At 37.8% G+C, this 71,269-nt stretch overlaps 6 protein-coding genes and 2 long non-coding RNA genes across 9 annotated transcripts; 5 read left to right on the forward strand and 3 right to left on the reverse strand.

The window, feature by feature from the left end:
- The first annotated feature begins 13,545 nt into the window (after positions 1–13,545).
- LOC126616886 (methyl-CpG-binding domain-containing protein 5-like) lies at positions 13,546–16,791 on the forward strand. Its single transcript, XM_050285019.1, has 3 exons — positions 13,546–13,961; positions 15,954–16,070; positions 16,165–16,791. Exons 1-3 carry the CDS (start codon positions 13,590–13,592, stop codon positions 16,384–16,386), a joined length of 711 nt encoding a protein of 236 aa, XP_050140976.1. The 5' UTR covers positions 13,546–13,589; the 3' UTR covers positions 16,387–16,791.
- LOC126616905 (uncharacterized) lies at positions 13,968–14,464 on the forward strand. Its single transcript, XR_007621292.1, has 2 exons — positions 13,968–14,340; positions 14,388–14,464. It is a non-coding gene; the product is annotated as an uncharacterized LOC126616905 (long non-coding RNA).
- Positions 16,792–25,829: 9,038 nt separating the features above from the next.
- Positions 25,830–27,739, reverse strand: LOC126616873 (pentatricopeptide repeat-containing protein At4g11690). The gene has a single exon (XM_050285003.1). The coding sequence runs from the start codon at positions 27,545–27,547 to the stop codon at positions 25,844–25,846; it is 1,704 nt and encodes a 567-aa protein (XP_050140960.1). The 5' UTR covers positions 27,548–27,739; the 3' UTR covers positions 25,830–25,843.
- A 7,140-nt stretch (positions 27,740–34,879) lies between these two features.
- LOC126616887 (putative xyloglucan endotransglucosylase/hydrolase protein 1) lies at positions 34,880–36,300 on the forward strand. The gene is made up of 2 exons (XM_050285020.1): positions 34,880–35,142; positions 35,928–36,300. The coding sequence occupies exons 1-2, from the start codon at positions 34,898–34,900 to the stop codon at positions 36,298–36,300; spliced, it is 618 nt and encodes a 205-aa protein (XP_050140977.1). The 5' UTR covers positions 34,880–34,897.
- Positions 36,301–37,912: 1,612 nt separating this feature from the next.
- Positions 37,913–39,645, forward strand: LOC126616882 (CAX-interacting protein 4-like). The gene is made up of 2 exons (XM_050285012.1): positions 37,913–38,073; positions 38,442–39,645. Exon 2 carries the CDS (start codon positions 38,464–38,466, stop codon positions 39,433–39,435), a length of 972 nt encoding a protein of 323 aa, XP_050140969.1. The 5' UTR covers positions 37,913–38,073; positions 38,442–38,463; the 3' UTR covers positions 39,436–39,645.
- A 258-nt stretch (positions 39,646–39,903) lies between these two features.
- On the reverse strand, positions 39,904–43,051 carry LOC126616893 (mitochondrial import inner membrane translocase subunit Tim9). 2 transcript variants are annotated; one of them, XR_007621282.1, is made up of 3 exons: positions 42,848–43,051; positions 40,276–40,578; positions 39,904–39,976 (listed from the first exon to the last, which is right to left on the reverse strand). XR_007621282.1 is itself a non-coding variant. In XM_050285025.1 (2 exons), exons 1-2 carry the CDS (start codon positions 42,940–42,942, stop codon positions 40,392–40,394), a joined length of 282 nt encoding a protein of 93 aa, XP_050140982.1. In that variant the 5' UTR covers positions 42,943–43,051; the 3' UTR covers positions 40,096–40,391. The 2 variants fall into 2 exon arrangements, 1 of the variants encoding a protein (XP_050140982.1); XM_050285025.1 differs by lacking the exon at positions 39,904–39,976 and having other exon boundaries at positions 40,096–40,578.
- Positions 43,052–45,035: 1,984 nt separating this feature from the next.
- LOC126616890 (outer envelope pore protein 16, chloroplastic-like) lies at positions 45,036–47,219 on the forward strand. Its single transcript, XM_050285023.1, has 6 exons — positions 45,036–45,225; positions 45,349–45,400; positions 45,586–45,617; positions 46,059–46,092; positions 46,235–46,302; positions 46,894–47,219. Exons 1-6 carry the CDS (start codon positions 45,112–45,114, stop codon positions 47,032–47,034), a joined length of 441 nt encoding a protein of 146 aa, XP_050140980.1. The 5' UTR covers positions 45,036–45,111; the 3' UTR covers positions 47,035–47,219.
- Positions 47,220–57,907: 10,688 nt separating this feature from the next.
- Positions 57,908–59,671, reverse strand: LOC126616901 (uncharacterized). The gene is made up of 2 exons (XR_007621289.1): positions 59,064–59,671; positions 57,908–58,845 (listed from the first exon to the last, which is right to left on the reverse strand). It is a non-coding gene; the product is annotated as an uncharacterized LOC126616901 (long non-coding RNA).
- Between the last annotated feature and the right edge of the window lie 11,598 nt (positions 59,672–71,269).

The raw sequence follows: 71,269 nt of genomic DNA on the forward strand, positions 1-71,269 counted from the left end.
AATTTGTAATTGACCCAAAAGAAACATGTATAGTCTTGCGGCCTTGCTTGCCATACAAAGAGTTCCTTATTTATTAGGTGTGAGCCCATACCATACGTTTTTGTAACAGAATTGTTTGTTCTTGGGACCATAACTTCTCAATCTTCTCACTCTTTCTCTCTCTCCATCCTACATCTTTTTCAAATGAAAAATGACTGGAGGAGCATGTTTTTAGAAGACCTGGATTGTCTGCCCTCCTATGTTCCATACCCTTTTCATCCCCTTTTATTTATGTGATCACAGTTAAGTCACGTCAACATTTTATATTCCCAATACTTTTTGTCTTATTATTTCTATAAAAAAATCAATATAAAATATTGACGTGGCTTAACTGTGATTACAAAAATAGGAGGGGATGGGAAGGGTATGAGATGGGGAGGGCAGACAATCCAGGTCCGTTATTTGATGTAGATTGATAGTTAAATGATTTAAATAAGTCATTTAATAATACGGTCTAGTGATATTATTCTTCACTTGTAAAAGAGAGATCTTAGATTTGATTCTCGCTAAAGGTGAAGTTGAACTACATTATTATGGAAAACTCATTGTAAGGTTTAGCCCACTCCACCACCTCTTTAGTGTAGGCATAATGCTAGGAAGATCAAATTTTAAAATCAAATATGCAAACCAAATTATGTGTCATCAATAAGAAATAAAGATGTTAATCAACACTTAAGTAATTAATAATTCAATCATCAACAATTACATCATTTGGTTTATAAAATTTGATCTCTCTAACATTGCCCTTAGTGTAAATACTATCATTTGTTAAAAAAAAATATCAATTAAAAAATTAAACCATCACATTACATCACATGATTTACATTATAATTCAATAAATAATTTTCCTAACATTATATTTTTTCTAATTATTAGATTTCTGAATTTAACTGGCTTTTTTTGGTTTCACCAAATCTAACCCAAGCAAAGTGAATATTATTTGCAAATTGACGAAAGTTCCCACGTGAACGTTGCCTCACCTCCCATGCAATTCTTGTGAGTTGTGAGACACCATGAGTGTCCATCAAAGGTTCAAAAACCATCCAAGACAAAAAACAGCACACAACATTGCTTTATAATGTTCTCATGTGAGTCACGACCCAAGCAAATGTAGAAAATATCATTTAGCTGTAAAGTGCTGAAACCATCACGTATAGCTACGTGAGTCCATCTGTTTTTCCCTTTCTTTTACCCCAGTCTGTCCAAAAATTTCCAACATCATTGACCCATATCTCCTAACCAATTATACTATTCATATACTCATCAAATAACTTTTGGAAGTGTCGTACTAGTGAATACAGTCGTTCGTGTACGTGTTTGCTATTAGAAAACGTTGATTGATGGATATCATATATGAGATCTACATGTATCAATAAATGGTCGTTCGTGATCATTGAATTGTATGTAATAGCTTGTGTAACTAATTCTTGCATGTATAAGTTACGATGAAGTTAAACCCTATATTTTAAAGAGAATTCTTAATTTGAGATAACAATTGTGGTTTTGCTTCACATCCAAACACTTAAGACGTGTTTAATATGACCTCATCATGCAACCAATCATTTTAGTGTTTTGCCTTACAAACCCACGCTATAAGACTCGACTTCAACAGAAGTTCACTAATTAACTTATAATTCATATTGATCGTCTAACAACTAGCGTAATGCACATTTCAGCACAGTATTTCAGGACACCGTCAACCACCGCACACCATACATGGAAAAGAAAAGTTATAGTTGACCAGACCTCAGTCGAAATTTCTATTTCTGCTCTTATATCCAAATACACGAACAGTCACCATGGATGACTTGTGGCTCACGTTGCTATCTTTGTGAAGCGAGATATTCCTAGTTGGTGGCCAAAAGGCCTACAAAAGTTGAGGTGAGAAAAACCTAGCCATGCTTTCTCTCTCCCCGACTTTTGGAAACCCTAAATCCCGTGAGGCAAGGGTGATGTTTCAATATGTCAGAAAAACCACTCTACATTTAATATTATGATAAAAGTAGTTGAATATTTAAAAAAAAAAATCATTTACTTATATCATGATACTTGATTTATTGAATTGTGCTTTTAACACCGAAAAAAAAATTCTCATGAGACTGTGGCACCAAAACCAAATAAATACATTGATAATTAGGTAGGGAATTGTTATTAGCCTTCCAAAAATATCACTTGGCACTCCAAACTTTATATAATTAGAAAAAAAAATACTTGTGAGGAGTGTAAAATAAATTTTTTAGAGTACTAATAACAATTCTCTTTAGGTATACCCCAAATATTTACTTTTTCAATCTCAACAAATGACCTTTTTTCATTTGTATGCCTTACGTGTTGCTCCTTCACACATGACGTCACACTTCTCCTCATAAAATCACAGCCGTCCGATATGCCAACTTTTCACACTTGTGATCATCATGATCCTTTATCACATTCACATGCTACGTGCGCAGCAAATCTTTAGCTGTGATCGTCGGGCTTGGATTGTCTGCCCTCCAATTTCTGTGCCCTTCTCGTGCCCTCCTGTTTTTGTGGTCACGGTTAAGCCACGTCAACATTTTATATTACTATTTCTTTTTGTTTTATTATTTTTATAAAAAAATAATATAAAATATTGACGTGACTTAACCGTGACCACACAAAATAGGAGAGCACGAGGAGGGCACATAGATGGGAGGGCAGACAATCCAAGTCCGTGATCGTCTCCCACCACATCTTTTTGGGATTTCTCAGAATAAGTCATCGCGTTGGGACCCACTTGACCAGGGTCCCACGCAGGGGCGTGTCTGCCAAGAGGAGTACACCGCAACTGTAGAACTTGGCCAGAATGGCTGGAGGGAGGCGACCCGAGAATAAGCCCTGCGAGCTGAGACAGTTGCCGTCAAGACGACTTCGAGAACTTGCGTTGCAAATTAGTAGTGAAAAAGCATTTTAAGCTTAGAAAAGTATTTTGGCCATGAGTTATTAATTTATGTATCCATTTGTTGATTAATGAAATAAATTATCAGGCAATAATTACTTGATTGAGTTAGTAGGGTAGATTAGTTTTTTCGTTTTAAAAATACGGTATAGGAATATTCTTCTTTGTAAATGATTGAGGTTTGAATTTCGTAGATGACGAATTCGATATTAAATTAGCTTGATCATTATGTTATATGACTTATTTGAACTCTCATTCTATTTAGTGTAAGATATCGCTACACTAAAAAAAAATTAGAAAAAAGTCGGTAAACACTCTTGGTGATTTTAATTTGTTTTTTAACACGTTCCTCTAAAATTCCATTTAGCTTTTTTTTTTTTTAACACATTCATTAAACATAAGAAAAATATTCAGAAAACGGAAGACTCCGTTGCGACGTTTTCTTCCTCCCTACGGCTCAAATACTTCATTTTCTTTGGTTTAAAATAAATTTTAATTAAGAAATCGTTGCTACATAACTAATGTTATATTTTAAAAGAATAAAATGTCTCTTCACATGTGTAGGAATGAGATTAACATTTTATAATATTAGGTAGTATAAAAATAAATAAAATAGATTGTACCACCACATGGATAGCATTTTTACCAAATGAGATATACTGTAGGCTTGCATTTGATTAAATTACAAAACACACCGTGGTTACGCTAACAAATATGATTAAATTTTGAAACTTAATTAACACCATTTGCTTACAAATCACTGTTTCTGAACATCTTCTACACTACCTACTACTTGCTCCAATTTGAGCCAGATCGGACTATAGGGTATCATAAATTACCGATTAGGTCTTCATTTTGTAGATGGAGAGAATGGCGACAACATCAAACACATCTGAATGACAAGATATGCAAGAATCTACAAGATTTATAATCGACGAAAACCCTGTATAGTTCAAATGACAACGTTTTTAGATTGTAGATCTTTGCATATCTTGTTATTCAGATGTGTTTGATGTTGTCACCATTCTCTTCATCTACAACATCTAAGACCTAATCGGTAATTTATGATACACTATAGTACGCACGATTTGAAAAAACAAGGGGCCTTACTCCTGTGGTTTGATAATAATTTTATTAGTTATGGCTTGACTCTAAATGATTGCAAAATATTGCAATACTTACAGTTGCCAATAGTTATATACCTCTGGTAAATCAACGATTCGATAATTAACTTCAACGATAAGTTAGGCGCTCCAGTAGTAGAATCATCTTCTCCTTCATCTTGGTATTCAGAAGCCTTTGGTAAATTCACCATACTCTTTCTTTATCGAATCCAAGGCCTAACCAGTAATTAGAAAGATGATGGCACGTTTGTGTGCATACCAACTCTTGAGTATTTGTGTGGTTTTTGTAACGAAGTCGAGGGTTCTCTATATATAGGGTTGGTTTGGAAGGCCATTAAAAACGTACCATAAATATATATGCTAAGCATACCATATCAAAATTGTCACATCCCAACCCAGGCTCCCACTACATCCTGCCCTCGACTCCACCGTAGGACAATAGCACGATATTGTCCGCTTTAGGCCCCGACTACGCCCTCATGGTTTTGTTTCTAAGAACTCACACGAGAACTTCCCAGTGGATCACCCATCATGGATGGAACCTGAAGCCAGTGAGTTCCCAAAAAGCCTCGTGCTAAATAGAGATAGGAATATATATATAAGGCTTACATGATCCACTCCCCTGGGCGATGTGGGATGTTACAATCCACCCCCAATCCACCCCCTTAGGGGCCCGACGTCCTCGTCTGCACACATCCGACCAGGGATTGGCTCTGATACCAAATTGTCACATCCCGGCCCGGGCCCCCACCACATCCTGGGCTCGACTCCACCGTAGCACGATATTGTCCGCTTTGAGCTTCGACCACGCCCTCACGGTTTTGTTTCTGGGAACTCACACGAGACCTTCCCAGTGGGTCACCCATCATGGGATTGCTTTCGCGCAAACTCGCTTAACTTCGGAGTTTTGATGGAACCCGAAGCCAGTGAGTTCTCAAAAGACCTCGTGCTAGGTAGAGATAGGAATATACATATAAAGCTTACAGGATCCACTCCCCTAGACGATGTGGGATGTTACAAAAATCCCCTATATTATTCCATATTTGCCCTTTTTTTTAATGTCATACCGTGTATATCGGATTTAGTTATCGTTTTGTGTTTATCAAAGTAATAAAAATTTCAAATATGGTAAGCAAAATCTCATATAATTTATTATATGTGCTTCAACTTTCTTCCATAACTATGCAAATAAAATTCCTTCTATACCAGATACTTTTTTTCTTAAATTTGTATTTATGCCATATACTTTACCAAATTAATAAAAAGTTCCATGTTTATTTATGTCATGGATTTTTTCATTCTTTAAAAGGAAAACTAACAAAAAAGACTTGAAAACTTTGAGTTTTAACGATAAGGATAAAATAAAGAATAAAGTGAATAGTACCATATTTGACTTTTTAGTGTAAAAATGTGGTTTTTCGTTAAAGTGAACAATACCGCGGACTTTTTGTTAAAACTCCCTTGTTTAAAACATTTGATAAACATATAAACTTTTTGTAGTTTTGGTAAAAGTATATATGAAATAAATATAAATTTAAGAATAAAATCTGGTATTGAAGGAATTAGAATTAGACATAATATTATGGACCGTTATGTGTATGATATTAATTACAAGGCTACATACAATGTGCAAAGTATAACGACATTCATAGACATATAATGTAATATATGCACACAAACATATAAATTAGATCCATTAAAAACACCACTCAGAGTTACAAAATGATGACAATAATATTGTGGCATTTCGTGTATTAAATGAAAATAATTGAGAGGTTGAAAATCTAAATCACATTATTGCTTGTCATATCCCGGCCCGGGCCCCCATCACATCCCGAGCTTGACTCTGCTGTAGCACGATATTGTTCGCTTTAAGCCCCGACCACGTCCTCACGGTTTTGTTTCTAGAAACTCACACGAGAAATTCTCAGTGAGTCACCCATCATGGGATTGCTTTCGCGCGAAATCGCTTAATTTCGGAGTTCCGATGGAACCCGAAGCCAGTGAGTTCCCAAAATGCCTCGTACTAGGTAGAAATGAGAATATACATATAATACTTACATGATTCACTCTCCTGGGTGATGTGAGATGTTACAATCCACCCCCTTAGGGGCCTAACGTCCTCGTCGGCACACTTCCGGCCAGGGATTGACTCTGATACCAAATTGTCACATCTTGGCCCGGGCTCGACTCTACCGTAGCACGATATTGTCCACTTTGGACTCCGACCACGCCCTCACGGTTTTGTTTCTGGAAACTCACACAAGAACTTCCCTGGACGATGTGAGATGTTACATTGCTAGTCTATTGTAAGGCTAAACCCACTCATTCTCCCTTAGTGTAGATATATATCATTTGTTAAAAAAAAAAAATTCAAACCTCAAGATAATTATAGATACCGTAGAATTTAAATTAATAAAATCGCATTATCAACCGAAAAAAACTAATTAACAAGACCCAACTCAATCAAAATTCAAGGAAAACTTAATCTTTTTCTTTTTCTTTTTGCAAAAATTGAAGGCAAAAAAAAGGTTACAACAAATAAAATCTAGGGTTATGATAACTATACCTACGGTATATACTTTCATTTCTTGGCCTTCTGATAATGCTAAAGTTTACATGCCCTTTGATGTTACCCTTTTTCTTATGAGGAGAAAGATAAGGACTAAAAAGGTACACATCAAGGGTATGCAAATTTTCCATCATTCTCCCCCGATCCATGGCAGTCAATACATGCACAGTAATTATGTTTGCATGCACAATGTTCAAAGATCCGCCGCCGTATATATGTTTGGTGGTTTTCTTCACCAATGATAGTTTGCATGCACAATGCAACAAAGTTTTTATGATTTATAAAGGGAATTATTATTAGTATTTTAAAAATGTGATTTTACATTTCAAATTTTTTATAGTTAAAAGAAAAAATACACTTGTAAGGAATATAAAATAAAATTTTTAAAATGCTAATAGCACTTCCTTTTATAAATTTATAGATGAAGTAGATAATCTAGAAAGCCGGTTTTGAAATGATAGGGGGCTCCACTTTATATCCAATTGTAGGTTTTTTGGCAAATTAAATTTAACGGTGGTTTTCACCACTAAGATCCAATCTAGACGTTACTTACCACTTTAGCACCGTCCTTATCAACATGTAGTTATGATAGCGATAAACACGATCCAATTTGATTGCTCGTGCTTAAGCTGATCTAAAGTGAGAGAAATTTTTAATTATGACGGGAATATCAATGGTACATCACATGTTTTTATGCAATTGGTACAATTTTTTAATTTTTAAGTTATTAACCTATTAACACACATGACCCACCATTTATATAGAGACACATAATGTTCTACCTTACATTGAAAAATCTCTTCTAAACTGGAGTGTTTTGACTACTATTATAATTACATGTTGATAAGGATGGGAGCTAAAGTGGTAAGTAACGACCAAATTGAATCTTGGTGGAGAAAACCACCACTATGTAAATTAACCGAAAAATGTACAACTGGAGTCCGATTTGATTTGGTACAAGCATGCACTGTTAACCAAAAACCGACTATGCCGGTAATGGTTTTCTCAAACAATAACAACCAAATAAGATATGTTTGGTTGGTTGGTTTCGTTTTTTATTCCTCTTCAAATTTGTTATTTATGTTTATTGTTTTCATTTCCCAAATTAGTAAGCCGAAGAATTCGTAGTTGATGTGGAACGTGGATGTAGATATAACTCTCACATATTGTTTCTTAGCACGAGATGCTACCGGTGGTGGTGTACTGATGCGAAAATTAACCTAACACACAAATTAAACTCTTTTGTTATCAAATTGTAATATAAATGCAAGTAGAGATTGTTCTAAACCGGGGATTAGGAGGACTCACTAAAACCTCTAAACTGACTTAAAAATATATAAACAAAGTTAAAAAACTAGACTCAAAGAACTTAAAACAAACTCAAAGGACTCAAAACAAGCTAAAAACGCTCAAATCTGCCTAAAAACACAAACTGGGCAGATTTGGACTCTAACACACTTTTGGGACACCTAAAAACACAAATCAAAACAGAATTTGACTAATAAAACACTTTAAAGTAAAGGGGGTTTTGGTTTTGACGAATTTGAAAACAAAACAAGTAAATTAAAGAACTAATGAAATCTGCACGAATTTGAGTAAATTGAATGGATGGAAGGCTAGCTATGAGGTTCTTCTCCACACATGACATACTTGCACATAAACCAATTTTCAGTTGTTCTTTCGATCAATCATGAAACTCAACACTCCAGGTTAATTAAGTCCGCTTAAATTAACCTTTAAGTTCTCCTTAAGTTATTGAATTGGATGGGAAAGCGCATATAACAATTCAAGCATTCTTCAAAAGTTCTTTACGTAAACAACACAATAAAGATACAATCAAAGATCATTAATCATTATGAAAACTATAAGTATTGACGAGGCATTCGTTACTATGATGAGCATGAAACTCATGCCAAGAATTTATTTAACGCGATCGTTTATAAGCGACCTCCACTACTTGTGAATATAAGTTTGTAACTATTAGGTGAAACTCCCTTATATTCTAGCATCATATTCATGCATGCAAACTAAGTGTGCACTCTTAATAAACATACACGAATAAGTGATCAATCAAACAGTTAAACAAATTGAATTCACAACTTATGAAATCACAACTGAAGGTAATCAAATCATATTGCAAGCATGAACATGGTTTCGAATTCCCCCCTAGCTAAGGGGGGTTTAGTTCCTCATACTCACAAAGCAAAGATAAACAAATTTAGACATTGAAAACAAAAGAATGAAAACACCTAAAAACGCTCCAACAATCCAACTTGAATGGCAAGCACGTCCAAGGGTCCTCCTTCTTCTCTTTGTTGCGGCACAAGGTGTGGTTTGATGGATGAGTGGAAAATTATGGTGGTGGATGGATATAGGTGAGTTATGGTGAAGGGTGGATGGGTGGATTGTGTTCTCCTGGCCAAGGAATGAAAGTGTAAGTGTATGGAGTTGTGAGATGTGAATGTAGTGTCTTTTGATGGATCTTTTCTCCTCCCCCTTGTTATGGTGAAGGGTGGATGTATTTATAGGCTAGGGAGAGGACCACCATCTAATTAAGGTGGTAGTGGTGTATGTTGTGGTAATGAGTGGATGTAATGAGTGTAGTGGGTGAGTGTTTGGTAATGAGTGGATGTAATAGGTGTAGTGGATGAATGTTTGGTAATGAGTGGATGTAATGGGTGTAGTGGATGAGTGTTTGGTAATGAGTGGATGTAATAGGTGTAATGGGTGGATGTTTGGTAATGAGTGGATGTAATAGGTGTAGTAGATGGATGTTTGGTGATGAGTGGATGTAATGGGTGTAGTGGGTGGATATTTGGTATTGAGTGGATGTAATGGGTGTAGTGGATGAATGTTTGGAGTTGTAGGTCAACACATTTACACACACACATGCTGCTTTCTAGCCTTCAAATCTTCAAAAACATCCATCCTTATGTCTCCATGCTTGCACTATCCAATCTTGGCCCAAAAATGCTCCAAAATGCTCCAAAATGCTCCAAATAGCACTTTGTTGCTAACTTTGTTATTTGAACCTACAAACACACGAAAATAGCTTAAAATACATAATTGACTAAGAAATAACAACATAAATGCACAAGAACAAGCTAACTAAGTCGCATAAATATGCTCCTATCATGTACCTGGCATTTTAGACCCAACCCGTTAACCCGATCCGACCCAACCCGTTAATATTTGTATTTTGGTGGATGCTTAACGGGTCGGATCGCTAACGGGTGAACCCGTTAACAACCCGTTAAATAACGAGTCACTTTGGGTCAACCCGTTAGACCTGTTAACACCCATTAGCACCCATTAGTTGATGATATTTTAGTAATTTTAGTAAAGTCTTAATAACAAAAAATAAACTTTATGCAAAAAATAATAATAATAATTGTTAACGGGTGAAACGAATGACCCGTTAGCTTAACGGGTCGGGTTCGGATGACCCGTTAACTTAACGGGTCGGGTTCAACCCGACCCAAATCCAATAAACCCGACCTGTTTACAGGTCTAACCCATACCAGTTCTTTTCCTATATTGGGGTACTCATGCCACCAAGTTCTTTTCCTATATTGAGGTATCATATAGTGGGACAAGAAATTAGAAAACAAGTGGTATCATATAGTGGGACAAGAAATTAGAAAACAAGTAGAAAAACAAGCAAAAGAGATTAATCTTAGCTTTAGTGATTGCCTTCTTTTGCTTACATCTAGAAAATAGGTTAGTGATTAGCCAACATAAGAAAAAGGTTACGGATCTACTAAACTATAGCTACAAGTGGAGCAAACACTTTAAACTGCATGGGAGTTTAGTCATTGGCACTTTCTTGAATTGAAGAGTACAAACAATATTAGGAGATTGCTAGCACCAGCCGTGTTTGAGTGCGTGATGCAGTTCGAACTGTTAATCATCCTCGTCAGCATGCAATTGATTCTAGCACAACTCGTAGTACTTACACAAGAGTTGCATTGTTTCCACCTAGTAATCACACGATAGCGTGAGAGTATTATGAGTGGAGGGGGGATGAGTTCACTCTATGTTATTTAGCAACTCAGAAAAAGTCAATACTGCTAATAGGACCCCAGACGCACAAGGCCTGCGATAGTCATGGTGGAAACAAATATTTTAGGAGCGCACCAAACGGTGCACCATAGGTCGCTCTTATTTACGCAAGAATGATTGGAATGACTACAAGTCAACCTATATAAGTCAACCTATATAATAACTACATGAATTATTGACGCCACTTTATAGCATACAGCGATCAAATATATGATCACATGTACCAAAATGATGGATGGTCGCATGTACTCTTGATAATTGATGATCCAATAAACAAAAATTCAACGGCCAAGAATCTCAATGCATCATATATATATGTAAAAAGAGAGAGAAAAAAGGAATTAGATGGAGAAAATTTTTTATGGATCTCTTTCTTTTAAAGGAAAACTAATGAAAAATGCTTGAAAATTTTGAGTTTTAACGATAAGGACAAAATAAATGGTAAAATGAATAGTACTAGGATTGACCTTTTAGTGTAAAAATATAATTTTTCGTTAAAATGAACAGTACCGAGAGCTTTTCGTTAAAGTTCCATTCTTTTTAAGCACATGATGAGAGAAACACATATAATTGTATGTAACCAATGGTGGGTAGTATTTCTCGTCTCTGGCATGGATTGTGTTGTGTAATATGTTGCCATACCTCAGCTGTAGTAGCCCATGCTCCATGTGGTGGCCAACCACATGCTGATGAGGTTTGAAAACAATGCCTTCTACATTCTTTCAGAACACACTCATTGAGCGATTTATATGTATATTTATATATATTTTGTTATTATTAAGTGGAGGAGGTGTTCAAAACTTTATAATAATTTAGAGACTACATGAATGTAAACTCAACACCCTATTTACTAGGATATTGAGCTTACAATTTAATAAACAAATATTTATAGAAAATAAGAAAGATGAAAGGGGTTGAAGATTTGAAGAGAAAGGAGAGGAAAAAGGAGAAACAAAAAAGAAATTGGATTAAATTTTATATCAGATATAAATCTCTTTAATTAGACTTCAAAGCAAGAACCAATCGCATATCAGTTCAGGAAAAAATTAAAATAAAAGGCTTATTTTAAACTACAGTCATCTTGTAACTCTATTTTGATTTCACTTTATTTTTGTAACTTAAAGTTCTCACTTTATTCTCTGAAACTCAAAATTTGTTCTACTTTGACTTATAGACTTTCTCTTCCTTGAAACTTATAGGTCGCATCTTGAAACATATATGAGACCTAGCACCCAATAAGACTATATCACGTGTGCAATAAATTTGATTATAAAGCTCCATTATGCGTTAATAAACAATTATAGAATATTAAGTTAAAAGAATTGAAGAGATGAAAAATGTAAAGAAAAATTGATTAGCCTGGAGCACCCACGTAAGAAAGTAATAGATCTAAGGCAATGTGAAGCGAATTTTAAGCTTTATAGAGACGACTTTCAAAGTTTCAGGAGGCAAAATAAGATCAAAATCGAGTTCCAAGGAACAAAAGTGAAGCGAACTTTGAGTTTTAATGAGTAAAATGATGACTTTTGAATTACACAAAGTAAAGTAGATTAAAATTGAGTTTTAGAGAGACGTAGCTAAAAATAAACCTTCTTCTTCACTGTAGTTGAATTGATAATATAAATGAATTCCGGCTAATCAAAGAAAATGATCATGAAAGCATCAAAAACCGAAGTTGAAGAAAGCAAAGATGTAACCGAGAAAAATAAATCAATAAATTATCACTTTAAGGGAAGCTCCGCCAACCAAAAATCACAGAGGAATTAGGGCTTAACTAGATAACTTCATTATAAAAAAAAAAGCTAGCAAAATATATTGAAAGCTCAAAAACAGTCCAAAGCAACCAGGCATAAGCATAACTAAAGAAAAAACAATAGAAATATCCAAAAAGAGTCAGCCCACAACAACAAAAAACCTCAATCTGGAAGACTGTTGCCTCCACCAATCAGTTGTGCCGCCATCAAAAGCCGCCACCATTTCCAAGAAGAATTGAGAAACTGATTGGATGAACGAAAAATGGTAGGCTGAGCGAGTCATCTGTGTAAAAGATCCTACCATATAGTGTTAATAGCATTTTAACCAATAAACTTTAACGAAAAACATATGTTACTGTTCATTTTAACGAAAAATTATATTTTTACACTGAAAAATCAATCCTGATACTATTTACTTTATCCTTTATTTTGTCCTTATCGTTAAAACTCAAAATTTTCAAATATTTTTTTATTAATTTTCATTTTTAACAATCACTGAACACAAAAATGCGTTGCCGAGAAGAGGCACCCGATCAATTGAGTAGCAGTGGTTAATGATTGAAGATTTGCGACGGGAAACAACATCTGAGTAAGATAGTGACATTAAAACCCAAATTTGGCTAGTCTTTCTTATGCAGCTATGCCAGATTTGTATTTTCATGTCTTTATGCAAGATTTATCTATTTGTTTTTGCTAGATCTAATGTTTAAAATATTGGTGTTGGTAAAAATATCAATATGTAAATTTGTAAAAATATCGATCATTTTCGATGGAAATCAAGCCATTAAGATCCATTTGATTTGATTTTACCTTACATGCTATCACTACTACCAACCGTGTATATATATATATATATTATGGTGATATCAAATTAAACGGATCTTAACGAATATCTATTAACAGTTCAATAAGTTGATTGGTCATCTCTATATATTATGATGATATCAAATTAAATGGTTCTTAACGAATATCTATTAATCAATAGGTTTGATTTCACCTTACATAACAGCACTTGACCCGGCCCAGCCCAACACTACCTAACCCTGTCTCATAAAACATGTACAAACAGTCAAACCGGTTCTATTCATTTCTCAGCCCAGCACACAGACACAGACCGCCCGATGTCAGTCCCCGAAGCGTCGTGTCGAAATATGAACGCGGATCGACGCCCAAGCTTTTCCGACCACCGCACCGGAACCCTACACTCCGATTCACCCCATGATCCTCTCCTCCGACCGGGCTCCTTCATCGACGCCACCACCACCGCAACAACCTCCAATGGCCGAACCCCAATCCAAACCAAAAATCCCCACAAAGCGCCGCAGCAATCGAACCGTTCGGAGCCCGGAGCCGGCGCGGAGAGCACGGAGGGAGGGGCGGGGCGTGCCAAGCGAAAAGGGGTTTCGGAACCGCTGGAGAACTGGTTGCCACCGGGTTGGTCCGTGCAGGAGAAAGTTCGGAGCTCTGGTTTAACCGCCGGATCTACAGATAGGGTAAGTTTCTTTGTTTCAAAAATTCTTGTTCTTTATTCAATGAGCTCAAGCAATGGAAACTTTTAATTTTAACGTTTTATTTGAACTCAATTATGTGTTGGTTTGTTGTTGATTAATGCTGGTTGGAGATTAATGCTGGTTGGAAAATGATTCTGTGAAAGAAAAAGGAGAAAGAGAAGGAACATTTAGATTCGATTAGATTCTCTGTATATTATTTCGAATGGAAATTGGATTCTGTGTTTTAAACCCATTAAAAGAAAATCAAGAATTTAATACTTGGTGTTGGGCAAAGAATTTAAACTAGTAAAAGGGCTTCGGTTTCGGTGTAAGATTGGTAATTATGGTTGAGATATTGTGTTCATAGGAGTTGGTATTTAAGGTGTAATTATGGTTGAGATATTGTGTTCATAGGAGTTGGTATTTAAGGTTTGTATTAGATAATTAATTAGTCTTGAGTTCATGCTGTCTTGCTACCCCAGATGTTATAAAGTTATTCTTAAAAGCGTCTGTTTGTCAAATCCTCTTCAGTACACGTGTATTTCGAATTTTAGTTGGCGTTGGGAAGGAAATTATTTGTAGCGGTTTTCTTCGCTGTCATTCTCTAAGTTGAGGTTGTATTATCCTATATTCGAAGTCGTTATGTGATGTTTGCACTTTGCACTTCCAAGAATGTTTCTTACACGTTTCCGATTGTTTGGTGGTTTGCTTTCCAGAAATGTGACTGTATTGGATAGATTCTTTGCTTTGAAATTCAACCAGGTTGTATAATAGCCGTTATGGCTTAGACGTCTGTTATTAAGTTGGTTAGAGGTAGAATAGTTAGAACTTATTGGTTCAAGCTATTGTTTACCATTTGTAGCATAATCAGAGCTTTCAAAACATGATTGCCGGGCTATTCACGTGGTCTTTTGTAATCAGTCCCCGTGGCTTTGTATGGTAACCTAATAAAAGAAAAGAAAAATTGATACAATGATGTATAGAAGGGTGCATACATTCTATTTAACACATTATTCTATTAGTTAATTACTCTTTCTATGGAATTTGGTTTGAATCTTTTTTGTGTATCATTAGGATCAGATCTTAGTCATTAATTAGCGGACATTATCAATTGATTAGTGTTTTTTCCCCAACGTGTTCTGTTGCCGTTTGAGTCACTGATAGGTATATCCATTAACCACTACCCAGAAACAAATATATATTAGTAAAAGGAGGGAAGATCATTTGACACTAGTGTTACAGAAAGAGAACACCACTTATTAACTGTTTTAGGATTTTGTTTCCTGATCCAACCACTAGATTTTTAATCTTCTTATCATGCACAAAATGTTTACTTAATTTCTTGTCGGTTCAAGTTAGGGAACTGTCCCATTAAGAAAATATAAATAAGTATAAGAAAAATGCATAATACGATACAGTGTAGATGTATAGTTGAAGATATTCCATTCACTGGAAATCACTTTTTGGATGGGAGAGTTTACTTGAAATTTGACTACATGGTGACCACTCAACGGTTGGATCAGGAAACTAAAGTCCAACAAAATTTGTTACTTGGCGGGGAACTAACTAAAAGTGTAACTGGCCAGTCCTGCTCCTAAGTTTTTGTCCCTGTAGTTCAAATTTTTCTAAGTTGGCTCATGAACATAAACGAGCATCTAACTGTCGCTTGTACATTTTTTTTCCCAAGAAAAGCATCAATATCTAAGTGAGCTACATGTTAGATTTACCGCGAAACACAAAACAGAAGGAAACCAAAAAGGAAGAGGACTTGTGGCCCGTAGGTTAATACCTCTTAGTAAAGTTTATTCCAAGGCCTAAATGGGAAGAAATTGTTTACTTGCAGATGACATAAGTGGATTATCTTTGTTGTTGCTTGTGTTCTTTAATTCCTTTGACGGTTCCATATAGATAAATTAAATGCTACATAAATATAAAAATATAAAAGATTGCTTTCCGGAAATCAAGTCTGAGCAAGATTTAAATCATCTGTTGCAGTATTACTTTGATCCAGTCTCAGGTCGCCGGTTTCGTTCAAAGATAGAAGTTCTTCGCTTTCTTGAAACAGGAACAACTAAAAAGGCAAAGACAGAGAATGCTAGTGCTGACAAAACAGTGAGTCAGAACTAATTTTGCCGAAAGTGGTAACTTTTCCATTTTATTCTTCTTAATCCTAATTTCCATCTTCCGGCTACCTTATTTCTGGCAGTCTGTCGAGGGTTCTGGAAGCCAAAAACAAAAGAAGTCTAGCACAAAGCCAAAGAATTCTGCGTTGAACTTTGATTATACTGATGTGCCCGAGAAGGTGGAATGGGCTCTTACAGACTCTTCCGGACAGTCCTGGACACCCTTTATTGATAACAAAAAGGTCCCTGAATCTACATCAAAAGAATGGGCTGCTGCATTTGCATTAGTCCCATCCAAAAAATAGTGTCCACCCTCATCGGAAACATTTTGAACCCTCCTGCTGTATCACAAAGGTTGCGCTGCAGAAAACGGTCATTCTTTTTGCCAACAGACGTACACTGACCAATACTAGATCCCGTTTCTCCATATTCCATCCCTACTGATCTTTTCTGGTATCTTTGGGATCCAAAGAATTCATATCGTGGACAGCGAAGCTCATCGACATTGTTTTTTGGCATTTGGCCTATTTTGGGTATAGGTATATTCAAAAACTCTTATATTTACCGTTGTAGTTTTTTGTTTCTCTCCAAGTGATGTTAGACTAACTGTAATGTTGTTGCTCGTTTTCGGGTTTATGGAGTTGTAAGCGTATTTTGGATACCATATACAGTTGTCTCTTAAATATACATGTAAGTCATGTCTGGTTTTATCTGTTTCCTTCTGGAGTTTGTGTCAGGACGGTTTATTTAGGAACATTACTTGGCTGCTGAAAGAATAGCAGCAGTACCTGCTGCTATTGGATATGTGAATTTTTTGTTTTGAAGAAAAACAAAAGAATGACTGTTGATATAATCCAACGGTTATTGTTTATTGTTCATAAAGCAATTGATTTATTGATTTATTCATGAATATTTGTCTCCACAAAACATTTGAAGTTATTTACGGCGAGTGAAAATTTTAAGCGTTTTGTAATATCTTTCACATATTGTTTGTGATCTCATCCTATCCGTTGGGTTTTCTATTCAAAACAAGCCATGTGCAAGACACGACTTATTTGCAAGGTTATGTAAGATATTTTAACTCTTTTTTTTAATCAACATGATTGACCACGTTGAATTCACTAAACTTGTAATTTGCTTAAACTCTATGTTAGTGAGCTTAATATACTTCTTTTAGTAGTTCACTATAAGTTTATAAAATGAACGTGACCGTTTTTCTCATACCAAAAAATAAGGAAAGAACTTATAAAAAAATGAAGTTGAAAACCAATTTATCAGCCACCACTGGTGTACATATATATTTGTAATAAAATAATAAGTAAATAAATGAATAAACTTATGAAAAATGAGGTTAAAAGTTAAAATAACTTCTTTTGGAAGATAAGTTTTACGGAGTTAAAGTGAAATAACAAATTAATGATTTCATATTAATATTATATGAAATATTACTTAAAAATATGCATAAGTTCATATGACATTCTAAGAACTTTCCTTCCCTTTATTAATTTGTTTCCAAGCCGCTTTCAAGCGGCTAAAAATCAATCAAATCAATAAAGGAAATCAAAGAAATAGTTGGACCGGACCTAGCTTCTTCCTCTCCTCTGTGAGATTTCTTTCTCTCCGCTGTGAGAGTGCTTCTATGAGACCTTCTTCCAGACTCTTCGGTGGCACTGGCCCTAGCTTCGACTGGGGTCTGGTGCTGAATCCTCTTCTCCCTTTTCTCCTTCTTTTCTCCCTGCATCTACTGTTGGTTCTCCCCAATTTTCAATTCGGTCTATCCAATTCCTCCAACTCCGTAGGTTTTCTTCTTCCTGGTTCTTTCGTGCTTTGTTTTTCAACCATGTCCTTTATTGAGTTTATGTGTAGAGTTTCGACGCTTGCACCGGCTCGGGTGTTTTCCACACCACCACGTTCTCCTTTTTGTCTGCCGCTTGCAACAGTATTGCTCGGGACTTGTTCTGAGCTTCTACCTGGTGATTGGCCTCTTTCGCTTGGATGCCGATTACCCCTAACTTATGGCTGTGCACAGGAGACGTCAGTGAAGGAGATGATCGGCTGGCTGGCAGTTCCTTGGACCGTTGTTGGAGAAGGTAGTGGGTGCTTCTCAGATGTTCTTTGGTTTTGGGCTTTTGGGCTCTGTTTATGTTGTTTTTTCTTTCTGTTTAGGCCATTTTTGGTTGTTTATAGGTGTTGTTGGGCATTTATCTGTTTGTAAGTTTGTATTTTGGTTGGAATAAAATCTTCCCCTTGACCAAAAACAAAAAACCAAAAAAAGTTAAATTTTTTTATAAATAGGTTGCACAGTAGTACTATAGCCTCTCCAAATTAAAACTTTTAACTAGCTGACAAGCTCTTCAACTCTTTCTCTCCCTTTCTCTTCCTCATCCAAGTGAATTTTAGGCGAGTTCATTCAAAATTTTAGGGAGATAGACATAGTTTGCTAAAGCCCATTTTTTTTGTTTGTTTGTTGAGATCATTTAAAATTAACTCTTGATTAAATGCACTTCGAGTTTTAAGTTTTATAGACTCCTTTACAATCTTGATTGAATACATCCGAATTTTTTTTATCTCATAAACTCCTTTAAATTTTTTACGGGTAAATTACATAATACCCCCTCAGGTTTGGGGTCTATCACAACCCCATACAACATCTTTAAAACATTTCACTTTCATATCTCACGTACTATTTTATTTCAAAATAATAAATCTGTTAGATTTTCCATCCATTGGTTTGTTAAATGCTGACGTGGCTGCTACATTTGTGCTGATTTGGCTGCCACGTGGATTTTTTTATACATTAAAAATATTATAATATTAACCCTATTTAATTTAATTTTTTAAAAAAGAAAAACACAAACCCAGAAATCATTCCCCGCAACCCCACATCCCACCCCTAACCCCTTACCAATCTCTTCCTTCCAGTCCGTCCATCCCCTCCACCCTTCCATCCATCCCCTCCACCCGTGCACCTCTCAGCGCGGGTCCCACCTCTCTCTCTCTCTCCCCTCTGTAAACTGTGGAATTTGAGATGCGGGTGTGGTTTTTGAGGGCTAGTGCCTCGCCTACATTGTCCTGACTCAACCACTGCAACAACCCTATCCAAATTTCTCCATATATTCTTCTCCCCTCCCAAAAAAAAAAAAAAAACAAACAAACTCTCAACTTTCACTCCCACTCTTAAAATCCAAATTCTAGCCATTGTTGATGGACCATTATCTCGCCTTCTCAACCCTCAAGCTCCGCATAACCACCAGCTTCGCTCCTTCCCGCCCCGCCGTCCAATTGCAGACCGTCAATCGGTTCTTTAGGCTGTTGACCTTCGTAGCCAGAGCCGGGGCGAGCCACTACGAGTTCAGCAGCCTCAACTCGCCGCTCGACCTGCAGAACCGACCCGGAAAGGACCTATGCACCGTCTTGCAGAATCATCCGCAACTGTTCCATCTTGCGGTCACTCAGGAGTTGAAGAAGTTGGCCGATGATCGGGAACTTGCTCTCTCGTGTGCGTCTCTCAGCGTCGCCTCACATAAGGCCTACCTTCATAGGTATCTTCTTAAATCTCATTACTTTTTTTTTTTTTTCTGGTTTTGCTTAAATTTCATATGAATGTATAAAGGTTCTATTTTTACAGTAATCCTTCCAGATTTATGTGATATTTTTTTTTGGTATTATTTCTTATAAAGATTGAAACTTTTTATAGTTGTTATTGTGATGTTTAAGCAATTTAACTGTAAAATAATGACTAAAATCCAATCCACTTAGCTGTTCATCTCCTAATTTGTAAATGGGTTGGTTGGTGGGTAGAATTAGGTATGGAAGTGCTTCAATGGGGATGAACCGCGGGATGAGCGGTGGATTTTGTAAATGGGAGTTGCAGAGAGGTAAGGGGGAAGGAAGGGGATCTGGGTTCGGGTATTTCTAGTGTTTTTTTTTTTTTTTTAAATAGGGTTAATATTATAATATTTTTAATGTATAAAAAATTATTTTTTTGCCACGTGGCAGCCACATTAGCACAAACATGGCAGCCACGTCAGCATTTAACAGACTAATGGATGAAAAATCTAACGGATGTATTATTTTGAAATAAAATAATACGCGAGGTATGAAAGTGAAATGTTTTAAAGATGTTGTATGAGGTTGTAATAGACCTCAAACTTGAGGAGTATTATGTAATTTACCCATTTTTAACTGGATACCCCTGAAAAATTCTCATACATCATTTGTAATTGAGCACATAAAAAGAAGAATGTGGCGGAGGTGGCTGAGGTTTGATCTCAAAGCACAAAGAAATCGACAAAGTTCAAATGTCCCTCCCTTAAGTTGATTACTATTTGCTCCGCTTCCTGAAGTTCTTAGAGCGCGGCATGCAGAATTTTGGCGCAACAGGCTCTAGAAAAATTGGGGCCGCCGCTGCATTCTCAACTATCTTCACGTGTGTTAGCGATTTAGCTAGTTAGCTTGAGCAGTGTACCTTCGGTACCCAAGTTCGAATTCTCAGCTGCATACTTGTACATTACGTTAAAGAAGTTTATAATATTCCAGGTGTATTAAATTAAAATTTGATTTTAAAGAATTTCAAGGAATTAGAGGGAATTGGAGAGATTTTGTAGTGTATTTTAAGCATCCACAAATCTCACATCTCCCCATGAGATTTTGAGAGAATTAAATCAAAATTTTACATGAAATCTCTACAAATCAATTAAACTCTATAAAAATCCATGAATTTATAAATCCATTAAAATCTCTCCAATTCCCATTTGAATACAACACTATAAAGCTATATCAATGTTAAAAGTAATTTATTTAACCAACAAATACAGTTACTTGTGTTCACAATTATGTTTGTTATCTGGTAGGATTAAGCTAGAGAAATTTTATTTGAACCCATGTAACATCTTTCTACGCCCAACTTAAATTTAAATTGTTAATTGTCTATTTTATCTTATTGCATAATTATTATTATTAAGTACAAGATGAAGTTAATAATAAAACTCAAATTTATCAATAAACTCATTAAACCCTACCATCACTTCTTGTTTATCATACGTTCATTCTTGCTAAAGCCCTAATAGGTCTTGTAGAGAAAAACAAGTTTTTTTATTGATGGATGGTGATTTTGAAGTTTTGAATCCTCCAACTAAGGTATCACTCAATTTATGAATATTTTGTTCGTTTGATTTCCATTTTTTTTTAAGTTTAGAAGATGAGTATTTGGGTTTCAAGTTTTTTCATCAATCCCGAATGGTTTGTCAAACGTTCTGCAATTGGAAAATTCTAAGGAAAAACTTTTTACAAATGTTCTTAGATTATAAACTTCCTTGCTTGTTGATAAATATAAAGGGATGAATTGTTTGATTTATTGCTTATGCACAGTAGAAAGAAAAAAGGCAAATGTCTGGGTTTGGTAGTGGGAAGAGGGGATGGGGCAAGGACACCTCTTTTTTTTTTTTTTTTTTTTTTTTAAATTCAATTACAGATATTATTTTATAAAGGAAATAGGTGTAAAGATAACTTAAATTTTGAATTGGGTTTGAGAGGGTAGTTTAGGTAATAAATTTGGATTTAAAGAGAGATTAATTCTTTAATAAAAAAAACAATATGGATAAAGAGAATAAGCTGAATGTGAAAAGAGGTTACATGAGTTCAAATACCTTAAACTATTAGGTAGGAGACGTTTTCGTCAGGATAAACCCTCGAAGACTAACCGTGTGTGTATATCCCGACGGTATAAGGAAATTATTCATATCAAATAAAAAAGCAATTTTATATGGATAAATTATTAAAAGAATTTTTCTCTATGCAACAGTGGTGGAGGATGAATGCTCCAGTATTCAAAAGAGAGGCAAAGGTGTAGTGGCGCATAGGCTTGCTGGTTATGGCTTGACGCACAGGACACAGTGTCACAAGAATAGGTTGGATGAACCTTCCGACTTGATTGTTGATCTCCTTGTAAAGGATAGCCATTTTGTGCGAGACACTCTTTTTCTTTTTGTCCGGCTGAAATCTTTATGACAAAGTTGTTACTGAGACCCATGCGTGAAGGAACCCTATCCTCTATTTGTATTTATTCTTCCGTAATATACTAAATTACTAACCCTGATTATCCATCTATAAATAAAATGAACGAGTATGTAGGGTATTTGGCCGGAGATATTTTCGTTCTCGATCAACTCTCGAAGACTGAAAGAGTGTGTATCCAATGGTAGGAACGATTACAAATGTTAGTCTTTTCTATTCAATTCTCCTCTCTCTCTCTCTCTCTCTCTCTCTCTCTCTCTCTCTCTTCAGAAAATCATGATTTTTTCTTATGCAAGTCCTCCTTCAATGATAACTATTCATCCTTCATCACCACCACCACCATCACCTCCTAGTTACGTCTATCAAAACAATCTTTTCTTTGATCTATCTCCATACTTATTTCTAATATTCCCCGTCACAGTAGTCTTGTACCATATAATTTGCAAAATATTTGGATACCCGACGACCAAGCCCCTTGATCTCGAAGCACAAAGAAATCAACAGCGGTCACGTATTGATCGTCGACCTCCCGCTAATAGTTTCAATCATCCTGCAAGAAATAATAATGAAAATTCCAATCACCATGGAAGAAATGATAATGTTCTTCGTCTTGGTCTTCCTGCACTACCGGCTGCAAAAAGGTTGCCACCACCGCAGTCTTCAACCGTTTTTACGTGTACTACTACTAGTGCTAGCGGCGCTGCTGATGAGTGTGCAATTTGCTTCGATGATTTTGTGGACAGGCAAGTGTGCCGGTTGCTTGGTAACTGTCAACATTCGTTTCACAGGCTATGCATTGATCAATGGCTAGCCACTGGGGAAACCTATTGTCCCGTTTGTCGTGCTCCTGTTTAACTTTAGTATATCTTAGTCAACTTTCTCCTAGTTTCGATATATCTTCGCTAAGTTTCTTGATTAAGTGGGTTTCTGCTGTATGATTTTTTGGTTGATACACTAAATGTGGCAATTTCTTAGGAAAATATTGGCTTTTAGCTTTGGGAAGTATGTTTCTGATGATTTAATTTATGTTCCTTTATGTAAATATACTAGCTATTTGAATGTGAAAATTAGTTTATGTATTCTGAATTGTCTAAATACATTTCCCTAGCCATGGTTTCTAACCGTGTCAAGTTTTCAAGTACGTAAATACATATGTACATATATATGATGTAACTGTAGTGAGTTAGTTTATGCAGTATTCGAGTGAGGATCATATGAACACAGTCAGAATTCTTCAATACTTCAAGTCAGCTCCACGAAAGGGAACTAAGTATTCAAAGAATGACAATTTGAAGATAGATGATACACTTGATGCATATTGGTCAAGCAATATCACTAACAGATGATCCACCTCTGATTAATTTTCCTTTTTTTGGAGGAAATTTGGGTACATAGTGAAGTAAGAAGCAAAAGCGGTTGTTGCATAAGCTGAGTATAGAGATATGGCTAAGGGACATTGTGAACTTTTCTGGATAAGGAGGTTGCTTAGAGAACCTAGGTTTTATATTGAGTTTGTGATGAATCTATATTGTGAAAATAAGGTTGTGATTGACATTGATTATAATCCAATTCAACATACATGTTGAGATGGATAGACACATCATCAAGGAGAAGTTGGAAGATCAGATTGTCAAGTTTTCATTTGTGAAATTAGATTAGTGGGCAGATATCTTGACAAAGGTGGTTGAGTATGAGCGTTGTGTATGCACCGTAACTTGATTTGAAGTGAGTTGTTGGAGTGAGTTGTGTTATTAGAGCAAGTTATTCCACATGTGAAGCTAAACGGCCACACGCCTCTATGTCACCCATTCGTGGTGCCGCCCACATATTTGGCTAGGAGAAAGGGACTTGAAAATTGTTACACGTGGGCTACTCCTAATATCATAGATTAATTTCGTACTTTCAAGACATCACTCGAAATTTGACTAACAAATAATAAAAAATAATGAAAAAACCCTTCTATTAATCCCTTTATACGGGTGGGATACTTGAATTTATATAAAACTCAAGCCACCTCTTTTGAAACACTTTATTGTTGCCTAAAGTTCCAACAAATATATGCAACTCATGCAAACCCAACAAAACAAAACAAACCCAACAGAACTCTCCAATGCCTCCTATCCAAGTATAGAAAAAATGGTGTAAAATTCTCTCCTGCCAAATTTCCTTCTCCTCTTATTTGAACGATCATGATTAAGTCAAGTCAACATCTTGTATTGACTTCTTTATAGAGATAAAATGACAAAAAAGAAAGTGAGAGAGGAGGGGAGAAAGGAGAGGGGATTGTTGGAGCAATATTCTAAAACATGAAAATAACAATATAAATCCCAATAAGAAGAATAATCACAAAATTACAAACCAAATATACCACAACAATAAGTGTATACAAGAATCACAATCCAAATATACCACAACAGTATGTCCTAAAGACAGAATTTCGTCCATTGTGCTTATAGTTCGTTAGGCGTCAAATATTCAGAGTTTGACAATCTAAAATCCGAATTAAGGTTCTAAAAAACACTAAGCGCTAGTCGGGTGGCAAGCTAAGGCCTAGCGGACTTAGACGGACTAGGCAAGCTAGGCAGACGCCCAAGAGAGTCTAGGCGCACTTTCTTAATTTTCCAACGCCTAGGGAATAATCAGGCCATCTAGTGCCTAGGAGGAGCCTAGGCGATGCTAGTTGGAATATTTATAACTGTGTTTCGAAGTCGAAGCATTACAATCTTCGGATTCTAACAAACTTTATATATTTCGTACTTTCAAGACACGACTCGAAATTTGACTAACAAATAATAAAAAATAATGAAAAAACTCTTCTATTAATCCCTTTATATACGGGTGGGATACTTGAGTTTATATAAAACTCAAGCTACCTCTTTTGAAACACTTTATTGTTGCCTAAAGTTCCAACAAATATATGCAACTCATGCAATTGAATTTGAATTAAAACACTACTATTATTTTTCATTCACACGTAAATTAAATATTATAACATTATAAACATATAATTTCCAATATGAATTTGGAGAATAGAGAATCTACTCCGAAGAAAATACTATCTAGTCAAATACTTTGAATTCGTGATCCTTACTTCTAGGTACGATGCCCTAATCCTTCGTCACTTTTCAGCTTTATTTGCTTCTGTTTTCTTCTTCTTCTTCACGTCCTCCTTCCATGCCAACTACTCCTTCACCACCATCACCTGCTAATTATGACGACGAAACAGCTTTCCGTGTAGTTGGATGGGTTATATTCGTATTATTCTTCTCATGTGTCTTACCTATTTCATATCGATGTAAGTGTAATAGATTTAGGCGCCTGCGCCTTTATCCCGACTCACAACTAACTTCACCGCAGCCACATATCGATCATCAACCTCCCGCTAATTCCAGTAACCCTGCAAGAAATAACAATGTTCTTCATCTTAACCAGCGTCCTGCTCCCAATTTGCATGGTCTTATTGATCTTCCTCCACGACCGGCTGCAAACCGTACACCACCACAGCAGGCCTCGATTGTCTTCACACGCAGTACTACTGGGACTAGTACAAACGCTGCTACTGATGAGTGTGTAATTTGCTTGGATGGTTTTGTGGACGGACAAGTGTGCCGGTTGCTTAGTAACTGTCAGCATTCGTTTCACAAGCTATGCATCGATCAATGGCTAGCCACCGGGAAACCCTACTGCCCCGTTTGTTGTGCTCCTATTAAACTTAGTACTATATAAATTGGGATTGCATTCAAACGTTCATAACTTCACCAGTGTCTTATTAAATTTCACTCGAGATATCACATTATACAAAGAAACTGGTGGTTTTAAGCCTGACTCTGTCATGTCCTTGAGCAGCATTTCGGCATCCTCCCACTTCCCATCATTACAGAGAACTCCAATGGTCGAACTGTAGCTGGCCACATTTGGAATCATTCCGTTCCTTCTCATCTCTTTGAGCAGCCTCAGTGCCCTGTAAGAGCTACCCTCTCTGCAGTAACCATGAATCATCATATTGAATACGACATCATTTGGGTTCAAATGCTTGTCACCCATTGATTTGAACAGCTTCGATGCTTCCTTCATATCACCTTTCGTGCATAACCCATGAATCAAGACACCGTAGGTGTAAACATCAGGCACCACTCCGGCCTTCTCCATGGAGGAGAATATCTGAAATGCTTTTTCCGTGTAACCAGATCGAACCAAGTCATCGATCAAGATTGTGTATGTCACTTTCGAAGGAGAAACGCCTCTGTCGCTCATCTCTCTCACCAAATCAGAAACTCTTGCAGACTTTTTTTCTCTAGCAAAGCCTTGAATCAAAACATTGTAAGTCACCAAAGTTGGAGACAGACCACTTGACTTCAACTGATTAAATAAACTCGAAGCCCTGTCCAACTCTCCGACGTTGCAAAACCCCTCAATCAGCTCATTGTACGTAACTACATTCGGACTAATACCCTCCCTCTTCATCCGATTCACAAAGTTATCAGCTTCCCAAATCCTCGTTTCCTTGCACAACCCACCGATCACGGTGTTGTACGCTACCACATTGCGAGCCACCCCTCTTTCACGCATTTCGTCGAACAGTTTCAGGGCTCTCTTCACTTCCCCATTACTGCAACACTCATTGATCAAACAAGTATAAGTACACACATTCGGAACAACCCCATTACTTTTCATCTTCTCGTAGAGCTCGAACCCATCTTTTTTATACCCTTTCTTGAAAAACCCATGAATCAAAACAGTGTAAGTATACTGGTTAGCAACCAAACCAACCTCCTCTATTTTAGAAAACATCTTCTTGGCACGCTCCAAATCGCCATTTTTGCAGCATCCATCGATCAATGTAGTGTACAAAACAACATTCGGCGCCCAACCTAATTCCTCTAATTCAATCAAAAGCTCAAATCCCCGATCCAAATTGCCGGCCTCGCAGCAACTTTTCATCACTATCCCAAAACTGTACACATCCAATTCAACTTTGCCCTTAAACTCATCGAAAATCCGCCACGCTTTTCCGTGATCTTTCGCCTTCACGAGAAACCCCAACAGATTATTGAAAGTGTTCGATCTGGGAACGAGGCCCTGCTCAACCATCTGCTTCAAAAAGTAAAGGGCTTGCTCCGGAGACTGAGATTGAACATGGGCATTGACTATTGCTTCGTATAGATTGCCGCAGACAGAGGTTGGATTCAGATTGGGCTGAGTTAAGTGGCCGAGGAAGGAGGATGGAGTGAAGAACGGTGAGGAAAGGCGGCCGGAGAGGACTTGGAGGATGAGGGACTGGGCGTGGGAGATCAAGTTGGAGGCGAGGAGGTGGTGGAGAATGAAGGAAATGGATTGATGGGTGTGATGGAAGCCGCGGAGGGTGGAGGAGTTGAAGATTGAGAAGGCTTTTAGTGGCGGGCTTTTAACCATTTTTTGAATCAGGAGCTGAGCTTCCCTCGTTAGCGACATTTTCCGGCAACGTCGTTATTTGATCTGCCTTCTTCCGATCAGGAACTTGGATTTGGTAGTCATTGCATGGCCATCGAAATGTGAGCCGGGTAGAAATTTGCAGGCTCAAACCCGCTTATAACTTTACAAAACACGGCTTATGGTGACAATAGCCCAACGATTCGGGTAAAAGAGAAATGCTCTGGGGAATATTTTGAAAAAAAACTAATGAAAAGAACTTGAAAACTTTGAGTTTTAATGATAAGGACAAAATAAAGGGTAAAGTGAATAGTACCAGGATTGACTTTTTAGTGTAAAAATGTGGTTTTTCGTTAAAGTGAACAGTACCGGGTGCTTTTCGTTAAAGTTCCCTATTTTGAAAGTGGGAGTCTCAGTGAGTTTTTTTACACCTTTTAATTTTGATATAGTGTTTTTATAATATTGTTAAGAAAATTAACGTTACATTATGCATAAAAAAATTCGTGTATTTTTTTTATTAAACTAAAAAAATTCGCCCATGTTTTATAATAAATACTTATTATAACCAGTCATGTTTTGCTTTCAATAAATTGTAGTACTTTACAATATATGTATTCTTTTATTTTGTATTTTAATTTTCTCAAATTTTCAATACAAGTATTGTTCTTTTAAAGTGTAAATAGACACTTATTTATATGATATATGATAAATTTATTAAATCCGCCTAATCTATCCTCCTAGGCCCACCGTCTTGGTGTTAAGTCCTAACTCGCCGCCCGATTAGCCCTAGCGGCTTTTAGACCTTTAGCCATGGGCCACATAATTTTTTCACGTCAATCATATTGGAAAGCCTCTCATGTTTTTTCAGTACTGCATATTAGACAACAATATTTAGTTTAAAATTTTAAGTTGTTATAGAGACAAACCGTATGTATGTGTATACATTGTCTTCCTTTTTCTTCGTGAACAAATGAATGAAATTCTGACTTAAACAATGCAAATCAAGCTAATATGTATATATATATATATATATATATATATATATATATATATATATATATATATCTAGTATAAATATATACTAACCACATATAATTTTATTTTTCACGTATAAATTCTACTTTTTTGGTAACAAAATAAGATGTACTTTGTCCTCAATAATAAAGAAGGTTGTGGACGAAGAACTAACACAATTAAACAAAATTCTCGAGCAATTAATTTTGGAACTACAAATTATCAACAAAGAACAGAATTACAACAAATCGGACATTTGCTGGCCGTAGCAAGCCACTTCTCGATGCATTCTTGGTGAAACGTATGCTTACACTTAAGAACCCGGCACTTGTCTCCTTCGTCGAACTCCTCCATGCAAATTACACATTCATCGCCGCAAATTCCTATTTTTTTGTCCAGTCGGTAAAAGAAAGGTATACCGAAACACATTCGCCGCAACGGCTTAATTCGGACTCGTCTTCTTCCTCCTGGGTTTAGTGCTTGGGTTAATGTTCCGGATTCGATGTCGTGCGTTTGATTAGCTCGTTGGTCGACATTGGTCTTGACGATCAAAAATATAAGTATGGCGACTAATGGAATGAGTATGGCGAGTAGGAGCAGTGGCTGAACTTCTGCTGCTGGTGGCAGTAAAGGTGGTGGAGAAGGAGGAAGCGTCGGAGCAGCCGACACCATGGCGAGGTTATGTGAGTGAAAACGTATGCCACTGTAGTTGATCTGTATACCTTTCAAGTTAGGAGTCGTTGCTGTTTTGCGTACAAGGATCAAGGATTGCTACAAATTATATAGTACTTTAGGAAATTGTATTGTAAGTCCTTAAGGAATAAGGAAAAGAAAAGAAGAAAGGGAAAGTTTCTAATCTAGGGTTTTGAAGCTACAGGGTACACCGTCGGAGGGGTGCGTGTGTGGGTAAGTCAACATATTAACAATCCGAATTACATAAGGATAAATACCTATATGTGATGGGATGTGATTTATGTATATACTCATGCCTCTTCTGCACCCCTTTATATCCTTCCATTTTTTAATAGGAAAACTAATGAAAAGTGCTTGAAAACTTTGAGTTTTAATGATAAGGACAAAATAAAGGGTAAAGTGAATAGTACCAAGTTTGACTTTTTAGTGTAAAAATGTGGTTTTTCGTTAAAGTGAACAGTACCATGAGCTTTTCGTTAAAACTCCATTTTTTAATTCAATTTAAAAGGCAAATTAAATAAGAGAGCTTTTCTCCCTAAGCTTGGGTCATCGTACTTCTTTCTATGCGGAGCTCCATGCTGTCATCCTTGCTGTCGAATTGGCCCACGCGCGGGGCTGGCAAAATTTATGGCTTGAAAGCAACTCTTCGAGTGTAATATCATGTTTTGCTTCTGGATCTTTCTCTCCCCCTTGGTCGCTTCAGACACGCTGGAACAATTGTACTCTCCATTTGCAGAACATGGTTTTTCGTTGCTCTCATATTTTTCGATAAGGGAATGTTGTTGCTGACAAATTAGCCAATTTAGGGCTTCTATCATCTTCACTTGTCTGGCATTCCTCTCCCCCGATTGAGATCCTCCCTCCTCTGCACTCAGATTTCTTGGGCATGCCAACCTACAGGTTTGTCTCCTCTTCTTGATGTGTCTTCTCTTTTCTTTTCTTAACCTTTTTGGATTCCCTTTTGTTTTGCAGTTTGTCTTGCAGGTTATTACCTTTTAAGGTTTATAGAGGGGTTTGGGCTTATGTCCGCCTAGTCTTTTCCTTGTATTTTCTTTTCCAAGAGGGGTACGGTCTATGTCCCCCCCCTCTTTTTCCGGCATTTCCTTTCTCAAAAGGGGTAAGGTGCATGTCCCCCCCCTTTTTCTTTTGTATTTCTTTTCTCTTGTTCTATGAGGGGTTAGGTTTATGTCCCCCTGTCTAAGTGTAACTTCTTTTTTCCTATCAATAAAATTCCCTCGTACCGCCGAGGTTCTCCAAAAAAATAAAAATAAATAAATAAATGAAAAAAAAAAAAATAAATAAGAAAGCTTTACGGATAGAAATAAAAACACAATGTACATTTCATAAACTCCATTATTTTTTAATTATTTCGAGGAGAGACAAAAATACATAACCAAACAAACTTAGCCCAAAAGCAATCAAACTAAAATTTTAGAATTTGAGCCGTGCCCACAATAGGCTTGTTAACTAAGCCAAAACTATAAACTGACAGCATCGATAAAACTTCAAACTAATTTTAGATCCGTAAAAATTAATTTTAGTGCTTTTGCAAAATCAGTTTCACAATTTAGGCACTTCTCTGCTAGATAAGTTACAAAATTTTATGCACTTTTATGTGATCAATTTCACACTCTATGCACTTTTACATGATCAATTTCACAATCTATGCGCTTTCGCAAGATCATATTCAAAATTCCAACAATCCTGCAAGATCATATTCAAAATTCCAGCCAATTATGCAAAATCAGTTTCAAAATTTGAGCACCTCTACAAAATTAGTTTTAAAATTCTAACATTTTTGCAAGATCGGTTTCAAAATTCTAGCAGTTCTGCAAGATTTGTTTCAAAATTCAAACACTTTCGTAAGATATGTTTGAAAATTTTCAGCACTCATGCATATCAATTTTGAAATCCCACCATGTGTGCAAAATCAATTTCAAAAATCTCACACGTCTGCAAGAGTAATTTCAAACTGCAAGATCAGTTTCAAAATTTTCAACACTTCTGCAAGATCAACTTTAAAATTCCAACATTTTACAAGACCAGAATTCCAGCATTTCTACAATATCAATTTCAAAATCTAAGCACTTCTCAAAGATTAGTTTCAAAATTTTCATCATTGATTCAATATCAGTTTCAAAGTTCCAGCATTTTTGCAAAACCATTATCACATCACCAGCACCACACCATCGTTATCTTGTTTCCATCTCCAGTCTCCCCTGTAATTTCCTTTAGTAGCAAAACGCGTCAATTAGGCAACCCAAAATCCCATAATCCAATACCATTTTCTCAATCTCGTCCATAAGCTATGTATCTCTAGATTTTGTACTACTGCTACAAGTCACTTGCACTTGTAGCAACTATCAAGCAATGAAGTTCGGGGTAATAAAAAAATTTAAAAAAAAGTTAATTACAATTGTGATGACGCTCTCAATCTCCACAACCATTCAAATTCAATGGAAATTGAAATTTAAGCCCCAAACGAGAAGTGACTTGCCCCAGAGGAGAGGAGCACTCCTCTTGCTCCACCAACACAACTTTGCCGTGCTCCTACTGAAGCTTTATGCTACCGGTCGTGGTGGTCGGTGCAAAAGCTGAGAAGAGAGAGATGAAACAAAACAGAGAAACAGGGACGAAGAGAGACGATGGGGGAGAAATGGAGTAGGGGTTTAAAAGTTTTTTTTTCTAAAATTATAAACATGTTATTAATACTTTTGAGATTTTTATTAAAATATGGGTAGGAAAATAGGACAATGGGGTGAGATTATCAGCACTCTTTAACAAATTGTTTATGAAGATAAAGCCAACGATAACTAAACTGATCACCAACTAACAGGTTTTGGTCACTTATGCTATTAGTTTGAGGCTTAGATGTTGTATCATTGTTGGTTCAGTGTGTAGTTTGGGACCAAACTGCACCATGCTCACTCCTAGCTCCCCTTTGCATGACATGTATAGTTGTATACCACGCAAACTAGACAATCTTTTTTTTTCTAAAAAAATTCTAAAAAAACAAATTATTATTGTTATTGAGGGGATGAGAGGGTTCTAGACAATTACAATAATTTTTGTAAGTCTTGCCTGCAGTGCAGAACCAACACCAACAGCAGGATCCATGGCCCTCCTTCTTGCCTCAGATCTCTCAACAGCAACATCAGACCTTGTGTTGATCAACCTTCTGATCTGCTTACTAAAGCTCTTCATCAGCCTTGTCATGGTGTTCTATGCTCCAAACTCGTCCAATCACGCTCGTTCGGTTTGCGGTAGGGAGTGTGTGAAAATAAATTAAGGATAAATTAGGTTTACATCCTTCTTTTTGCTACTCTATTGATTAAAATCCTATTCATTTTCAATTTTTGATCAAGGTCCTTGGATATTAATAACATCATTAATTATTTGAATAATAAAATAAATTTATTTTTAAATATATTCCTTTTAGTATATTTATATTTATGGCCAAATTTTTTATCATATATTTTTATTTTTAGTTTGTACCTATTTTTAATTTGTACCAATTTTTTTTTTCATTTTTAATTTGTACCCATATATTAGTTTCTTTTTGTGCCAATATTTTTAAAGTTTTATTTGTGTTTGTACCCACCCATATGTATACCGTCACGTGATATTGTATATTTAATCAATGATAAAAAAATTACATATGGTATATTTATGTTTTATGCCTAAACTTTGTATCATATATTTATATTTTTAGTTTGTACCCACTTTTAATTTGCAATATTGTTTTTAATTTGTAGTATTTTCTTTTTAGTTTTATTTTGTACCCATGTATTAATTTCTTTTAGCGCCTATATTTTTTAAAAATTCATTTGTACTCATAATTTTTTAATCTTTTATCTGTACCCTAATTTATTTATAATGTACCCATTCTTCTTTATTAATGTACCACTTTGTTATATGTGAAATGTACCAATTTTTTTAACACTATGGATACTTTTTTTTGCTGTTTATTATTTCTTATTTTTACATAGTTTTTATCCATTTATTCAATCAAAATATTTGAATTTTTTTATTGTAACCATTTCTAATAGTATTATAATGAGGGATTTTAAATTTATAGGATTATAAATCTCATAAAATATCAAACAATTAATTTCAAAAATATAAAAATATAAATATTAATTGTAATATAATGAGGTGTACAAAGTCAAGGGAATTTGATCAAACTTTGAATATCATTAAGGTTTTAGTCAAAGAATGTTAAGGATTAGGGATTGCATCCAAAGTATCCCATAAATTTAATTAATTCAGAATCTTTTCTTTAACTATAAGAATGTAATTTCATATTGTAATTATACCGTAAACATTATATGAGGTTAATATAAGGAGTCATAATTCTATAGTTTTTAGCTCTTTAAAAAATGCCGAAAAATCCTTAAAAATCATTACAAGATGCACCAATTTTGCATTTTTATTTCAAAAGCCTCAATGAACCCTCCACAACTTGCAAATTATTGTGGTACTTCTTTATGTGAGATATATTATGCTTACCGACATGTCCACGTCCATGACTTGTATTGAACCGTGCAATGACCCTTTACTGTATTAGTGGAAACAATTATGAGTATGCATCCTAATACGGGTTTGATTCCTACGATCTTCTTGATTTAACAACTAACAATTTAATCTACTAATATTATCGCTTGTAAAAAAAATTGATTTGCATCAAACCAAAGTTACCAAACAACCTCATCAACAGTAACAAAAATTTATCTCAATCATAATTGGACTTAAAATATAATATTAATGTAATTACCACAATATAGAAACTCAATTAAGACTAATTATATTGCGCAAAACCCTTTAAGAAACTACAAAACTAATACCATACTTGGTTGTGTGCGTCTTTGATTCTTTGGATATTGACTAGCCACAATTCCGAGTACACGCACCGCGAACAGAAGCACGACAAAGGAGACAGTGCCTATTCCTTGGCAGCCATTCGTCGATGCATTTCTGGTGATACATGTGGTTACACGTGGTCAGCCGGCATACGTCCCCATCCTTAAACTCCTCGAAGCAAATTGAACAATACTCCTGATCTTGATCACTACAAGTACAGCTTTCACTTCTTCGGCAACTATTCCTTGTATATGTGAAAACCGTCGAGGCTTGTTCTGGTGTTTGTGCTGATCTTGGGTTTGTTCATCAGTTGGGCTATTTTGCCTTTTACAGTACAGTAGAAAGACATAGATGATGGTTAAGGGCAAGGCTACTCGCAATATTATGTGTACTAATATTGTACTGTTGGGCTATCCTCAGGTTGTATGTATTCCTCGTTGCTTAATGAATATCGTACTGTTTCTCAAAAAAAAAAAAAAAAAAAAAAAAAACTTGAATAGAAAGATAGCAAAATCGGGTTTTTCCTATATGAGTACACCAAAGACAAAGTGAATCATACAATAACAAACCCAACTTCATTTTTCTTTTGTCTTCGATCGATCACAAGCTTCAGAATGTTTTACGTGAATTTCTTTGCTGCAGTTTTTGCTTTCACCTTTAGTCTCATGGTAGTAGGCATGCGCTTGGTATTAGAGATGTGCCCTTTCAACTGAACTACAAAGTTTCATATAGCCCGGATCATACACAGCTTCTTAACCGAAACGATGAAATTGTGCTTTCGATAGACGAACATTCAGGTTCATCTTCCTAACTGTCTTAGAATACATGTGTGTGTGTGTGATTTCAGGTTTTGACTTGTTTTTATGGCAGTTAATTTCGCAACCGAATGATGATGAGCAACGACATGAGGTGGATTTTGAGTTCTTAGGTTCTAATACACAACATTATCTGCTAAGCACAAATGTGATTTCCCATGGCAACCTACATAGAGAGCAGCAGTTTGCTTTATGGTTTGATCCTGCTGCAGATTTGCATTTTTACCAAATTCTGTGGAATCGACACCAATTAGTGTAAGCTTTCTTTTTATTATTTTCTTTCAATATCATATTTGGGTTAAGTTTGTGATATTTTTGTTGTGCTAGGATAGCACCAAACCCGTTGGAACAAACTCAAGTTAACCCACAGGAAATATATCAAATGGAATGCAAGAACAAAATATAAAAGACACCAAGATTTTAACGAGATTCCTCAACAGTCAGTGTAACTGGAGTACGTCTTCGGAGCAGTAGGAGCTCACCCAATAATCCACTATCAACCAAATGGAAGTTTACAAAGTGTTGGCAAGCTCACAACCCAAACCCCAATACAACCAATAACTCTCACACACCAAAGAAACAAATAGAGAGAAATATAATGAATAATTTCCTCACTATACAAAGCTCAAAACTATTACAACAACAACTATCTTGGTGGGTGATTACTAACCAAAGAGAATAGCACTTTCTTCTTCTCTTCAAAGAGGGGCTTCGACACTACCTCTTCTTTCTCTTCTCTGTTGCTGCCTTTATTTTTCTGCTACTCTTCCCAAATGGCAGCTGCTGCCCTAATTAAAACTTAGCCACTATCCTGTGGCTTTCATAAAGGGCCAAATAAAAAGGACTTTAGACAAGTTGCCTTTTTCTTTTCCCCAAAACAAGGAAGGGACACAATGATGTTGTCCACCTTTTCTTTTCTTTTATTTAATCAAAAGGTATTTGCAAGTTGGCCACTAATTTTGGCCATTATCCAACAATTTTTTCAATTAAGTACGTGAAAGATTCTCATTAATTTATGTTTTCTAAATTTTATTTTTCAGGTTATTTGTGGATGGCACCCCTATAAGAGTGTTGAAGAATGGCCCAAGTATTGAAGGGATTTTTCCAACAAAACCCATGGAAATACAAGGCACCATATGGAATGCAACATGGGGATCCCAAGGAAAAGCAGTTAACCGGGGTGAAGGACCTTTCCATGCCTACTATCAAGGATTTGGCGTTGATGGGTGTTTAACCAAGTTGAATAATCCTCAAGAATGCTATGGTCTCAACTATGAGTGGAACAGAAAAGAGTTATGGGCATTAAACCAGCATCAGCAAAAGGCATATGAGCATGTTAGAAGGAAGTACTTAACATATGACTACTGCACGAAGACCAGCAGTCCAACCCCAGAATGCAACATCAACTACTAGTGGCACGTTTATGTACCCGTAATCGGAATCAACTTTCGGAATTGGATTTGGATTACGGGAAACACCTTTGTTTATGTAATCTTGGGGAATCAAAATACATGTGGGTCCACATGAATTAAGGAATCCAACTCTTAATTTTGGAGGAATTGGACTCCCTACATGAGGGAGGTATTTCAATTCCTTGACACTTGAGGAATCCGGAATGGATTTCTTCTACCAATTATGCCCTCACTTGTTTCTTATTATCCAAACATTGCCCTTCATTTGACACTCATTATGCCATCTTTTAATAAATAAATAAAGCCTATTTATATATTTTTATATAGATGAATTTAATTAAGAATTTAATTTAATTTATTAGTATGAAAATAATTTATTTATGTAAGGGCAATTTAGTAATCAACCTAGTTTTCATTTCGATTAAAGTGAATTAGTAAACAATTTATATGGACTCAACATCATTTCTACCATCTTTTAATAAATAAATAAAACCTATTTATATATTTTTATATAGATGAATTTTATTATATAAATTTAATTAAGAATTTAATTTAATTAATTAGTATGAAAATAATTTATTTATGTAAGGGCAATTTAGTAATCAACCTAGTTTTCATTCCGATTGAAGTGAATTAGTAAACAACTTATATGGATTCAACATCATTCATACTCCGATTCCAGACAGTTTTAGTAAATAATTTTAACAGGAATCTGATTCTGATTCCACCTAATTTCAATTCCTCTTCAATCCAATTCCTCCTCAATTCAATTTCTCTCAATTTGATTACGGATTAGTAAACGCGCCATAGAAGTCTAGAACACATTATACCACGTTTTATCTTGTCAAACATTGCGTGATTATAAATTGATGATTATAAATAATTAAGTAAAGGTTTAATCTGCACCAAAATGTGTACATTTCCTGAATTGAACAAAGATCCAAAGCAGAGTTTGACTATTTCTATTTTGTTTAGGGAGGTTTAAATTCTTCTATATTTCGATCATTAATTGGAATTTGTATAAAAGACAAATTACATGAAATGTTTAACAAAAATAAAAAATTAAATTACATGAAATGGAAATTAAACGTATAATGAAATGGAATAATATATTAGCTGGGAACAATCGTCTGATGGAAATTTATTCTTATGTTTAGTTAAATTTATTTTTAGCGCGAATTGAATCTAAAACTTTTAAGCGCAAAAGAATATGCATGAGCTCGAGTCCGAAGTTTAATTCTCTAAGTACTGGTTTGGTACTGATGTACTTTTATAAAAAGTGGGTATAAAAAAAAGCTGAGCTAAAAAAGGTATTTGGTAAACACTTAAAAACAGCTTATTTTCACAGTTTTGGGTGAAAAAAAAGTTAAAAACGTGTAGCAGCAAAATGAACTTATTCTCAAAGCACAGTAGAAGTTTTTTTTCCTTCAAAGTATAGCAATACCAAACTAGCTCGAAATCATCTGGGTTATAAGAACTTGGTGATAGCACTGCTAAAAATCAAACTCAACAACTCGGTAGGTCCAAATCCAATCAAAACAATAGGCCCAATTATGCATCATACTATACCTTGCTACCAAACGGCAACGTTTCTTAGCATACAAAAGACGGTTGGCAATTGGTGTTCAATGTCGGCCAAAAAACATTGAAATAAAAACGGATATGTTTGATATATTCAATCGGCTTCACAAAATCCTTTCGTTCTTCGACAAGCTTCGTTTCGTTTCGTTTCGCCTCGTTTAGCCTCGTTTAGCCTTGCCGCTCGGATTCAAAGGTAAAGCTTTAATCTTTCCATCTCAATTTTCTCTCCCCTTTGATTCTCCTTTGTCAATTGCAACGAAGAACAAACCCTATAATTTAAATCCCATCGCACGGACAATTTTCGATTCTCTGTTTCAAAATAGTTCGAAATTGTTATGTAATTTGTTGTAAGCTGCTCGATTCTATTGCATTAATTTCTGCTCGCTAATTGTAATTAGACATCTTATTAGGAGTTCTGAAAACCCTAAAATTTGAATTTCAAATTGTTGAGTTATCGAGCCTCGTTTAAGTTTAATAACACTAGGGTTTCGTATTGATCGAAATTCGATTTATTTCAAGTAATTGTGTGTTTTTGTTTTGATTTAGTTTGTGTATCTTTAGGGTTTGATCTTCGAATTTCAAGATGCCTGCCACAGCGGGAAGGGTTCGCATGCCCGCAAACAATCGGGTACACAGTAGTGCCGCCCTTCAGACCCACGGTATATGGCAGAGTGCAATTGGGTATGACCCCTATGCACCCAACAAAGATGACACCAAGAGCACTGCGCAACCCAATGTGTCGAACGATGAACCGGATGGTGAGAATGCATATGCTAGCTTCCAGGGCCTCCTTGCGCTTGCCCGTATAACTGGGTCCAGCGCTGACGAGACTCGTGGGTCTTGCAGCAGGTGCGGCCGTGTTGGGCACCTCAAGTTTCAGTGCAGGAACTTTCTGAGTGTTAAGGAAGATAAGGAGAGAGAGCCCGAAGGGATTCAGGGTGATGTTGCATCAGAATTGGCTAGGTTGAAGAGGAAGATTGGTAGGACCAGTGGTAAAAATGTGGAAGAGAGTGAGGAGAGTGAGGATGAGGATGAAGACAGTGAGAGCGAGGATTCGGATTATGATTCAGAGATTGAGAAGATCATTGCTCAAAAAAATGGTTTAAAGGTTGGTAAAAAGGAGAAGTCGAAAAAGAAGAATGATGACTCAGATGATGATGGGTCAGATTCGGATTCTGGGAAGAGGAAGAAGAGAGGAAGGTCGAAGAAGAGGAGGAGCAGCAAGAGGAAATATGCTGATGATTCTGATGATTCAGATGAAGGTAGGAAGAGAAAAAGGAAGGAGAAGCGTAGGAAGAGGGATGAGTCCTCGGATGAGGATGGTGAGCGTCGGCGGCGGCATAGGAAAAGTAGGAAGGAGAAAAGGAGGAGGAGAAGTCATCGGTATTCAGATGATTCTGAATCTGATTCGTCTGATGATTCTCGTAGACACCGCAGTCGGAGGAGCAGGAAGGCAGCAACACCATCTGATTCTGAAGATGATTCACGGGTAGGTAGGGGCAGGAAGCGATCTGAGAAGAAGAGCAACAAACGCCATCACAAGGATGATGAGTAAATCTATCTACGAATGGATTCAAACTGTGTACACCAGCACGTCATTGAATTCTATGTAGTATATGCTTTTGCAACCTTTGTTAATTTGCTTGGACAAGCTTCTGTTGCATTTCGATCTTTTGCTTTCTGGGATGAAACTGTCACTTTGCTGATTCAGAAGTTGGAATTTCTCTGGTAATGTGTATTTAATCTTGTGCGTTTTCTGTTAAAAGTGTCTACACTTCATACCGTGTGATCATGTATGCATCCTTTTCTCATTACCAATCGTTTATCAGTTGTGATTGTTTCGATGTTTTTTTTTTCTATGATTATGTATTTAGTTTAGAAGGTTCTCTATTTTAATCTTTGTCGAATTAGGGTTCTATGTCGCCCTAGATTGTTTCCGACAATCTTCTAGTTCGAATGCAAGCATAGAACGTTGTTTTTAGCACTCCAAAATTATACATTTGTGAAGATACTTTGCATCATCTTAGGTAGAATTGTTATCTTTATTGTCGACATTCATCACCTTGTGCGTGTTGGTAGTTCATACTTCATATGACCTGTACAGAAGCCCTAATGGAAAAACATTGGCATTTAACATTCGGCCCGGGATTTCCGCTCCGAATTATACATCTTTCTTTGAATTGAAAGGATCTAAATTAAGTAAATCTATGCTCCATTTATCAAAAGAAGGAAATTTATTGATCACATTGAGGAAGTCAAGGATTGCTATGCTGCTTGGATTAGTAACAGTATAAACTATAATCTGACAGCAACTTACATATCCCGTGTTTCTGCATAATTTTTCTGTTTTCCCTTGGATAAGAAACGTGAAATCATGAAAAATGGGTACAACCACCACTAGTCAGTTTTTATATGTAAAGAAAGGGGGGAGATTCTCCAGGAAAAAACAAGGCAACAACAGGCTAAGACGGGAATGAAGGCGCGCTCTCTACTCCTTTGCTGATTTGATGACTAATCTTGTGTCGCAGCGCCCTGGTTGAGCTCTGCAAACCTCATGCCAACACGCATGGAATGCTTTAGGAACTTCTCGGCACATCGCCTGACACAGGTTTCCTCTTGCTTCTGCAGTGATTTGTGCTTAAAGGTGTCGACACAATCATTGAAGCATCTCTCAACAAGTGAGTTATACATTCTCAAACTGCAAGCAAACACATATTGTTAGCAGGTTGGTTCCGCCCTTTACAATGATAACGGCATCAGAAAAGCTCATTCAAATACCCCACAAACACATCCTATACAGAAACTCGGCAAAATACTATCTCTAGACGACAGTAACAGTTCCTTTTCATACAAATAAGCATCCAACTACGTTAATTATGATGTTCCTTTAATACCAAGTCACAACTTGAAGTACAAATGCCTAGATGAAAAAGCGGAGGAAGTACAAGCTGTACAAGCTTATGACAGAAGGTACCAGATAATTGCTTACGGCTAAAAGCCACAAGGTTCAGGTGATTAACCAGTATATATCAACTAATTTTCTTTTTGTTTCATAAGGATTCGACGTGATCATGGAGTGCCGGCTGTCGACTACCTGACGCCCTCCCCCTCCTCCTTTTTCCGGGCTTGGGACCGGCAATGTAAGATAAACTTACACGGTGGAGTGCCGGCTGTCGACTAACTAATTTTCTTTTTGTTAATTGGGTAAAACACATGCACTCGGGGATTAACACCATTTGCATCAACACTAACTAATGTAGTTCCCAAAACGTCCAGAAGCAACACAGATGTTGCACTGGTTTTAAGGAGAACTTTCGTATGGCTTCACAAACAGAGTTTTCACAAAATTAAACCAAGTGACCGACATCATACGAAAAGGAATTGTGAAGCAACAAATCCAGTCAGTCAAATGCTTTGATATTCCATGCACTTCACAAAGATACTAAGACCACATTTGGTACCTTGGACTTGAATAGATTGGACAACTCACAAGATTCATCAGGTGATCAAACAGTAATTCATTAATTTTCTTTTTGTTAATTGGGTAAAACTCACACTCAGAAATAATCAACATTTGCATAACACGTATCTAATGTAGTTCCCAAAACGTCCAGAAGCAACACATATACGCTGCACTGGTTTTAAGGAGAACTTCTATATGGCTTCACAAAAAGAGTGATCACAAAATTAAACCAAGTGATACAAGTCGTACAAAAAGGAACTGTGAAGCAACAAATTTGAGTCAATCAAATGCCTTGATATTCTATGCTCTTCACAAAGATACTAAGGCCACATTTGGTGCCCAGGACTTGAACAGATTGGACAACTCACAAGATTCATTCAACTGACAAGATTCATAACACGTAACTAATGTAGTTCCCAAAACGTCCAGAAGCAACACGCATATGTTGCACTGGTTTTAAGGAGAACTTCTATATGGCTTCACAAAAACAGTTGTCACAAAATTAAACCAAGTGACCCACATCGTACAAGAAGGAATTGTGAAGCAACAAATCTGAGTCTATCCAGTGCCTTGATATTTCATGCTCTTAACAAAGATACTAAGGCCTTGTTTAGTGCCTAGGAATCGAATGGATTGGACAACTCACAAGATTTATTCACGGTAATTTGAGTAAATGGGGACTGACTTCAAAATTTTATTCAGGTTGATGTAGAAGATGGACGAGTCAGGAAGGAAAATTTTCCCTTCCAATCCCCACAAAATGGAAGGACTGTAAGTTAATTCCTTGATGATATGTGTAGATTCAATTGTTAAAAATGCATTACAAGAACACTACCAATAAACTACACAAGCACTACAAAGGGACTAACAAAGGAATCTCAAACGACACCTCTCATTTCAAAGTTCCTTTAAATGTATTGCATCTAGTCGTTTTCGAGTCCCTCTATCTAACTTTTGTAGTGCATTCTTAACAAATTTGGCCTAAGTTCCATGGAACCTTAAAAGTTCCTCATCGAAACACACTATTAACTTCAACAAAATGTGGATGTTGCCATTTCATATCTTACTTCAACATATATTGAATCTAGTAAATTATCCAAGCAATCCCAATTACGGACACTAAACGTGGCCTAGAAAACAAACATTTCGGTAGGAATCCAATCGCAACCGAAAATACAAGGCATTGCGTTACAGAGCACAGATTGAAGCATGCCAAAGAATTACCAACTGACCCACCAGCCAATATATTAGAAATGCAAAAACAAAAGCCAACCAAATCCAAGACATCAAACATGCACTACCAATAATTCTATCGCAAACCCACAAACTCACCTCATAAATTGGAAAAATTTGCAGACTTCGATGACTATTTTTTTACTACTATGAACCAAATTTCGAATTTTTCATCATATTCTTAAGCTGAAATTCACAGAATTTAACAATCAGATGAGAAATTTTACGATTGAAGTGGAAATTAAGGCAATGAATTATAGAGAGAGATGACCTGTCGCGGATCTGGAGCTGGTCGATCATGGTGGCCATTCTCATCTTATCTTCCTCTGGAAGCGAATCCAGATCTCCTATCATGCTCTTATCCATCCCGGATTGTATCGAATTTCTCCGATTTCAGCTTAACTGCCTCACTCACTCTGGAAAAATGACGAAGTGAGGTTAGGGTTTATGGAACAGGGCAACAGATCTCTGTCTTTATAGTGAGGTAAAACCCTAGACTCCGTCAAGAAGAATACCAGAATCGTGTAACGGCACCGTTTAGCTACTTTGTCTTCTTAGCCGTTGGATTTTGAGGACGCTAAATTGGGTGCCTTACAATTTTTGTTGTGATTAATGGATCAGGATCCTATCCCGAGCAAATAGAGAGGGTCCTCCTGACCAGGCTCATCGAGCCATTCAAATTTTATCCAACGATTACAATTATTATAATTTTTAAAAAGACATCTTATTTGTAGCCGTTTGATAAAATTTAAACGGCCCGATGAATTTAGTCAGGAGGATCCTCTCCATTTGCTTAGGAGAGGATCCTGATCAGTGATTAATGTGGATATTTTGTATATCCTATGTATTTATCTATTTGTGAAAAGAAAAAATGGGGGCATTGAACCGGAAAATGGGGCCGGTCCGGCTTGGAAAACAACTTTAATAAAGCAAAAAATCGTCTTTTGGTGAGACCCGTTGGATTCTTGGTTTTTACTTTAAAATATAGTGGGACCGATTATACATATAGTCACATTTTTTTAAACGTTACGTTAATGAGATACCTTAATTTACATATGTTATTGTTGAAAACTTACATAAAATCGGTTTATTGCCTTGTAGTGTCCCAATCCAATAATACAATAAGTGTTGAAAACTTTACATATGTTATTTGTTTTATTGAAATGAGACACCTTAATGACAATGAACTCGTTCAATATAAATCATTCTTTTGTCACTATATAGCCTACACAAATTGTAGAACCGGTTGCACGTAAGCTCAATCATTCTCTCTCTCTTCACCACTTAAAAACATAGGTATGAAAGGAAATGAGTGATTAGAAAGAATGAGTATGAGATAAACAACCTCGCTATATTAATGAGATACCTTAATTTTCCTGGTATATGTCGTACCCAAAGGTACCGTTTGGTACGTAGGACGGGACGGAACGGAGTGAGACTAGGCGTTCCGTCCCACGTTTGGTGCGCCTAAAATTTGGATGAATTTTTGTTCCACCTCACCCCCAGGAACTCCTCGTTCCACATCTGTGGAACACAAAATTATAACCTCTCCGTCTCCTTCTTCTTCCTCCTTGTTTCCATCCGATGACATCTTTGCTCCCTCTCTGTTCCGTCCCGTCCTGTCCCATCCCATCCTATTCCGTTCCGTCCCGTCCCGTCTGCATACCAAACGATACCAAAATACACAAGACCCGCCTATTCTTTGGTTGTTAGATAACACGTGATTATGAATGATACTCATATTCCTTCTATTTCTTTGTAAGTAAACATCTTGTTAAGTTTTGTCTAATTTAAACTAGGGATCCATAATATTCTAACATGTCCTTAATGGTGTGTAGGTTGCACCTGACGATCTCGGATTAGACTAGCTTCAATAACTAAATTACACTAACTTAAAATAGACCAAACTGGACTGATTTAGTAAACCATTTAATACAGTGTCAGACTAACGGGACCCAATACATGTTTTGATTCATTTGTCTTGGCAAATACAAATGGGCCCCAATACATAGAGAGATTTTTCAGTGTGATCGGTACACAAGGTGATACACCACGTGTTAATATACAAATAATGAGATATGTGTATTAAAAAGTTAATGACTTCAAAAATAAAAATTTTCACCACTCCTATTAAAACACGTGGTGTACCTACCACTTGTGTTCTCATCAGAATGAAAAATTTCTTCAATACATGGTTCGTTATTTAGAGCATCTCTACAATTCACCAAAACCTACATTTTGCATGAAAAATCGAAGCAAAAATCGTTGAAAAAAATGAAAAATCTCACTTGCAATAAAAGCAAATACCATTTTTAGCGTTGGCACGTTCACATGCACACCATTGCACCTGATCCACGGGCACCGCCTGATGCAATTGATGTTGCGTTGCATCCTGCCATGGCCTTTTCGTAAATCCACCCCATCTCTGTAAAGTAAAATATCACAATATCATACAAAACCCCACCAATTTGTGATTTGACACCATTTTGTTCGTCACACTACCAACACAGAGCAGAGATTAGAGAGGAGAAGAAAATGCCGAGAACCAGTTTCGCAGGGTCGCTAACAGGGCCGAAGGTCGACGTCATGATCGACTTGGGCAACCCCTTCTTCAACCACACTGTCGATGGCTTCTTGAAGATCGGAACCGTACACTCCTTTTTTTTCGATCTTTTTTTTTTAAATTTTAAATTTTTAGTTCTGGGTTTTGTTTGATCTTTGGGATGGAAGGTTTGGAATCAAACGGGGTCGTTTTGGTTGGTTTGGTTTCAGGTCGCTGCTACCAGAGTTGTTGCAGAGGATGCTTTCTCGGCGGCCAAGAAAGGTACCGCTATCGATCATTATTGCAGTCCGACTGTTTGGTTCCCGAGAAACGCTGAGAAAATGCGAGTGGGAAAGTTTTAACTTTCATATGCTTATCATATTGTGCTGTACTCTCTACTCTGATGGTGATGATTGTATTTATTGCGGTTGTTGAATGAGAATTTTGGTTCTTGGTGATTTTTGCAGGGAGAATTTCAAGTCACGATTTTGAGCACACTGTGAGTAACCAGACCAATCCCTTGTTTAATTGAGTCCCGTTTTCGATTTTGTTGGTTCCTTGTATGATCTAGGATTAGTAGCTACTCTTAATCGACGTTGAGCTTGAAAATTTCCTGTTTTGAAACTCATCCCCCTTCGATTGTAAGTGTTGTGCTTGATGATCTTGCTGGTTTCGATAGGATGAGCGCTGTTTATATAAGCGCTGAGGTCTAGTTAACTTTGTTTTGTATGGTTGTGCTCGGACTTTGGGCCCCTTGTAACCGGAAAAAATATTAGTAGCTATTTTTGGTTAGTTCAGCATCTTCAGTTGTTGCTCAATTGATTTTGTTTAGTGGGATCTATCGATTTGTTTAAGAGGTGATCGTTTGTTTATTCATAGAAGAAAGCTAGGATATAACACAATGTCCTAATCCTGCTAATTGAGAGTACGGTTTTTGCAGTTGAAGAAGATGTGTAAAGAAGGTGCATATTGGGGTAAGTTGTGTTGTATTTCATTGTGAGTTAGATGTATGTATGTCTGGATGAGATTATGCTCAGCTTCCGGGAGAATTGCTTCGGCTTCCCTACTTTTGAAAATGGAGGACTGCAGCAACAATTTCTTCTGTTACGCTGACAGGAACCATTGCTGGAGTGTACGTGGGAGCAGAGTATGGTATTGAGAGGGTCCGTGGACACAGAGACTGGGTATGTTTGTTCTAATTCTAGTCTCTAGATGGGTAGTTGTACTCTATGAGCTGTTTAGGAAAGGGCTAAATAATTTGGTTTTCAGCTGAAAAATTCGAACATCTATGTTCCACAGAAACCTGTTGGGCAAAAGTTTTCATGCTCATTCATCTTAGTTTGCACATGTGGCTTCTAGATTTGGGAAATTGTTTCATTTGTCTACTTGCTAATCTAAAAACTCTGAACCTCTACGTTCCCTAGATCCTCCTGTTTCCATAATTTGGGTAATTGTTCGTTTTCAGTATGCACAGGTAGCATCTAAAGTTACCTTTAGGATATTGTGCTTAGTATTTTTCTTGTGAAAGGAGCTCAGGTCGAACCAAATGCATTTCATATCAAGTATTCAACGACTTATTTATCCCAGGACTAAGTTCGAATCGTTGAAACATGATTTTGGAACTATCAAAGAGTTCTTGTTTCCTACTCGACTCTGTTAATTGTCAGTTTGTCACAAAGCTTCAAGCATGCCATTCCAAGTTCGTTTTTATTTAATTTCGGATTTCAACTGGAACTTCTGCATCTGCTAACTCCTTTTCTTTTGATATCCTGCAGAAGAATGCCATGCTCGGTGGTGCATTGACAGGGGCTCTAGTATCTGTAGCCAGCCACAAGAACACGGATAAAGTTCTGGTGGATGCAATTACAGGAGGTGCCATTGCAACTGCTGCGGAATTCATTAACTATCTCACCTGAACATGGACGTCATATTCTACCGGATCTCTCTGTAGATCCCGAAGAACAATGTAGTAAGGTTCTTGTGTCATCTTCCTCATGAATAAGTAGCATTGTATAAAGAATGTTAAAGGGTTCTTCATGTAAACTACTGAAGGTTTGATACAATGGATTATGAATCTTCTAATTTTATCATTCTTGATCAATATGTTGTACTCGCCGAAGAAAAAATTGAAATTATCTGTGCATAACGACCAGAAAAGCATTCAAACTTCAAGATCATCAAATTCAACGAGTAACCGATGCCATGTTCATCTTATTATTTTCCATTTACAAAATTGATAAACATTTTGTGTAAGAATGAATATAAATGCATCAGAACACAAGTTACAACTATGTTACAAATCGGAATCAGGCTTGAAACTGCTCGGCAAGTTTCATCAGACTACAGGTTTCTGCGTCCGGCCTGGCTCCTCCGAGAATCATCCTCTTCAAAAGGTTTGAATCATAAACTTTGGCTTTCACATAAGCCTTAATCAAAGTGTTTGTATACAGAAGTATGTCTTGAATACTTGGCTATTGCAAGTTCATCAAACTTCTCAGCATTCCCTACATCACCCTTCTCGGCAAAACCCGCGATTATCGGAGTGGTCTCCAACCATGGGGTAGAATTCCTTACCACGTTGCTCATCATCGCACTCATCCCCAACTCTAGAGTCTTCCTCTACCAGTCCTGCTTTTAAGCAACCCAAAGCAAGATACCGGAAAGTTATAGCATTTGGTTGGCACCCAACCGTCTTTATCACCCGGAAAACCTTGGATGCTTTATCGATAAGGCCATGCTTGGCATAGACAGATATCATAGAATTGAACTGCTCAGTGGCATAGACAGGCAATCACAAGATTGTTGTAAAGGAGCTCGTTTTGAAACTCCGAAGGAACGCGGGTAAAGAGTTCTTTACCTTGGTTGTGAATCCCAGCAGCTAAGAGTAATCTAGTTCCTTTGGCCTGTAGGGCCTTTCTCTGATCACCCATTCCATTACCTGTCAAAGCAAAAGCTTTAGCTTTAAAATCCATCGCCCCACACCAGATCGGCTCAAAATTTAAAGGGTAGTAAGATTGATGGTCCTTGTACATTGGCAAGAGCGGATGTGCTCCCTCTGCCGCTAATCTTGATGCACACGTGTTGATGATCATGGGAAGGGAAGAACGATGGTAAAGCCTGCCCTTTTCCTTTTCCTTCTCAAACCCTCCTTTGCCTCTTCCGTCCCGCAGACCCCGCGAGAACGACACAGACGGTCTCGCCTCCTTCGTCTTACTCCTCCTTTCTCTGTCTCTGGAATCGATCGATCTATTCGAAGAGGATCGACAGTTCTGAAATGGTGTTTAGATGGGTAGGGGTTGTGCATGTGCGGTCATGCTTGATGATCGTGGAAGCCAGCGATTCTTCTTCTACGACATAGCCTCGACTCTGCTTCCATCTCCATTTTCTCTCCTCGCCTTCTCTCTCAGAAATCACCAACGGCAGCACTGTGTTGCTCAAAAACCACCAAGCTTCTTCTTGCCTTGCTCCTTGAGTATTGGAGGAGCATTAAAACACAGGTGTGTGTGTGTGTGTTTTGTTAACGTAAGGGATGAACAACATAAGAACATCCGCCTTTGTATTTTTTTGGGCTTTTTCTAACCCATCAATTTCTTTTGAGTCAACCAAATAGTAGTCCCAGCTTGCAACTTATGTTGTGAGGTATTATTGTCTGAAAAATTAAGTATGCATGTATATTTTATGTGTGTGCGCGTGCACACCTTCGCATGATGTTAATCTCTGTGGATCATCTATATATATGTAGACATATCTGTGTGTGTGTGGAATGCAACATAACGGATTTAGGTTATAATGTGCATAGTTTTATTGTCCGTTGTTATCTGCGCTATACCATTTCTATGCAGGCTCTGAAAGTTATTCATGAGCTTTATAAGCACTTTTCATAATTTAAGCTGACTGTTTTGGGTTCTTTTTCATTAGGTCATTAGCTACTGAATGATGGAGAAACGAGGACCATGCCATTGATTTTGGGGTTTTGCAAGGAGTGCTGATGTACTGATTTTTTGGGATTTTTTTGTCCTTGCAGGATTTTTGGTCTTTGAAATGGTACGTGCTGTTTTTAACGTTTTGGTTCTCACGTGTTCCGTTCTTTGTTGGTTTGTGATTCTCATTTTTCAGTGTTAGGTAATGGAAATTTGTAAAAATAGTCGTAGTTTTTTTGAGAAAGTTGGCATTTTTAGTTATATTCTCTGTTTAATCCCAAATGTAAGACTCGAAAATAATTGAAATGATGTTTTTTTTTAAAACTCCTCTTAATTTTTTTTTCTAGGATTTAAAAGCATATTTTCTCAATTGGTTACAAGGGTTATGTTCTCTATAATTGGTTCACCTAATTTTGATTAATTTTAAGTTTTGTCTTCTATGATGTAATGAGAGATTTCTGTTGGCCTTTTGATTTCTGCATGGGAAAGGTTCACTTATTTGTCTAATTAGATTGCGTATGCCTTCGATTCTTTATTTAATTGTTCTATTTGTGTTCGGGTGTGATGATCTAAATTTTATATGTTTGGAATTATTCACTTAAAACACCAATTTGTTACATTCAGGTCTCCACCCCACATTTCACAAGTTCAAATTCCATAGAAGTCGGTTATGCAGATTGTGTCTGCAATTAGATAAGAGATCAACCGCTCTTTTATTATCATGCGGAAGATTGCTTTTGGGAAGGATCTGAAGCAGTTCCTCTCTGTATGTTTGCTCTCTGCATGTTTATTGCCATGTAGCTCTGTCTTTTCTAATTGATGGTGTTCATGCTACACTGCGATTCATGATGATGATTTAATTGTTTCTCGATTTGTAATTGTTTGTAAATAATGTGGCATATTTGAATTGCAATCTGTGTTTGTATGAAAGGGATGGCATATCATGTTGCTGACTTAATTGTTTATGTTTTGCATATTTGTGATGGTGCTATGAGCGATTAGGTGATTGTTGACCTGTGACTTTGTTTGGAGCTCAAATTTTGTGAGCATTACATTAGATTGTATTGCATTTGGTTTGATGTTGTATTGGTCGACAATGCAGGTATAGGAGAAACAAAGAGGATGACACTTATAACTGCCCCTCCCCATTAGCCTTCTTCAAATTTGGATCACAAGAAGGGAGCAACATAGGTACTGATCATGGTGTTTTCCTTCTTCATTTAGATATGGTTAATAACAACTTTGTAGTGTCGCATGAGGGTGCGGAGATGAGCTACATTGTCCGGGTCGTAAGACCCCCATCTTCGTTTGTTCGTGTGCTAAACAAGGATGGCCTCCCTTGCCTTCCTCTTCAGATTTCTGTTAGGATGAGATTAAGGTGACTTGGGGCTTGTTACAAGTTTGTGTTTTCTACCTTCTTCTCATTGTGTAGTTCTTGTTGGTCTCTCTTGGCCTTCTGTTTCTTTTGGCTTCAGCCCTGGTAATGATATTCCCAGTTTCTCAAAAAAAAAAAAAGTTGGGATTGGTTTTTTATTTTTATTTTAACAAACGATATTATCTTCTTTTTGTCTACAATGGATGTACATTCCATTGGCAAGTCCCGTTCTTACATCTTAATTTCCATGTAATTTTGTTTTTTCGATTTAATTGGGTTCGCAAAATTTGGAATTTCGGTGTTGATTTTGGGGGATTTTTTGAGCATCAATTCATTGCCAGGTGCTGTTATCCAGATTGTATCTTCTTTTGTGGAAATGATTTATAGCTCATTCGGCTTATGGTTTGAAAACCCGCAGAGGAGAGCGGGCACTTTTGCTGGTTTGATCTAAATTAATAGGTGAGTATCTTTGTCCTGCAACTTTTCCTTTCAGTTCGATTGAACAATTAGTTCACAACATGCTGTCGTGCTTTGTCTATCCTCTGGTATGAAGCTGAAAATTGCAGTGTGTTTTATTTCTTTGATTCACCCACTGTAAGCCTACTTAGCTCCAGCTGAAGCCATTCAACTCAAACTGTCTGTAGCTTGAAGTTTACTTTTATTTTTAGAAATGTTTATTAATTTTTTTAAATTTCAGCATAAATCAATTGAAACGAACTACAATTTGAGGATTGAATGCATGGAAAATGCAGTGGAGAGCCTTTTCTCGCTCTCAAATCCAACGAATCGCGCTGGACCACCAGTCCATCCGCACCACCAACGTTCTCCACTTTACTAAAGGTAAGCGATCCATCCTATTGTTTCCATTTCAATACCAATCAGGTAATCAATCTGCATGAATGGATTTGATAGAATGAAGCCTTGTGGACCGGATTGGAGTGGCCTATGCCAGCATGGAGATTGTTTCTTTGCTCGTTAGAGGTTGGCCATTATTGACCAAGCTTCTGGTGATCAACCTCTCCACAGTGAAGACAAATCAATTGTTGTTGTGGTATGGTCGCGTCATATATATTTTAATTTTGTATGGTTTAATTTATTGTGTGAAATCCCGTACCTGGATTTCATTGTTATAATCTATGTATTTGTATTGAGATTTTATATTATTTTTTGAGAATTTATATTAATTTCTTTGAATTTATATTTCAATTAAGCTAGTTATGAAGGGTGAAGTTTGAAAAATTATTATTTACTCGTTGACCTTTTGAGGTCACAAGTAATGTTTTCGAATAGATCTTGAAACCACAAATGCATAGACGAAAGCTGTTTGCGAGTCCGGATTATTATGGTATAGTTATGGACGTTTGAAATCGTTTTACTAAACTATAGATTATAAATTAATTAAAACTCCTATCATGTGAGAATGGTAACCGATTAAAGCTGATAGACCATTCAGAAAAAAAGAAAAAAAAACCAAAGTAAGGGACCAATTAGAAAGGAGGGAGGTTTCTTAAAAAAAAAAGAAAAAAAAAGAAGGGAGGATCTCATTCTAACCCCTTTTTTTTGGGGGGGGGGGGGACTCGTTAACCCACCAACTTGACCCGCTTGTATCTCATCCGTTCGAGCTCCGTTTTGGGTGATCTTGGTGTCCATGGAAAACTCTTGACGAGCCCTACATTTCTGTAGTGTTAGATTTCCCATTTTCTTTTCCATCTTTGCAATTCGAAGCCACAAAGCCCACGACTTTTCCGACGATTTTATCATTTTTCCGGTGATTCCGACAACCATTTCCTTTGAGTGAGGTATGAAGCTTCATATACTCTTGATAATCTTCAAGTTGGTATGCTTAGTTTGTGCTTTCGTGTTCATTTTAGAGTTGGGTGTTTAGAACCCTATAAATCCGGTTTTCTCTGGTGAATTTGGACGGTTTCTGGTTAGAATTTATCGTCGGCCTAGTTGTGAAAAGTGTTTCCCTTGTTGAGCTCTAGCTACCATGTAAATTTGAACTCATTTAGTTAATGTTGAAAATTTGGGATTTCTAAACCCTCCACCTTGGCTACCACCGCGTGTGGCGGTGTGTGGGACCGTCCACGAGTGTTGTTTAAGTACTAAATACCTTCTAGTGACCCTGTGAACCTATGTCTAGCTCGGTTTCCCGAAATTCAATTGTTTGGTGTGGTGATCAAATTGGACCGCCACTTGTTTGTGTGATTGACGACAATTCGACCGTTGGATTATAATGAAATTTTAGTATGTTATTCTAGAAGCATAATGTGGACTTTGGGAAGTTATGGATCAGAAATCCGATGTGCGGATATTCAGGATCGAATTATGTAGAGTTGTGGACCCTATCGTTGACCGAGAGTTGATTTGTGGTCAACATGTCTCGAAACGTTCTAAATAACAAAATTAGTATTACGGGACTAATTGAAGTCTAGTGGGCCTATATTGGTTAGATAGTGACTTGAACATATGAGATATTATTATTATCTTAATTTCTTATATTGGTATCATTTGTGAATATGATTTGGTCTTATAAATATGATTTCTATTGAAATGTGATTTTTATATATTTAGTCATAGACCTATGCTTATTACATATGATTTGGCTTGTGTACTGATGATCTTTGTGATATATATGTGTTTAATTATCTTTTTAATAATGTGAATGATAATTATGATGAATGTTATGACAATTATGAGATCTAATTATTGTTTGATAATTATTTGGATATGATTGCCAACTGAATACCTATTTGAACTTGGCATTACTACCTAGTATGTGATAGGGATGAAAGTCAAGAGATGAGTTAGGCACTTTATTAGATTTTTTAGTAGAAATAGTAATTAGGGGAATTTCTTGTGTTGTGCTCCATATGACTAGATGCTAGTTGATATGTGGAATCGATAGCGTGTATACGTATAACTGGGTATAATGTGGGATGATGAGACTGCACCATGTAGTAGTGGTACATGGATAGTTCTGCTTAGTATATCCGTGATAGGGGACTGTTAGGGGTGATCATGCTTGGTATATCCGCGATAGGTGATCACTGTCTGCACGATGAGATTAGGCCTATGGTTCTGCTTGGTATATCCGCGATGGGGGACCATACGCATTCTAGAGGTGATGATGATTAGTTGTACTTGGTACATTTGATAGGCGATCATATTTAGTTTGGTTCCGTTGAGTGGTCTGGAACCCAAGGTTGTTGGATTTCGTAGAGTGGTCTGAAATCCCATTATTTGGAGAAGTAGGCTTCGCCTAACTGTGTCACTCTAGCCTTAATTTTATATATTTGTGTCAATGGTTTCGAGAATCTTGTGAATTGAGTTAAAAAAGATGTTGGACGTATGGGTGACTCTTTCGGGATTTTCTACGATTCGATTATGATTTCATAAGGTATGAATTTAGAAGATATGAGAATGATTGTTATTACTTTGATCAAATTAATTAATTAATGTGGTTAGAGAATGGTTTTGTGTTTCGTCGGTTCTTAAATATGATGTATGTTGTGAATTGTGATATCATGATGAGACATAATGATTTATATGTAGGATGGAAGATAAATCATGATTTCATGAGGGATGAGGGTTTGTTATGTAGCCTGAGCCTAGGAATTTCATGCTATCAGGTTATATTAAATGATTGAGGAATGTTATGCTTTTCTGCTTGAACTCAGTGGGATAAATGTCTGATTTTGTGAATGGTGAACTACGAATGACTTAATCCCTATTGAGGGTACGTAGACAGTCTAATGAGGAGGTTCGATGCAACCATAAAGTATACGAAAAAAAAAAAAATTACTACGCAAATTTGAGGCATGAGTTGAGCTTGATACATATCTCGAAGACGGGGTATGTTAGATATACGAGTTTTTGATGACGTCACGTGTTGGTCCTGGACATAGGTCGGGATTAAGGCATGACAACTTTTAGTGGTATCAGAGCAAATGATCCTACTCTATGATATGCAACCTTCTCGAGTCTTGTTGACGTGAATTACGATATGCATTGTGGTTACATGATTTCACAATTTTTGTGCATAAAGATGCATTCATGTGATATATATATATATATATATATATATATATATATATCTGTGTGTGTGTGGGGGGGGGGGGGAGGGGGGATACATATGTGAATTACATTGTGTTTGTGGTGAAATTCCCATGGTGATTATGAAAAATCTCATTAATGGGAATTATGATTTGCATTGGTATTACATTGGTCAACAGGTCTTGAACCATTTGAATTACTAAAATTAGTATTGCTAGAGACTCAGTGAAGCTTTGCGGACTTGTCTCGGTGAGTGACTTTAATATATGTGATATGGTGATTACCCGATTCTTTATATTAATATCCGGGTTTTTGATATGGTGATATGGTGACTTTAATATATCTCGGAGACAGGGTATGTTAGATATACGAGTTTTTGATGACGTCACATGTCGGTCCTGGACATAGGTCGGGATTGGGGCGTGACATATTGAATATTTGAAAAAATAGATAACTTTTCAATTTTTGATTACTGATACGATGCATATGTTGATTGGTGATTTTGTTGGATTCACTCAGCTCAAATATATGTTATCTGAATTGCTACATTTGAGAATGTGATTTTGTTCCTAACACCATTTTGCCCACTTTCTGTGGGAATTATTCATGCTCACAACAGATGCATTCAACCCCCGCAGCGAAGGGCGGATACATTTTCTAGTTAAACATAAAACACAATGCTCAAAATTTAGTAAAAAAATTTCACTTTTTAAAAAAAAAAAATTTCTCAGTAGTAAATTATAGCAATGATCTCTCAACTAAAAATCTATTACCATTGATTCATCAACTCATCAAAATGTGCAGCTATGGTCCCTTAACTAAAAGTCCATTACCATTGGTCCCTTAACTAAAAGTCCATTACCATTGGCCCCTCAACTCTAATCCAATTGGAGAAATGATTCCTCAACTTTAACCCAATTAGAGAAATGATTTCTCAATTTTAACCCAATTGTAACAATGCTCATTCCAACATAACTCATTTTGATAAAGTTGACAAAAGAATCATAGATACACGTTTGGATGAGTTGAGGGACCCCAATTTTAGCAATGATGATTCTAACATAACTCATTTTGACAAAATTCTGATGAAGGTGACAAAAATAACTATAACTGCATATTTTGATGAGTTGATGGACCAATGATAATGAATTTTTAGTTGAGGAACCATTGCGCTAATTTAATTAAAATTAAGAGACCATTGCTATAATTTATTCATTTTCTCAGCAACTAAAAGACTACTAATTTATACAAGGGAACTTTAACGAAAAGCTCATGATACTGTTTACTTTAATGAAAAATTATATTTTTACACTAAAAAGTCAATCATGATACTATTCACTTTACCTTTTATTCGACGTGATCATGGAGTGCCGGCTGTCGACTACCTGACGCCCTCCCCCTGGTCCCAAGCCCGGATAAAGGAGGAGGGGGAGGGCGTCAGGTAGTCGACAGCCGGCACTCCATGATCACGTCGAATCCTTATGAAAATGAATCCAGAACAAAAGCATAGATTGAGGCAAGAGACACGGGTTTCGGACAACCAATTCGGGTTCATGCCAGGGCGCTCAACCATGGAGGCAATCTATCTCTTACGAAGATTAATGGAAAGATATAGAGATGGGAAAAAGGATTTACACATGGTCTTTATAGATTTGGAAAAAGCGTATGATAAGGTCCCAAGAGACATTCTTTGGAGGATTTTAGAGAAGAAAGGAGTACGAGTAGCATATATCCAAGCTATAAAGGATATGTATGAAGGAGCAAAGACTGCCGTAAGAACTCATAAAGGACAAACCGAAAACTTTCCCATAACTGTAGGATTACATCAAGGCTCATCCTTAAGTCCTTATCTTTTTGCGTTGGTAATGGATGAGTTAACATGACATATTCAAGATGATATTCCTTGGTGTATGCTTTTCGCAGACGATATAGTGTTGATAGATGAAACTCAAGAAGGGGCAAATGCAAAGCTTAACCTTTGGAGAGAAGTGTTGGAATCTAAAGGTCTTCGCCTAAGCCGATCAAAGACAGAATATATGGAGTGCAAGTTCAGTGCAAATGGAGGCCAAAACGAGTTAGGGGTGAGGATCGGAGATCAAGAAATACCAAAGAGCGACCGTTTTCGTTACCTATGATCTATCTTGCAAAAGAACGGAGAATTAGATGGAGATCTCAACCATAGAATACAAGCTGGATGGATGAAGTGGAAGAGTGCATCCGGCGTGTTGTGTGACCGCCGTATGCCACTGAAGCTCAAGGGAAAATTTTATAGGACGGCAATAAGGCTGGCGATGTTGTATGGCACAGAATGTTGGGCGGTGAAGCATCAACACGTACACAAAACGGGTGTAGCGGAGATGAGGATGCTTCGTTGGATGTGTGGGCACACGAGAAAGGATAAGATTAGGAATGAGGATATCTGGGGTAAAGTAGGAGTAGCCGAAATTGAAGGAAAGATGAGAGAAAATCGGTTACGGTGGTTTGGACATGTGCAAAGAAGGCCTACTGACGCTCCGATTAGAAGATGCGACTATGGGACAGAGGTTCAGGGCCGAAGGGGTAGAGGAAGACCTAGGAAAACTTTGGAAGAGACTCTAAGAAAAGACTTAGAGTACTTGGATCTAACGAAGGACATGACACAGGACCGAGCACAATGGCGTTCTAAGATTCATATAGCCGATCCCACTCAGTGACTTGGATTTTCCAAGTCTCCAACCGAGAAGTTTTCCTCACTCGGGAAATTAAGGGAACACTACCCCAACCTACATGCTCCACTCAGAAAGCTTCAACATACAAGCTTCAACAAAAGAAAATTCAAAGAACTTAGCGAAGAAGGTTTTGGTGTATTTAACACAATACGTTGAAATGAAGGAAAACTTATTTATTGATATCCCCGATAAGCTACAAATATGTACATATACATGAGTCAAAATAAACAAACAAGAGGGAGCCTTCACAAGGGTTGCTTAGGAGAAGTCTCAGCAGTCGGTAGAGCCCCAGAAAGAGAAGGCACCGGAGGGGGATCATTCAGAGCCTCAGTACTGGACAGAACCCTAGAAGGAGGAGGCATCAGAGGTTGATCATTTGGAGCTTCATTACGCGGTACAACCCCAGAAGACGAAGGCAATAAATGCCTTTGGAACAAACCCACAAATCTCTGATGATCAAGTAAAACCTGACCATCAGTTTCCTTCATCTGGTCAAGCTTCCTCTTCATGTTTGTAGCATAGTCATGTGCGAGCCGGTGCAACTGTTTATTCTCATGCTTGAGCCCTCTAATCTCCTGTTTGAGACTCATCACCTCAGCCGCCAATGATTCAACTTGGCGGGTTCGAGCAAATAGGCGTTGGGCCATATTAGACACAGAACCTGCACACTGAACACTGAGAGCCAGGGAATCCTTAACAGCTAACTCATCAGACCGTTTGGAAAGTAGTATGTTATCTTTGGGAGTGAGAAGGTTCCTGGCCACCACCGCAGCAGTCATATCATTCTTCATCACGGAATCCCCAACGGTAAGAGGACCAGTAGGGGAGACGAAGGATGGGCGCCATATGTTGTCTGGAGAAGGCGGGGCTGCCTCTTCAACAAGGTTCAAGTCAAAACGACGGTCGGAGGGGCCAGACATTTTCAAAGGTGTTGAAGAGAGAAGAGGTTGGACAAATCAAGATCTTAGAAGTGCAAGAATGGAGCTTCTACTGGTGGAGATTCAAGTGTGCTTTGGAACTTAATGCCAGCCCCTATAAAAATCTGCACTCGACGGAGCTTCAGAAATCGAAGAGGCGCCTGCTCAGAAATCGAAGAGGCGTTTGCTTTCTCAAAAGCTGGGCTGCTCAGAGACCACGAGGGTTGATCGCAGAAATCGAAGAGGCCTTTGCTTTCTCAAAAGTTAGGCTGCTCAAAGACCACGAATGCCGATCTCAGAAATCGAAGAGGCGCTCGCTTTCTCAAAAGCTGGGCTCCTCAGAGACCACGAGGGCCGATCTCAGAAATCGAAGAGGCACCTACTTTTCCAGCCTTGTCAGCACCTGTCACACGCACACTCAGCTTTGCGGAAATTATGGGCATTCTGTCGAAGACTTCTGAGGAAGTAGAAAACACATGAATCTTACTGTTCAATCACCCACTTCCCACACGCAACAATAGCTCATGGGTACCACAGATAACTTTGCCAAAGTTCTATGCCAAAATTGAGCACGTAAAGCTTGCAGCTCCCACTACATCGCTCTGACCAAGAAAGGTAAAAGAATAGCAAAGAAACAGCACTAACAAAGTTTAGACCCATAAATTTTGAAGGTCTAGCTACCATATTATTACCCACAAGGGTAAAGGAACAGTACCATTGCTGGATAATTGGAAAGTCCCTGTGTGTCAACCTCTGTGCTTCGTGGCAAGGTAGACTAGCAAACATGCCCAACCTTTACTTACACTCGAGAAAACACTACCAATAAGATTGCTTGCTCCAAAATCGAAGAGGTACCGTCCTCCGAATCTCGAGAGCCAGACTCCCAACATGACTACTTTCTCAAAAATCGAAGAGAGGGTAAAGGAACAGTACCATTGCTGGACAATTGGAAAATCCTTGTGTGTCAACCTCTGTGCTTCGTGGCAAGGTAGACTAGCAAACATGCCCAACCTTTACTCACATTCGAGAAAACACTCCCAACAAGATTGCTTGCTCCAAAATCGAAGAGGCACCGCCTTCCGAATCTCGAGAGCCAAACTCCCAACAGGAGTACTTTCTCAAAAATCGAAGTGACACTGCTCCCCGAATCTCGAGAGCCAGACCCCCAGCAGGATTGCTTTCTTAAAAATCGAAGATGCATCGTTCTCCGAATCAATTGAAGAGACGCTCGCTTTCTCAAAAGCTGGGCTGCTCAGAGACCACGAGGGCCGATCTCAGAAATCGAAGAGACACCTACTTTTCTAGCCTTGTCAGCACCTGTCACACGCACACTCAGCTTTGCGGAAATTATGGGCATTCTGTCGAAGACTTCTCGAGAGCCAGATACCACAGACCACTTTTTCAAAGTGCTCTGACAGAGTTAAAACATGTGAAGCTGGCAGCTCCCACTACCGTACTATGACCAAGCAGGGTAAAGGAATAACATTACTACTTGTTGTTAGGGAGACTCCTATATATGACGACCTCCATCCCCAACGGATAGGCAGACCTGCAAAAATGCTCAACCCTTCCTCATATCTGAGAGGGCACTCCCAACGAAGCCTTTTGAAATATTCAGCTTTCTTTCCCCCTGATAATACCTCTGCAAACAAGCTATACTAGAGCAAGAATATCTCATATCATCAGGGTTAAAAGCAAGAGTATCCCATATCCTGCTTTTTCCTTGTCTTTTCCTTTGGCCTTATTTTTACCTGCAAGACAAGGAGAAAGAGAGCAATCAGTCAGCACTTGGAATCAAGCTTCCAGCCAGAAACTGACTGCCTGGAACCCCTTACCTAATTACTTACCTGGCATTGCTCTCGAGTACTCATCTTCAACATCTTATGTTTCCAGGGAAGATACCGCACCTGTTTGAGGAACAAATAGGGCAAGTGCGAAGGATACAAGGAAGCATGTGGAGACAAGCGTAACAGCACACGTGCCGATACATCCATTACTCTGTCAAAAGCAAAAGTATCCCATATCAGCAGGGTCGAACGTACTCTAGATTTGATGGACTTGTTTTGACCCTCAAATTCTTCAGTCGACCTTATACTCTGGAGGAAACCAGAAAACCCTCCAGCCCAGTTCAAGAATAAGCCTGTGGAAAGTTACTTCTTCAAAAGCAAAAGTATCCCATATCATCTCTTCTCATTTTTCTTCTCTTTATCCTTCATGCTGCTGCAAGATGGGGAGAAGGTGAACAATCAGCCGGAGCTCTGATTGCTTACCTTGTCTGTCACCTCTTTCAGCAGATCCCCTAGCTCGGCGACTTGGGGGACTCCTACTACATGGTTTGTATCGCGCTTGACCAAGCCTGAAACTATAAGTAAGCTTCAAGTGAAATTGATACATTACCTTGTGCATCTCCACCAGTTAAAGATACCACCCCTGGATAGAGGAAGAGTACTTCCAGAGAAGATGCCACATCTACCTATGAGACAGATAAGGCAAGTCTAGACGATACCACACTCCGATACTTAGAAGTTTCGTGATTACGAGATCATTCTCTCACAATATTTCCTAATGTCATTTGTACTAAATCATTCACTTGTACTCACTAAAGGAGAGCTGAACCTATGTACTTGTGTAAACCCTTCACAATTAATGAGAACTCTTCTATTCCGTGGACGTAGCTAATCTGGGTGAACCACGTACATCTTGTGTTTGCTTTCCTATCTCTATTCATTTATATACTTATCCACACTAATGACTGGAGCAATCTAGCGAAGATCACAAAAAGCGACCGTTTTTGCTGCCTAGGATCTATCTTGCAAGAGAACGAAGAATTAGATGGAGATCTCAACCATAGAATACGAGCTGGATGGATGAAGTGTAAGAGTGCATCCGGCGTGTTATATGACCGTCGTAGGCCACTGAAGCTCAAGGGAAAATTTTATAGGACGACAATAGGGCCAACGATGTTGTATGGCACAGAATGTTGGACGGTGAAGCATCAACACATACACAAAATGGGTGTAGCGGAGATGAGGATGCTTCGTGGGATGTGTGGGCACACGAGAAAGGATAAGATTGGGTATGAGGATATCCGAGGTAAAGTAGGAGTAGCCGAAATTGAAGGAAAGATGAGAGAAAATCGGTTCCGGTGATTTGGACATGGGCAAAGAAGGCCGACTGACGCTCCGGTTCGAAGATGTGACTACGGGACAGAGGTTCAGGGCCAAATGGGTAGAGGAAGACCTAGGAAAACTTTGGAAGAGACTCTAAGAAAAGACTTAGAGTACTTGGATCTAACGGAGGACATGACACAAAACCGAGCGCAATGGCGTTCTAGGATTCATATAGCCGACCCCACTTAGTGGGAAAAGGCTTTGTTGTTGTTGTTGTTGTAATGATAAGGACAAAATAAAGGGTAAAGTGAATAGTACCAGGATTGACTTTTTAGTGTAAAAATATGGTTTTTCGTTAAAGTGAACAGTACCAGATGCTTTTCGTTAAAGTTCCCTTTATTTTATTCAATCGTTAAAACTCAAAATTTTCAAACCATTTTTATTAGTTTTGCTTTTATACAGTATGAAACCAAATAAATCTACCATTAGAAAAATGAATGCAGGGAGGGAGAGAAAGAGAGAGAGAGAGAGAGAGAGACCTCAAGAGGGTGTTTATTGAGCTTGAGCTTCCTGAGGCGGTTAATGGCGTGAAAGACGTCACCTCTGTGAATAGGAAAGCCATCACCCATCCAGCTCTGGAAAGCAGACCCAAGTGGCTCTTTATTCGGCAGCTTCTCAATCCTGTAAGATAAGCACGAACTCGGTTCTGCTTGTTTGGACTCGATGATTGTCTCGGGAAAATCATTTTCTGTTTGAAGCCAGATGAAATCATGGGCAGAAAAATGTGGGACATAAACTGTTCGACGATTTGCCTGAACGAGAGTGCTATGTATCACAAGGTACATAGTTTGCATACTTTCATTGAGAAAGTAAATGCATCAGGTGCCTGGTAATGCTAAAATTTCCAGCTCAATTACTTAAGCGCGGCCTGGTCCCCAATGAGAAGCCCAAAAGAAATAAATAGGTTTGTTTTTCAGGTCAAAGAGAAAACGTTTGAGTCGCTTGTTTAAGTGACTTGATGTTTCACCTTTTACGTACAAAACATGTTTCTATTTTCTATTCAATTAATTATATAAAACAATTAAATTTTACAAATGTTGGCTTCAACCGTTAACCTTAATGGGCTATAGTATTTAGACAAAGACTCAACTTGTGTAAACTTTCTATTTAGACACACTGTGGGCCCGTTTGTTTGACCGGATTAGGTAGGATTGGACTGGACTAGACTGTAGTCTGTTGTTTGGTCTACTCCAGGATTAGGTTTAATGAGCTTAGGTCGGACTCGCTCGGATTAAAGACCTCCTTACGCGTTCTTAACAGGGATCCCCAATTTCGGGCGGACTCGTAAGCCCTTCGCCGTTCTGATAAAGAGAACCGCGAGAGAGTCGCTGGTCTTATCTGCGTCTGCGTCTTCCCTCATCGTCATCCTTGCTTGCTCCCTCATCGTTGTCGTCCTCATCATCATCTCTGCGTCTTTCCCTCATCCGCATCTGCTCGCCCTTATATGCTCGGAGTTGTCAGGTAAACTTCGAAACTTCGAAACTTCGATTTATTTCTTCAATTTGTTTTGCAGATCGTGATGTTACTGAGCTTTATTTGATTTTGTTGTTTGGGTTTGAGAAATTTTCAATCATAGACCTCTGCACTTGAACAAATTAGGGTTTTGATGTTTGGGTCAAATTGAGATTAGAATTTGGGGTTTTCATATTTCAACTTTTCTTTCAAATCCGAACTCAGAAACCATGCTTGGCCATAAAATCGACAAGTTTCTTTTGCAGAAGGAACACATACTTTCATCTCTGTTATGTTAGCATAAATCTGTGTGGTTTTTCGTTTTTATGTTCTTGGTTCACGAATTTTTACTAGTTTCTCTTTTTTATTTTATTAAATTTCATGTAGGGTTGGATGTTTGTGAATTGTTTGGATGAGAATTTATGTGAGCTGAAGAAATTTTTGTTTTGCACTCTTTATATGAGATTCTGAGAAAATTAGGTGTTAGTCTGAAGGCATATATAAGGAGATCTGTATTACCAGGCATGTTTGACATTAAAATCTTGACCTATTTTATAGGGCTTATGGAGTTTGGATTACAGTGGAAAATCTGAATATCTTCATTCAGCTTTTAGAGAAACTTTTGCAAGAATTTTCGTCTTTGGTCTCATTTTATTTGTGGGAGAGGCGTAAAGATTTCTTCTGATAAGAAGGAGAGATGACTAGTGAAAGGATTGTCTTTACTGGTGCATGGGCCATGAATTAGACATTTTTAGTTGGCATAAAATTTACTCTACTTTTGTGCCACTGGGAAGTATATGAAAGTGAGAGCAATTGCATACAAGTCGAGTTATAACGTGCACCCAAAGAATTTCCATAGTTGTTCTTATAAGCAGCTAATCTGAAAATTTCGTGTCCTTTCATACTTTGGACTTTCTATATGGCAGGAGGGTTAACTAGCATGCATCCTAAATGCATTTGGATTCATATACCCACTTCCCGCCCACCCCTCCTTTTAAAGTGAATAAAAAACACTAACAACTCTGTTCATTCACAGGAAAATACTACTTGTTAACTATGATGGCTTTATAATTAAGCCTTGCGACCATGGCTTTACAACTAAGCCTTGCTATATCTCACATGACAAGTGATGAAAGAATCTGGTTTGTGGTTATGTTCGAAGTCGTATCCTCTGTTTAGTTTTGTTTCTGCATTTTTTGATTTCCTTTTACCTTCCTCGGACCACCTTGTTTGAATGGCATTGGAGATAGGCAGGAAGAAATTCCATATGTCCTGTCAATGCCCAACCATGATATTACAATGTGAATGTTTTGTACCATGTGGGGTTGATGCTGAACTGTAATATTCTGTGGTTGTTGGTTGCAGAGAAGAGGAGCATAAACGGAAGTGGCCAGTGCTCAGAACCCAAGGGAAAACAAGTAACAAACGACTGAAAATCCTCAAGTCTAGAAGAAGGTATAATTCCTAAACCCATAGATCAATTTTCGACATGGATCTATTGAATGTAGTCCTTGGATGTGTGAAAGTTTGCGTTGCATCTCTGTGAATATGACTTCTGTGATATTATAGAAAAACCAAACTGTTTAGGCAATATAAAAAAGGACCCACCATTTTGTAAAACTTCATGGTTGTTTGATATTTGATCGTATGAATTTAACTTTAGAAATACACTTCTTTAATTAGGTGGTAAAGATCCCCAATTCCAGTGTCCTACATGTTTAATTGGATGACAATATCTTCAAAGGAGTGTACTACAAGTTTGAACTATGTTTAATCGGATGACAATAGCTTCTTTTCCTGTTGAATGCTATGTTTCCGATGAATAAGTTTGAACTACAAGTTTTTTTTCCTAGATAGCAATTTCAATAAAGGGGGCGGTCTTCTTGTGGTTTTTATCATACAAACTGTTTGTTCATAGTGAAGTCTATATGCATTATGATTGCCACCTTAAGATTGTAATTTAATGTACCATTTCCATAGTTGATGTTGTGAAGTTGACAAAGGATTGGCGTATTTATGATGTTGTTGTGTTGACAGTACAAGAACATGTTTACTTGATAAGGGATGTCATTCAAATAGAAAGAATAACATGGTGGGAAGGTGAAGAAGTCAGCCAAAGGCTGTTGCTTGCTCCTCTTGTTGCTGTTCATGGACTGAAAAATCTGCTCTAGCTCCTTCACAAAGTTTATGGCACCCCCAACAATTGATGCTTTGTCCCCCTGTAACAAATATTTATAACAATATTAATTTGGTCCAATCCCCCAAAAAAATTCCGTTTAAAAGAACATATGGGTAGAAATCCATGTGAGTTTTTTGGGTTAATCCCAAAAACATTTCAATCTAAAGAAAATGGAGATGCAAGGGACTTCTAGTTGTACTGCCTCTGTTAGTAGTGGTTAAGCCAGTTTACCCTCACATTCGAGGTTCTTTGTTTGTGTATCTCCCTCCCGTAATATGACTTTTGTAAAAGAAAAACAAAAATAAAATAATATGTAGCTCGATGAAAGTTTTTGGCCCTTTTTGTACCTCTTGATTTGTTTCTTGTTTTCTTGTTTAAACTTGGAATACTTGTGGAGCCAGCTCTGTGTTCTAACAGAATTGAGATTGTTTTTGTAACTAGACAAAATATTGGAGGGAAAATAAGTGGTAAAACCGTTTTATACACCAAGCCCAATTTCATTTGAATGAGGATATGTATTTATCTTTTCATTTATATTAGCAGGTACTAAAAACAAAACAATTGTCTTTTTTTTTTTAAGATTCATAATATACATGGCAAAAATATGCTCCAATTAACCCAGATCATGAGATTTGTAGTATTACTCTATTACACAATGACAAAAATTTTAGGACGTTGGGCATAGGTTTTTGAGCTATTAAAATAGAACAATAATGTAGTTCTAGTATAAGCAAACACAAATCTGGTGAACAGTACTGTTTTCATTATCCTGCTTCTTAGTCCGACACTGCACCAAACGCTTCACTAAGTTAGTCCAGCTTAGTCTAGTCTAAGCCAGTCCAGCTTAGTCCTTGCAGCTAGTCCAGTCCGAGACAGTCTGGTGCAACAAACGCACCCACAAAGTTTGTAATAATAATAAGGGAACTTTAACGAAAAGCACCTGGTACTGTTCACTTTAACGAAAAATCACATTTTTATACTAAAAAGTCAATCATGGTACTATTCACTTTACCCTTTATTTTGTCCTTATCATTAAAACTCAAAGTTTTCAAACCCTTTTTCATTAGTTTTCCTTAATAATAATAATAATAATAATCATAAATTGAGGGCCCCTCCGGAATGGGAGGCCCTAGGCAGCCCGCCTACTCCGACTATCCTCAGGGCTGGCCTACACAAGTAATTCCGTAGTCTTTCTTTGTTTGCAACTTTGTTAAAGCATCTCCAAGAAAGGTAGCAATTGAGTAGCACCACTGATTTGCTATGCCACTTAGGAGAAACGCATTTTGAACGGATGGCAACCCAAAAATGCATCAAATTCCAACCCTAAAGAAAGCAGAACAACAAACGCATATATTTAAGAAAACTTGTAACACACAAAGGCAGCCACAAAGCAAATCAGGAAACCCTAGCTAGCTCTCTCTCTCTAGCTAGAAGATCATGGATTTGCAGATCAAATGGCAGTCATATTATTTTACAATAAACTCTAAACCCCAAACTGGACACTTCAACTTTTACAATTTTGCAGATCAAATGGCAGTCCTATTATTCCAATTCTGGTTACCTCAGAAAAAGTCAGAAGATAGGAACAAGACCATTACTAATTTAGTACTGCCCTAATAGTCAGTGGCTTGTTACTTGTAAAATAATGGAGCAAAGGTCTAATTCAAATGACCATTTAATATTACAGTCTAATGTCGTTCTTTTTCATTTGTAAGTAAGAAGTTTTATGTTCGATTCTCGTCAAAAATAAATTTCAACCATATTATTGATAACTCATTATAAGGTTAAGCACACCCTCTCACCCTAGTGTAAATAATATCGTTTGTTTAAAAAAAAAAATCAACTCCAAGGAGCTCTCAATCGTTCATATCCACTACAATTTCATCTATCATTTCCAAACCAAACACACATCAAAGTAAAACCCACAAGAAATTGAGCTAAACAACAACAACAAAGCCTTTTCCCACTAAGTGGGGTCGGCTATATGAATCCTAGAACGCCATTGCGCTCGGTTTTGTATCATGTCCTCCGTTAGATCCAAGTATTCTAAGTCTTTTCTTAGAGTCTCTTCCAAAGTTTTCCTAGGTCTTCCACTACCCCTTTGCCCTGAACCTCTGTCCCGTAGTCACATCTTCGAACCGGAGCGTCAGTAGGCCTTCTTTGCACATGTCCAAATCACCGGAACCGATTTTCTCTCATATTTCCTTCAATTTCGGCTACTCCTACTTTACCTCGAATATCCTCATTCCCAATCTTATCCTTTCTCGTGTGCCCACACATCCCACGAAGCATCCTCATCTCCGCCACACCCATTTTGTGTACGTGTTGATGCTTCACCGCCCAACATTCTGTGCCATACAACATCGCTGGCCTTATTGCCGTCCTATAAAATTTTCCCTTGAGCTTCAGTGGCCTACGACGGTCACACAACCCGCCGGATGCACCCTTACACTTCATCCATCCAGCTTGTATTATATGGTTGAGATCTCCCTCTAATTCTCCGTTCTCTTGCACGATAGATCCTAGGTAGCGAAAACGGTCGCTTTTTGTGATCTTCGCTAGATTGCTCCGATCATTAGTGTGGATAAGTATATAAATGGATAGAGATAGGAAAGCAAACACAAGATGTACGTGGTTCACCCAGATTGGCTACGTCCACGGAATAGAGGAGTTCTCATTAATTGTGAAGGGTTTACAGAAGTACATAGGTTCAAGCTCTCCTTTAGTGAGTACAGGTGAATGATTTAGTACAAATGACATATTGTGGGAGAATGATCTCGTAATCACGAAACTTCTAAGTATCGGAGTGTGGTATCGCCTTGACTTGTCTTATCTATCTCATAGGTAGATGTGGCATCTTCTCTGGAAGTACTCTTCCTCCATCCAGGGGTGGTATCTTTAACTGGTGGAGATGCACAAGGTAATGTATCAATTTCACTTGAAGCTTACTTGTAGTTTCAGGCTTGGTCAAGCGCGATACAAACCATGTAGTAGGAGTCCCCCAAGTCGCCGAGCTAGGGGATCTGCTGAAAGAGGTGACAGACAAGGTAAGCAATCAGAGCTCCGGCTGATTGTTCACCTTCTCCCTATCTTGCAGGCAGCATGAAGGATAAAGAGAAGAAAAATGAGAAGAGATGATATGGGATACTTTTGCTTTTGAAGAAGTAACTTTCCACAGGCTTATTATTGAACTGAGCTGGAGGGTTTTCTGGTTTCCTCCAGAGTATAAGGCCGATTGAAGAATTTGAGGGTCAAAACAAGTCCATCAAATCTAGAGTACGTTCGAACCTGCTGATATGGGATACTTTTGCTTTGACACAGTAATGGATGTATCGGCACGTGTGTTGTTACGTTTGTCTCCACATGCTTCCTTGTATCTTTCTCACTTGTTCTATCTGTTCCTCAGGCAGATGCGGTATCTTCCTTGGAAGCATAAGATGTTGAAGATGAGTACTCGAGAGCAATGTCAGGTAAGTAAGTTCCAGGCAGTCAGTTCCTGGCTGGAAGCTTGATTCCAAGTGCTGACTGATTGCTCTCTTTCTCTTTGTCTTGCAGGTAAGAACAAGGCCAAAGGAAAAGACAGGGAAAAAGCATGATATGGGATACTCTTGCTTTTAACCCTGATGATATGAGATATTCTTGCTCTAGTATAGCTTGTTTGCAGAGGTATTATCAGGGGGAAAGAAAGCTGAATATTTCGAAAGGCTTCGTTGAGAGTGCCCTGTCAGATATGAGGGAGGGTTGAGCATTTTTGCAGGTCTGTCTGTCCGTTGGGGATGGAGGTCGACATATATAGGAGTCTCCTTAACAACAAGTAGTAATGTTATTCCTTTACCCTGCTTGGTCATAGCACGGTAGTGAGAGCTGCCAGCTTCACATGTTTTAACTCTGTCAGAGCACTTTGAAAAAGTGGTCTGTGGTATCTGGAAAGCTGATGTTACGTGTGAAGATTACAGACAGGTGTATCCAAGGAGATCCGGCTCTTGCAGTTGGGAAAGTGTTGCCTCTTCAGTTTTCGAACAAGCAATCCTATCGGGGATCTGGCTCTCGAGATTCGGAGAACGATACCTCTTCGATTTTTGAGAAAGCAATCATGCTGGGGGTCTGGCTCTCGAGATTCGGAGAGCGGTGTCTCTTCGATTTTTGAGAAAGTAATCAAGTTGGGAGTCTGGCTCTCGAGATTCGGAGGGCGGTGCCTCTTCGATTTTGGAGCAAGCAATCTTGTTGGGAGTGTTTTCTCGAATGTGAGTAAAGGTTGGGCATGTTTGCTAGTCTACCTTGCCACGAAGCACAGAGGTTGACACACAGGGACTTTCCAATTATCCAGCAATGGTATTGTTCCTTTACCATCTCTTCGATTTTTGAGAAAGTAGTCATGTTGGGAGTTTGGCTTTCGAGATTTGGATGACGGTGCCTCTTCGATTTTGGAGCAAGCAATCTTGTTGGGAGTGTTTTCTCGAATGTGAGTAAAGGTTGGGCATGTTTGCTAGTCTACCTTGCCACGAAGCACAGAGGTTGACACACAGGGACTTTCCAATTATCCAGCAGTGGTACTGTTCCTTTACCCTTGTGGGTAATAATATGGTAGCTAGACCTTCAAAATTTATGTGTCTAAACTTTGGTAGTGCTGTTTCTTTGCTATTCTTTTACCCTTCTTGGTCAGAGCGATGTAGTGGGAGCTGCAAGCTTCACGTGCTCCATTTGGCAGAGAACTTTGGCAAAGTTATCTGTGGTACCCCTGAGCTACTGTTGCGTGTGGGAAGTGGGTGATTGAACAGTAAGACTCATGTGTTTTCTACTTCACCAGAAGTCTTCGACAGAATGCCCATAATTTCCGCAAAGCTGAGTGTGCGTGTGACAGGTGCTGACAAGGCTGGAAAAGTAGGTGCCTCTTCGATTTCTGAGATCAGCCCTCGTGGTCTCTGAGCAACCCAGCTTTTGAGAAAGCAAGCGCCTCTTCGATTTCTGAGATCGGCCTTCGTGGTCTTTGAGCAGCCCAGCTTTTGAGAAAGCAGACGCCTCTTCGATTTCTGAGATCGACCCTCGTGGTCTCTAAGCAGCCCAGCTTTTGAGAAAGCAAACGCCTCTTCGATTTATGAGCAGACGCCTCTTTGATTTCTGAAGCTCCGTCGAGTGCAGATTTTTATAGGGGTTGGCATTAAGTTCCAAAGCACACTTGAATCTCCACCAGTAGAAGCTCCATTCTTGCACTTCTAAGATCTTGATTTGTTAGACCTTTTCTCTCTTCAACACCTTTGAAAATGTCTGTCCCCTCCGACCGTCGTTTTGACTTGAACCTTGTTGAAGAGGCAGCCCCGCCTTCTCCAGACAACATATGGCGCCCATCCTTCGTCTCCCCTACTGGTCCTCTTACCGTTGGGGATTCCGTGATGAAGAATGATATGACCGCTGCGGTGGTGGCCAGGAACCTTCTCACTCCCAAAGATAACAGACTACTTTCCAAACGGTCTGATGAGTTAGCTGTTAAGGATTCTCTGGCTCTCAGTGTTCAGTGTGCAGGTTCAGTGTCTAATATGGCCCAACGCCTATTTGCTCGAACCCGCCAATTTGAATCATTGGCGGCTGAAGTGATGTGTCTCAAACAGGAGATTAGAGGGCTCAAGCATGAGAATAAACAGTTGCACCGTCTCGCACATGACTATGCTACAAACATGAAGAGGAAGCTTGACCAGATGAAGGAATCTGATGGTCAGGTTTTACTTGATCATCAGAGATTTGTGGGTTTGTTCCAAAGGCATTTATTGCCTTCGTCTTCTGGGGCTGTACCGCGTAATGAAGCTCCAAATGATCAACCTCTGATGCCTCCTCCTTCTAGGGTTCTGTCCAGTACTGAGGCTCCGAATGATCCCCCTCCGGTGCCTTCTCTTTCTGGGGCTCTACCGACTGCTGAGACTTCTCCTAAGCAACCTTTGTGAAGGCTCCTTTTTGTTTGTTTATTTTGACTCATATATATGTACATATTTGTAGCTTATCGGGGATATCAATAAATAAGCTTTCCTTCATTTCAACGTATTGTGTTAAATACACCAAAGCCTTCTTCGCTAAGTTCTTTGAATTTTCTTTTGTTGAAGCTTTGTGAGTGGAGCATGTAGGTTGAGGTAGTGTTCCCTTAATTTCCTGAGTGAGGAAAACTTCTCGGTTGGAGACTTGGAAAATCCAAGTCACTGAGTGGGATCGGCTATATGAATCTTAGAACGCCATTGTGCTCGGTCCTGTGTCATGTCCTTCGTTAGATCCAAGTACTCTAAGTCTTTTCTTAGAGTCTCTTCCAAAGTTTTCCTAGGTCTTCCTCTACCCCTTCAGCCCTGAACCTCTGTCCCATAGTCGCATCTTCTAATCGGAGCGTCAGTAGG

This window comes from Malus sylvestris, chromosome 3, assembly GCF_916048215.2.
Source record: "Malus sylvestris chromosome 3, drMalSylv7.2, whole genome shotgun sequence".
NCBI classification, from domain to species: Eukaryota; Viridiplantae; Streptophyta; class Magnoliopsida; order Rosales; family Rosaceae; genus Malus; species Malus sylvestris.

What these genes read in the sequence shown, in the direction of transcription:
- LOC126616886 (XM_050285019.1), top strand. Translation starts at nt 13,590, where the DNA reads ATGTCAGTCCCCGAAGCGTCGTGTCGAAATATGAACGCGGATCGACGC. An exon ending in CCGCCGGATCTACAGATAGG is followed by an intron (nt 13,962 to 15,953) that starts GTAAGTTTCTTT and finishes CATCTGTTGCAG; the next exon opens with TATTACTTTGATCCAGTCTC. An exon ending in ATGCTAGTGCTGACAAAACA is followed by an intron (nt 16,071 to 16,164) that starts GTGAGTCAGAAC and finishes TATTTCTGGCAG; the next exon opens with TCTGTCGAGGGTTCTGGAAG.
- LOC126616873 (XM_050285003.1), bottom strand. Translation starts at nt 27,547, where the DNA reads ATGTCGCTAACGAGGGAAGCTCAGCTCCTGATTCAAAAAATGGTTAAA.
- LOC126616887 (XM_050285020.1), top strand. Translation starts at nt 34,898, where the DNA reads ATGTGTGTGTGTGTGATTTCAGGTTTTGACTTGTTTTTATGGCAGTTA. An exon ending in TGGAATCGACACCAATTAGT is followed by an intron (nt 35,143 to 35,927) that starts GTAAGCTTTCTT and finishes TTTATTTTTCAG; the next exon opens with GTTATTTGTGGATGGCACCC.
- LOC126616882 (XM_050285012.1), top strand. Translation starts at nt 38,464, where the DNA reads ATGCCTGCCACAGCGGGAAGGGTTCGCATGCCCGCAAACAATCGGGTA.
- LOC126616893 (XM_050285025.1), bottom strand. Translation starts at nt 42,942, where the DNA reads ATGGATAAGAGCATGATAGGAGATCTGGATTCGCTTCCAGAGGAAGAT. An exon ending in CAGCTCCAGATCCGCGACAG is followed by an intron (nt 40,579 to 42,847) that starts GTCATCTCTCTC and finishes GTTTGCTTGCAG; the next exon opens with TTTGAGAATGTATAACTCAC.
- LOC126616890 (XM_050285023.1), top strand. Translation starts at nt 45,112, where the DNA reads ATGCCGAGAACCAGTTTCGCAGGGTCGCTAACAGGGCCGAAGGTCGAC. An exon ending in GCTTCTTGAAGATCGGAACC is followed by an intron (nt 45,226 to 45,348) that starts GTACACTCCTTT and finishes GTTTGGTTTCAG; the next exon opens with GTCGCTGCTACCAGAGTTGT. An exon ending in TTTCTCGGCGGCCAAGAAAG is followed by an intron (nt 45,401 to 45,585) that starts GTACCGCTATCG and finishes TGATTTTTGCAG; the next exon opens with GGAGAATTTCAAGTCACGAT.